The 72,089-nt window shown below is 39.0% G+C and overlaps 4 protein-coding genes across 5 annotated transcripts in view; 3 read left to right on the plus strand and 1 right to left on the minus strand.

Moving 5' to 3' along the window:
- The first annotated feature begins 11,018 nt into the window (after positions 1-11,018).
- On the plus strand, positions 11,019-35,621 carry armh3 (armadillo like helical domain containing 3). The gene is made up of 26 exons (XM_030733551.1): positions 11,019-11,177; positions 12,610-12,719; positions 12,818-12,874; positions 14,210-14,356; positions 14,973-15,080; positions 15,205-15,297; positions 15,390-15,464; positions 15,580-15,666; positions 16,095-16,151; positions 16,281-16,324; positions 16,850-16,910; positions 16,994-17,040; positions 18,477-18,552; positions 19,454-19,547; positions 21,030-21,131; positions 21,292-21,350; positions 21,443-21,508; positions 22,884-22,953; positions 23,295-23,355; positions 23,450-23,538; positions 25,944-26,026; positions 26,354-26,480; positions 26,850-26,925; positions 30,048-30,126; positions 33,926-34,042; positions 35,177-35,621. Exons 2-26 carry the CDS (start codon positions 12,618-12,620, stop codon positions 35,267-35,269), a joined length of 2,070 nt encoding a protein of 689 aa, XP_030589411.1. The 5' UTR covers positions 11,019-11,177; positions 12,610-12,617; the 3' UTR covers positions 35,270-35,621.
- Positions 35,622-44,164: 8,543 nt separating this feature from the next.
- Positions 44,165-65,335, plus strand: LOC115781540 (Kv channel-interacting protein 2-like). Of its 2 annotated transcripts, none has more exons than XM_030731253.1 (9): positions 44,165-44,614; positions 60,544-60,642; positions 60,815-60,939; positions 61,107-61,176; positions 62,463-62,533; positions 62,946-63,053; positions 63,133-63,237; positions 64,359-64,421; positions 64,524-65,335. In XM_030731253.1, the coding sequence occupies exons 1-9, from the start codon at positions 44,584-44,586 to the stop codon at positions 64,569-64,571; spliced, it is 720 nt and encodes a 239-aa protein (XP_030587113.1). In that variant the 5' UTR covers positions 44,165-44,583; the 3' UTR covers positions 64,572-65,335. The 2 variants fall into 2 exon arrangements, with proteins under 2 accessions (XP_030587113.1, XP_030587103.1); XM_030731243.1 differs by having other exon boundaries at positions 44,165-44,598.
- Positions 54,505-56,433, plus strand: LOC115781534 (uncharacterized). Its single transcript, XM_030731231.1, has 2 exons — positions 54,505-56,223; positions 56,342-56,433. The coding sequence occupies exon 1, from the start codon at positions 54,521-54,523 to the stop codon at positions 55,850-55,852; it is 1,332 nt and encodes a 443-aa protein (XP_030587091.1). The 5' UTR covers positions 54,505-54,520; the 3' UTR covers positions 55,853-56,223; positions 56,342-56,433.
- Positions 65,336-67,728: 2,393 nt separating the features above from the next.
- The window catches only part of LOC115781104 (junction plakoglobin-like), a 19,210-nt gene continuing 14,849 nt past the window's right edge, over positions 67,729-72,089 (minus strand). Inside the window, exons 13-16 of the mRNA XM_030730520.1 lie at positions 70,989-71,110; positions 70,714-70,753; positions 69,794-69,931; positions 67,729-68,801 (exon numbers count right to left, since the gene is read on the minus strand). Coding sequence (XP_030586380.1) covers positions 69,795-69,931; positions 70,714-70,753; positions 70,989-71,110 — 299 coding nt within the window. The 3' untranslated portion in view covers positions 67,729-68,801; position 69,794. The remainder of the gene's footprint in view (positions 68,802-69,793; positions 69,932-70,713; positions 70,754-70,988; positions 71,111-72,089) is intronic.

A 72,089-nucleotide genomic window follows, 5' to 3' on the forward strand; every position in this document is an offset into this window, starting at 1 on the left:
GAAGTAAAACACTGGCTTCCACTATGAATTAGGGGTAATGGTGCGAAGTCAGGAATAGACCATTTTACTCTTTGTAAACAATGATGACATAGGCTGTAAAAGGGTCTATACTGTGGATAGAAAGCATTTCAAGGCATGCTATATTACAATTCAAAGATCCTACAATATTACAGAGAAAACCCCAACAGTCAGGTGATCCCCTGTGAGCAAGCACTTGGCAACAGTGGGAAGGAGAAACTCCCTATTAATGGGAAGAAACCTCCGGCAGAACCAGGCTCAGGGAGGGGCAGCCATCTGCCATGACTGGTTGGGGGTGAGGGGACAGAGAAGAGTTAGAAAGGAAATAGGAGAGTAAGAGAAGAAAAAAGCACAGCATTAAAGATATGTGCTGCTTAGATTTTTGAAGCTAGCCTGAGGCAATTCTAAAATTGTTGTTTGTGCATTACACATTTCCTCAAGAGATTAGCAGATCTGATCAGGAGGAGATGGAGATGATGAAATATAAAGATCCTTTGGTCATTTCAGTGCTGAATGCAATATCCCTAGTAGGGATGCGCCGATCCGATATTCAGGAAAAACTACAGTACAGAAGTTAAAATATGCAGATGAACCGTTGAAATAAAGTATTTCTTATCCAGTTACTTAGGTAATCAATATAAATAGAATAGTCAATTGCTAAAATAATCAATAGTTGCAGCCCTAATGAAATTTGCAACATACCATAAGCCAATGCATCACCTTCTCACACAGAAGCAACAGGATTCAGGTGATAGTTATTGTTGTAAGTAAGTAAAATTTATTTATATAACGTTTTTCACAGACAGAAAGGCACTGTACAATAATTAAAACACAATATCAACCCCCCACCCCCACCCCCAGAAAACACTATGTTGAAAACATAATAACATTACCATATTAAAAGAATAAAAATAAAGTCAGAAACCAGAAAGCCTGGTTAAACAGAAAAGTTTTCAACTATTTTTTAAATGATGCCACAGAGACAGCTAAATGGAGCTGGAGTGGTAAACAGTTCCAGAGCTTTGGTGCCACTGCCTAAAAAGCTCTGTCCACCCTGGTCCTTAGTCTTGTATGTGGGACAACTAAAAGACTTTGATTTTGTTGTGTGAGAGACTGTTGACTTCTTTTTTTTAATTTTTTTTTTAATGTTTTTAAATGCCTAGATAAATTTTAAATATCGGATTTATATCGGTATCGGCCGATATCCAAATTTAAAAGATCGGTATCGGTATCGGACATAAAAAAGTGGTATCGTGCCTTCCTTAATCCCTAGTCAGTTTTAGGGGTTGCAACTGAAGCAGCAACTGAATAGCTTCATAATAGCTTTCCCCACAGATGAGAAGAACCTGCTGATAATGTTCTTCTCTGGCAGTAGCGTGGGAACAGTCAGATGAGTTTTCATGGACTGAATAACAAGATCAGCAGCAGCTACATTTTGGAATGCCATCGCTTCCAGAAGCTTCTGTGCAGAGCCAAACTCTTCAAGCATGTCTCTGAACAGGGCTTTTGCAATTTTCTTGACATATTTTTCGCTGGCCTTAATGAGAATGTCAGCAAGCTTGATTTCTCCCATCACCTTATCTCTCAGTTTCTTGATGATACTGTTAAAATCTTCTTGGAACAGTGATATCTTGGCCTTCTTTGTGGTGAGCAATAGGAATTTTACAAGGCTCACAGTAACCACTATGTACTTGCTCTGATCATATGTGCCATCAGCAGTAAAAGAGTGTTCCTGTTGTTCACTCTGAAAATGATGAGTCCTTTCAGATGACTCATGCATGTGGTGAGAAATCACCTGGTCCTCGGCCGGTGTTTGGTGTACCCTAAAACAGTAGGTTACTATAAAATCACCCACATTCTCCACTGTAGTCATGTAATGTGGTTCTTCCCCTTTTTGCCAGTTGTCGAAGGGTGAAGAGGTGATGTCTTCTTTTGAACTAGGGCTTGACCCTGGTTTTTTGCACTGACAGTCTGTGTGATTCTTGCAACTTATTACTGGACCATCTAGACCAGCCACTGTAAGAAGTCTATAATAGTTGCATTGAAAATCACACAGTTTTGGTGCAGGATAGACGCTGGAACCCATTTTTTCTGCTATTTTTATGTTGACTTTTTGTGTCACTTCTCTTGCAAATACCTGGTTTAGTTTGTGAAAGTTCTCCCGGTCAAAAAAACCAAGGCCATGGAAAGGATGCATGAAAGCCCATGGAATTATGTCATTCAGGTTTTTCAGAACTTCACTCTCCTTGATTCCAAAGAAACAGCTTTTTGGACTTACATGTGTGTAGATTTTGCGGGCTTTCTGCTTCCATTTTGAAATAATAGGCTCAATATCTTCTATGACAAATGTGCAATAGTTGTTAACAATGCCATGACATAAGTCAGCCAGCAAAGTTAAATTGTATCTGCTCTGTTGGTTCCTTTCCACGCACTTCCAGTAGTCGTTAACTAACTCATTGAGATATGGGTCTAAGCGTATGTCAAATGAAGTCAAAGGGGATTCCACGTACACCATCACATCCATGGCACACTGTAGGTATTTTTCTTTTTTTGCTAATTTTCTCTTGAGACACTTTTAAATTGTGGTAGGTTTCAGATAAATTGTGCAGTTCTGTTCTTGTAACAGGTACTTAAGGCCTTCTGAGGGATTCTTTGTCATGTGACCTGATTCCAAGCAACAGCCTTTGATCTGTCGTGTGATGTCATTTTTTTGTTTTTTTTTAAAGCTTGTCGTGTCTGGCAGATATCGCAGCCTGCCACTGACTTGGCGGTTCCAAGATGGAGGCCAGAGCAGTCGGCTAAGACGCAGTTCGCAATTTTCACTCTTCATTGCCTACTTCAGGTTCCTGTTTTGATCCAGGAATGCTTATAATTTATTTTTAAGCTCTTTTTTTGTTTACTTGACAAGAGTGGTGCTTTACTAAGCGCAGGCGCAGTAAGTGGCTAGCAGTAACTGCAATTAGCAAGTTCATTTTCTGATTAGAGGACATCTCCCAGAACTTGACAGCTACTGCAATGCTACGAACAGAGCACGGCACAAAAAGGAAAGAGAAAAGAAAAACCAAACCTATAACTACAGGCCTGTGCAAAGACACAGTGTCGTCTGCCACAACTAGCAATCATAGAACTCTCCAGCTGCTACTGCTGTAACTTTCCCTGTTTCTGATCATAACAACTATAGTTCCCTCATGGATAGACAGAGCCCAGATCTGTGTCCTCTGCCGGATTTTGACCACGATACCCCGGCGAAACCAGATGAAAAGAAGCTGAAAGGTGACTTATCACTCTCCCAGTTGTAAGATAATATTGACAAAATAATTAACGACCGCGCTGATAAGCTAGAATGTATGGTCAATCATAAGGGGCTCGACACACGGGGAGCGACGTCGCTCGCTCTCCATTCATTTCCTATGGAGCTTCTGCGATGAAGCAACAATCGCTTGCCCTCCTCCAGCTAAGCGACCGGCGACATTCGTGCATGTGAAATTTCGAGCTCGTACACGTAGACGTGCACACGCGACCAGGCGACGCGACACAACAAAGTTGGAAAATGTTCTACCTTTGTCGCTGTCGCGTGGCACTAAACCAATCAGCAAGAGTTTCATTGACTGACCAATGAGCGAAGAGTATGCTACACGCTGCAGTCTGCAACCACTTTCAGCACGAAGGAAAGCATCGTTTTATCTGTGTTTGACTTTCCTATGTTATATGACACTTCACGCAGTGATTATCGAGTTACACATAAAAGGTAGCCGTATAAAAACGTGTTGGTGCAAGACTAACGTTAAACAGACGGATAGAGAGGACTTTTGTGCTAATATAGGATGAAACCGAGGTTGTCTTTTTCTTTTGTAGCGGAGCCTTAACAGCAAGATTTCTGTCAGTTCCAATAAAATCTTCAGACTCCTCATCTTTATTGCCGTGTCTGACACGGACTGCTTTTAAAATGTCTAAATCCCTCCAGTTTCATAACCAATCACATTTCTTGGAGACGAGTGACGTAAAAGCGCGATTCGCAAAGCTGCCGTCGCTATCGCGTCCCGTGTGTTCGGTTTCACCCCAGTGGCGATGAGACCCATTCGTCGCTGTCGTTTATCGCTCCCCGTGTGTCGAGCCCATAACACTGTTAACATCGACGCCCTGAAGAAATCGATTGATTTTATATTTACGGAGATCGAAACTCTGAAAACGGATGTGAAAGCTGTGGCACCATATCTGAAAACTCTGCCCAGAAACTATCAGAAGTTGAAACGAGGATCAACGAAATCGAGCGGTACCAACGCAGATGGAATTCAAGACTACACGGAATCCCTGAAGAAAAACAAGAAAACATAATAAACGGAACAATTACAATAGGGCCTTCGCACAGTTCGTGCTCGGGCCCTAATTAAAGCCAAATTTGCCACCATTTGCTGTGCTGTTGTGGGAGAGAACCAGGTAGTGCTTGAAGAACACATCGACATTGCTCATCGTCTGGGTCGCTTTAATGACCAGCAGAGGGTGCCGAGAACCACTATCATCCGCTATACCAACAGATCATCTCGCGACCTGGTGTGGAGAATGGCCAAGAGCTGCAATTATCTGAAGGAAAACAGGCTGAGATTCACAGAGGGTCTCACCACGGCTGACAAGGCGCTGCGGGAAAAACTGTGGCCTTTAATTGAGGCAGCCAGAAAGTAAGGGGAAAAAAGCACAGTTCGCAGGAGTCCGTGTTATCATTGAAGGAAAAGAGATACGTCCGCAGCTGTTCCGCATGATCAGAAATCCACACCTGTCCAAATGGTCACAACAAGCCCTTCATAATCAAGATCTCAGGTACTGTTTACCTTAAAGAGAGCATGTTCGCTTAGATGGACTTCTAGAAACTTACACGTTAATATCTGTGCCTTTTCTTAAAGTCTAACCTTTAAAGACAATTTATTTATTTATGGGTACATTGTCTTAATTTACTTAATTGTTATCTTTGTGTTTTTTTTATTTTTTAAATGCACTAAATTACAGTGCTTTCTCTAGGTGCATTTAGAATAGAATAGAATAGAATGCCTTTATTGTCATTATACAGGATGTACAATGAGATTGGAGGGCCACTCCTGTTCAGTGCCATGTGACAGAAAATCAAACTCTCTAGAATAAAAATAAAAATATTATAATCTAGTATAATCAATATAATAAGAGATATACAGAAAATAAACAATGTGTAAAATATACAAAAAATAGAATGTATAAAAATATATACATACATTGGTGCATCTGTACATTGTAAGAAAAGTAAATATGTGTATACATATAATAATGAAGATGATGAATATTGCACTTGGTGAATGAATATTGCACTAGTGAATGAATACTGGATATTACACAATATAGGAATGTTAGATATTGTTCAGTATGAATAATATAATATTGCAGAGATGTGGGTGTTGCACAGTTACGGTGGGTGAGTGTGTGAGTTCAGGGTGGTGATTGCTCTGGCGAAGAAACTGTTCTTGAGTCTGTTTGTTCTGGCTTTGATGCACCTGTAGTGCCTGCCAGAGGGCAGCAGGTCAAACAGGTCAAAGCCAGGATGTGAGCTGTCCTTGATGATGTTCCTGGCTCTGCTGGTGCAGCGGGAGGTGTAGATGTCCATCAGGGAGGGGAGAGGGCAGCCAATGATTCTTTGTGCTGTCTTGACTACCCTCTGAAGCCTGACCCTGTCTGCCTCAGTGCAGCTGCCGTACCATACTGTGATACTGTACGTCAGCACAGTCACACAGTACTGGCACAGTCACACAGTACAACTTCAGTTACAGCCCAATGCTTATGCAATTAAGGTTATATTCGAAGTTAGTTTAGTTTTACTGTTCTTGATAATGTGCCCATAATGTTCTAAATTGATTTTTTTTTTTTTTTTTTTTTTTTTAATTTTTCTAAGTGCTAAAGCTTGATATACTAAATCAGAATTTAGATTAGCACTCTATTGTTCCTGGTTCATAATTCCAACTTTTGAGGTCTGAAGATTGTTTACTGTGTTTACTTATCTTACATTGTCCCTCTCAATTTTCTCTTTAAATGCCAAGGGGTTAAGAGAAAGTGTTAAAGGTAAAGCATTATTCTTATTTGCAAAACAACGAAACCTGATTTCTGTTTTTTCCAAGAGTTGCATACTGTTATAAATGATGCCTCTTTTTGGAGGTCTCAATGGGGTAATGATATATGGTTTTCACATGGATCAGAAAGATCAGCAGGGGTTACTACCTTGAAAAACAATTTTAATGGTTTTGTCCTACACTCAGAGATTGATTATAATGGTCATTTCATAATATTAATCCTGAATGTCAACAACAATATTGTCCTTCTTACCAATATATATGGTTATAATTCAAAACCAGAAAATGCTTTTTTACTTGATTCCTTAGAGTCTAGTGTCTTACACTGGTTATCAAAATACCCAAATGCTTTACTCTTAATGGGTGGGGACGTCAATATTGCTTTGAATAGCTCCATGGATAGATGGCCTCTGGGTGTTAGTAATACTTCTTCTGCTAATTTGTCTTCATTTATGCAAAAATTTCATGTCAGAGATATATGGAGGGCAAAGAACCCTGCGTCCAGACTTTATTCATAGTCTAACCAGCCTCGCACTCTGTCTCGCATAGATTACTGGTTAGTTTCCGATTGCCTAGATGTAAATAATATTACTGCTAACATATTGACTACACCTTTAACAGATCATAAAGCAATATCACTGATGATCTCCTTTGGTTCTAGCTGTACTCTCACAGTTAATAGTTCATATTGGAAACTTAACAATTCCATTCTAAAAAATGAGCTAGTAGTTGATAAAACCAAATTATTAATAAACCACTTTTGGAGCAAGGCCTTAATTGATAATAACTTCTCTAGAAATTGGGAACTTTTCAAATTTAAAATTACAAAGTATTTTAGAGAGTTTGGCGCCTCTCTTGCCAAATCCAAGAAAATTGAAGAAACAAATGTAATATCTAGAATAACTGAAATTACTAAAATTTTACCTGAAAATTTATCAGAAAATGATTTAAAGGATTTAACCCTACTGCAAAATAGATTAGATGGCTGGAGGAGGGGGAACAAAATACTGCATATTTTTTTCAATTAGAAAGAGCTCGAAGTAAATTCAACTCAATTCAAAAAATTAATATTAACAATGTTATCACTGATGATCCCCAAAGAATAGCTAAGTATTGTTCTGCCTTTTACAGTGAGTTGTACAAAGCACATTACAATAAATCTGAAGCTGAAAATCTCTTTACACTTCTCACTGAAACTAAATCAATTAATGATGACCAAAAGAACATGTGTGACAGCCCTTTATCTCCTTCTGAAATCCTATCTGCCATCAAACATCTAAAACTTAACAAATCACCAGGAGTTGATGGCCTAACATCTGAATTCTATATCACTTTTGCAGGGCAACTGGCACCTTTCCTCCATCGAGTATTCTTAGAAAGCATTTACAACCAAACTCTTTCACCCTACTCTATGTCAAGGCCATAGAGTAGGGCCTTTCCAAAACCTAGGAAAGATCCCCTCCTGATCGAGAATTGGCGGCCGATCTGCCTCCTTAACGACTATAAAATATTAGCTTGGATTTTTGCAATGAGAATAAAAAGTGTCCTTAACTTTATAATTGATGAAACTCAAAATGGCTTTATGACGCATAGATACATAGCTAATAATATCAGGCTAGCCTTAGATCTCATTGACTATGCTGACTTGTGCAGTGATGACAGCCTTATATTATTCCTAGATTTCCGCAAAGCCTTTGATACCATTGAACATAACTTTATTTTCCAAGCATTAGAAACATTTGGTTTCGGCCCTTACTTTTGTGCAGCAATCAAAACCATGTACCAAAACGCTAACTGCTCAATCAAACTCTATAAAGGCACTTCTCCCAGATTTGACCTAAAGCGAGGCGTAGGGCAAGGCTGCCCGATCTCTCCGTACCTCTTCTTGATCTGCTCTCAGTTACTCTCAGATCTTATTAAACTCAACCATCTCAAAGGTATCACTGTTGCTGGAAAAGAAATTATTATTAGTCAATTGGCTGACGATACCACTTTATTTTTAAAGGATGCTTCTTTAGGTAGAGCCTCTGGTCTCTACCTAAATATTAATAAATGCGAATTATTAGCCATTAAAAATTGTACCACACCCTCCATCTATAATATCCCTGTTACAGATTCTGTCACCTATCTTGGCATAACAATTAACAAAGACCTAAGTGTAACCCTCATTACCTTGAACGCATCACACATCAGCTGACATGATTAGGCATCACATAACACACATCAGCTGACATGATTAGGCATCACATAACACACATCAGCTGACACGACTGGCTCTCCTGGTTTGCTGTCTCTGTGGAGCGGCACCTTTAAGACTTGGCAGGGAGGCCTGTGTTCGGGTGTTTGGCTCCTGCTGTGGCTGGTGCACTCTGGAAACTGAATTGCAGGATTATTATACAGATACTCAGCGTTGAGTTACTTTTTGTTTTCTTTACTCCTATTAGCGGCTAGATGGTTGTTACGTTAGATGATCAATTAGTGTCACAATGTGTTCATGTTAAGAACGGGTAGTTCAGAAGAACATAATATTCATTAGTCCAACATTGCCATTTTGGATTCGGCTATCCTGCCAGTACAGCATGTTTACTTTCCTGTATATTCAGTGGATTGTAGTACGGGAAGTAGCTTGTTGGTTGTTTATGATGTAAGCAGTGTATTTTAGAGTGATTTGACAGGCTGTGGGTTTTCCATATTGTATGTACTGATGGGTAGAATGTATGTCACAATGATGTCATGATGATAAACTGAGTTTACCGGTAAACTTTTAAAATGATGTTTTTGTAATGACCTTGTTTACAGGTCAGGTTTTTTTGCACGCATCAAGACGCAGCTCAAGTGGGGAAAGTTGAATGGCGAGCTGGTAGGAATATTTGTATTTCCTTTTGGATTGGGACGTTGTTCCCTGGCTTTCCAATAAGGGAAAACAATGAATTGAACTGACTTCACCCGCACTTTGAAGGGATGCACACATTGAACTAAAATGGACTGAGGTGATTCTGACGTCTGGAAGAGAATGAAGATGGGTCCAATATGAACTGTTGTGTTTATTGTGTGTCTTTGTTGTGTGTTTGTTGGTATTAATCTCCGAATTACATTTGTGTTCACAGTAACACCTGGTTTCCTTGAGTAATTCATTGCTCACATCAGTCAGGCTCCACAAAGGACAGTTTTCTGCATACAGTTAATGCGTCAAACTATTCTTCATTGCATATCTCTTGGTCTACCTCTGTTCTAGGTTACATAAGCACTAGATGTACTCTGAACTTCAACCCTGTTATAGGAAAAGTCCAAAAAAAACTGAATTCTTGGCTTCAAAGAGATTTGTCATTTAGAGGAAGAATTTTATTAACAAAAGCAGAAGGTATCTCCCGTCTGACTTATTTGGCATTGTCCTTCTCTGTAAACAAACAGGCAACTGATCTCATTAATAAAATGTATAATTTTGTATGGAGAAATAGGATTCATTATATCAGGTAGTCAGTCTTAATGAACTCATGTGAACATGGTGGCCTGAATTTTCTTGATTTTTCAACTTTAAACAATACTTTACTAAGATAAACTGGATTAAACAGTTTCTCAAAGACTCATTTTCAGTTTGGAATTTTATACCCAATTATTTGTTTTCAAAACTTGGTGGCCTTAAATTTATTCTACTTTGTAACTACAGTATTGAAAAACGTCCTATAAAGCTTTCGAATTTCCATAAGCAAATGCTTCTCTCCTGGTCCTTAATTTATAAACATAATTTCTCACCCCACTGCTGTTATATTTGGAATAATAGAGACATTTTGTACAAACATAAGTCTGTTTTTGGAAAATTGGTTTGAACCTGGAATCATCTCAGTTCAGCAACTCTTTAATCCAGATGGTGTCCTAATGTCTTATTCTGAATTTCTACACAAATTTGGCATCCCTATACCTCCAAAGGAATACGCTTATGTCTTATGTCAAAAATAAGAGAGCCATAAGGACATTTGAGCTATGTTTCCAATTTAATATCTTTGTGAATTAATTTCTTTACTCAATTTAAATAGTTTATTCAACCCCCTGGCATTGTTTTGTTTTGCTCTTTTGTTATACATCTACAATTGTGTTTAGTTGTATCTTTAACCTTTATTATCAATAAAGATTTAAAAAAAAGAAAAAGAAGAGGGTGAGGCCCCTGAATTTGGACACAGCTCGGGTCCTTCGCAGCCCACGAAGACCACAAAGGCCGGAAGTGAGCGGCTAGCCTTCATATCAGCATCACCTGCCCTCACCTCAGCGTAGCTCATGTCGCCTAGCAACTGTGAGTGCAAAGGCAGCTGGTTAAACGGAGAACGAACTTTTGCTCCTTTTGTGGTTTAATTTTAAGTCTTTAATTCAAAATAAGCTGTTAAAACAAGCACAACACATTTCAACATCAAGGAATACAGCTGAGCGAATGATTAATTTCCAACTATATTAAGTGAGACAATGTTGAATAAAACTATCCAGTTATAATGCTTAACTTTAATTTCAGGAGTTTGCTTATCACAGGAGCATTTCCGCCCTTCGTTGGTCTGTGTAGTAGACTGGTGGGAAAATAAATTAATTTATTAAATTAATATTTATCATGTTAAATATTTAAATGTGATTAAAATGCGATTAATTTCGATTAATTAATTACAGAGCTCATAATTAATTAGAGTAATTTTTTTTAATCGAGTCCCACCCCTTATATATATATAAATTTAGTTTAGTTGAATTGTTTCATGTCAGAGTATGGCACAAAAAGTCTGCATTTTCAAATAGAAGCTTGGTTTTTGAAACAACGACACACAGACCTACTGTAAAGCAATCTGTCTTAATGCAGTTTAACTTAGCTCAGCACTCTGTGTGACATGTTTAAATTTAACCGTTCATGGTGTGGCTCTTTGCTCAGAAATTCTGCTTTGTGGAACAAACATGTTACAATCTGCGGGGCGCTAGGACCTTGCAGGTGAGGAGGAGGCTTTCGTCAGGCGTATGCTAGCAGTGACTGTATGCTAGCAGATACTGTTAAAAGAATTCATGAACTGCAATAACAACATAGATTTTAATACTTTAATAGAGGTAAGAACAGACGGCAGTCACCAATCAAAGCAATACAAGGCAAACGTTGCTAATGATCCCTCTCAGATAGCTGTTAGCTAAACCATTGTTAAACATTCTTGTGTGATAGGCATTAGCTACGTAGCGTTAGCTTTAGCTGGGAAGAATCTAAGGATTTTATTAGACTAAAATCTGATTACCTATCTGCTAAAAATACTTTTCGGGTGTCTTCTGGACAACAGTACATGTTGGATAGTGTGTTAGTGCTTGTCGTTTACGGCTTGAACCCACCCAGTTAGGTAGCAGTGGGTCAGTAAGCTACTGCTAACTGATAAGCTAGTGGTTCATAACAGCGTACACTTGGGTTAATCAATCGGATACCTAATGTCTATCAGTGTGAGCGGATGCCAACCTGATGCTCAGGTAATCAGTTGATTCAAGCCCATAAGATGTTGGCAATGCAAATTAAGAATGTTCGTTCATTTGGAAATTATTACACATCATTTTTATTATTATTACTTGGCCAGTGGGGCGTATAATTTGCAAAGGAACGGAGTTTTGATGACCTAGCCATATAGTTAGGTAATGCTGTAAAGAGATATGATTTTTAAAATATATATACAATATCTCAGGTGTTACTGCAGACAGTAGGCACTGGACTGGAAGAGTGGTCTCAAGTTAATGTCATATTTCTTGCAAGCAGTGTGATAAATCTGTGCCAAGCTGCAATATAAAGCCATTAAAAAAACGGAATAATTATCAGCATGACCACTGTGGTTTATTCAGTTATTTTTTTAAATTTACTGCCCTGTATAACCAAAACCACAACTGAAATTACCTCTCCAGAGAAATACACATTTTTTGAGTAGCATTTGATAGTACAGCTCAGTTTTAGGGAAATAGTTTTCCCTTAAAAAAATGAAAAAGAAAGTATATATTCATAACATACTCATTATAAAGAGGCTGTTGGATAAAGGTATGAAATCTTGACACGTCAGACTGTTCTCTTGTTTCTATCTTTTTTTTTTTGGATTTGATCAGACAATACAGAGCCTTAGCTTTGTTTTTAGAATAAAACTTTGGGTGCCACAGGCCAGTGCACTCCCAGTGCCAGTCTAAAGCTTGGATAAATGCAGAGGGTTGCATCAGGAAAGGCATTCAGCGTAAAATCTTTGCCAAATCAAACATGTGACTGATATGATGGCTACATTGGACAAAGGATGTTAAATATGTGGCGCTGTGAGAAAGGAAAACAGGAAGATCACAGAGAGAATTCATGGATGTTTTGAAGGAGGACATGCAGAGGGTTGGCATGACAGGATTAGGGTGAGATCGAGGCAGATGATCTGCTGTGATGACCCCTAAAAGGAGCAGCCGAAAGAAGATGACTATCCAGTAAATCTTTAGATTTATTTCTCTAAATGATGTCTTTTCACTGTGCTTCTCTTCTCAGACTTAGTCATGTCTCAGGTGGAGAAGAAAGCAGGCCTGTTAAGGAGGACATCATCCTCTAAAAAGCCCTTGAAAGAGAAGGTGGTTCTCATGTATGATGAGATTTTTGCAGTGAGTATCGCAGAAAGTCAAAGAAGGTCACTGTTGAGAGTTTTGAGAAATAAAATTTATGTTCAAGTGTTAACAGTGTCCTTTTCTGCTTGATTTAGAAAGAAGACCCAGCCAAAAATAACCCTCGTTTCTGGGATGAGCTGTTTCTTATGAAGGTAAAGTACAGAGAAAAATGTGTGCTGTGGCCAAAGTACTGACATTCTGTACTTACGTAGAAGTACAAGTACTTGTGTTAAAAACTACTCTGGTAAAAGTTGAAGTACTGGTTCAACTTCTGTACTCAAGTAAAAGTAAAAAAGTACAGGCTCTGAAATCTACTCAAAGTAAGAAAGTAAAAGTAGCTCCTTGGAGGACGTTTCTACCTCTTTCTTACATCTTTCTCCATCTGAATGAAGTTATCGCTCATTCTTTGCTCTCCCTTAAAATACAGCAGCTGTTCTTTTAGCTAGCAGACACACTGTGTGACAAACTGCACACACTTTTTTTGTCCTTTACATTTTCTGTCATTTATTTTCCTCACTGTTCCGGCGTGCAGCCTCTATGTAAAGTGCAACTTCCTCTGGCTCTTTCCGGTCTCCTAGCGAGCGTTGCAGGAGCCTCTCCCTCTACCGTGTGGGGTGTCTGGTTTCCCCCCCCCCCCCCCCCCCCCTCCCACCCTGTTGTTCCGACTTCCAAGAAAAATTGCTCGCAATCAGAAGCCGGCTCCCGCACTGACCGGAAATGCAGACGTTTCTCAGACACATTAAACCTCAAGTAATGAGGTTGTTTTGAAAATGTAAGAAGTAGAAAGTACAGATACTTGTGTAAAAATGTAGTGAGTAAAAGTAAAAAGTTGTCAGAAAAATAAGTAAAGTACAGATACCTGAAAAATCTACTTAAGTACAGTAACGAAGTATTTGTACTTCGTTACTGTCCACCACTGGTGCTGCATAACAGGAAGTCTCTCACAGTACTCTGGTTGTGTGAAGCTGCAGCTGTGATGTGAATTGAGCACATAGTTTAAAGCAGGGCTCTTCAACTCCAGGCCTCGAGAGCCCCTGTCCTGTAGGTTTTAGATGTGTCCCTGATCCACCACACCTGAATCAAATGGCTGAATTACTTCCTCAGTATGCAGTCAAGTTCTCAAGAGTCCTGCTAATGACTACTATATTTGACTCAGGTGTGTTGAAGCAGAGACATATCTAAAACCTGCAGGACAGGGGCTCTCGAGGCCTGGAGTTGAAGAGCCCTGCTTTAAAGCATGCACACTGTATCGTTTATCATGCATCAGGAAGCACTGATGCACAAATCAGAAACACTGCAGAGATAAGGACTTTGAAGATTGCCAGGTAGTATGTTGTGCAACTTCTCTGCTATGAATAGTTAGACTGCTGCCTTTTATTTAATAGAGTATTGTGAGATTTTCAAGTGGATCTTTCTTAATGACTTATGCTCCTTTAAAATCTAACTTTTTTGCCTTCAAGTTACACCTTCCATCTTTTTTTTGCCAGGTGAACCTAGAGTACCTGGAGTCAAAGTTGGAGAGTGTGGATGGGGAGGATGTCCAGCGCATTCAAGACAACATAAACTCTTTGTTTCACCACTGCGTTCAGGCTCTGGGAGAGGAGCACCAGATCAAAGTGGTCAATGCCCTGCAGGTATTTACAGCTCCCAAGGATCACCTAGATTTTCAACTGCATGCAACATTGTATATATAATCATCACACTAGGAGACTCTTAAGTATGTTGATGAGGTTGTAAAGAAATTATTTAACCTCTTTTTTTTCCTTTTAACGACTGAGAAATTGTTTTAAGCTCGTCTCCATATTTTTACTTTATAATCTAATGTCACAAAAATGTGGAAAAGAATCTGAAAAGTAAACATGAGAAAACAGTTGTTCTAATGTCAAAAAGGAAATGACATCCTGTAATAAATGTGTTGATATGCACAGAGGTGTGAAGAGGTATGTACGATTACTAGAGTTCAGATCATGTCACTGTTAAATCATAACAGATTCATTATGACTTCTGACTTCTCCACAATAGGAGTTAAAGGACCAACAACAGCAGGATCTCAAAAGAATAGCACACATTTACCTGCTGTTCCACATACTTTTAAGATTACACCCTACTGGCAGTACACAGCTACCCAAAATCTGCATAATACTTAAATATTACCCGTGCAAAACCATGTTGGGTGCTTTACTAATGCGTCTGATTAATGAAATCTGTTTCAATCTGTTAAGCAACCTGTGTGCTCTCCTGTATTCCCAGACTCTCTGTGCACTTTTTCGAGGGGTTCACCAGAAGAACAAGTCAGCATCCGGCTTTGACATCATCAACATGCTCATGGGGTTTGATAAGGCTGAGCAAAGGATGAAGGTATGTTAGACACTAAATGAGGAAAAATTGAGTGAAACAGAGTCATAATAAAGATGTAAATGGAAAACTGGGTTGAGTTGCCTTTTTTATTCATTCATATACTTCCTTTGGTTGTCTCCTGTAGGACCTGATGGAGAGACTGGACAGCCTTCTCTGTGGAGACAGCTCAGAGAGTCTTAAGAGCCTTTGCCTCAAATTGTTGCTGTGTTTGGTGACGGTGAGACAGACTGTTTATAAGAATTATAATTTGATATGCTTATTTAGTTGTTACACAAAATGTGACATAGCTTGAAAAAAATATATTTACAGGTAACAGACAATATTAGCCAGAACACCATACTGGAATATGTGATGATCAATAGCATCTTTGAAGCCATTCTGCAGGTAAATCATTAGCATAGAAAATGTAATTCTGTGATTTTTAGTTATATTTTGAACCCATTCCTCTGTACTCTGATCTGTACTGTTCATCCTTGCTCTCCCTCTCTTTCCTGCTCAGATTCTGTCAGATGTATCCAGTAGAGGGCAGCATGGGTATGATGCTGTCGTGCTTCTGGCTCTCCTGGTGAACTATAGAAAATATGAGGTGTGTATGATGTGCATTTGCTGACTGTTGACTGTGCTTGTGTTTCTTGATATAAATCTTTCTTCACAGAACCTTTTGTACAACAGTAGTATACCCAAGTATAAAACCCACTAATAGATACTGACTGGATTGTGTATCCACAAGCAAAGATCAGTCATCCTGTTCTCCACTGATTCCCTTTTGGAAACTGATATTTATCTTCTGCTGTAAAGTCTCAGAATTAGAAGATACATTAGAAGCAATTATTGAAGTCTCTTGTTATGACCGTTGCATTGAGCTGAAAGGCCCCTTAGCCTGACCAGCTGCAGGCCGTGCGCTGTTGTTGGTGTATACACTGTGTAGGAGTCCCCTGAATTTGAGAGGTAGAATAAATAAAGACTGGTCCTTTACGGGCTAATAGCATATTTATGTTTCGTTTTCTTTTCTAGTCTGTGAATCCATACATTGTGAAGCTCTCCATTGTGGATGATGAGCCAACACTAGATGTAAGCATGCTGTCACTAGCCGTACTTTGTAATTGCAGAATAATAAATAGCCAGTCTGATGTAGGTATTCCTTACATCAGACAGATAATCAAAGGTTTCACTGACAAGCTGCATGTTTTTCTTTTCTAGGGAATGGGTATGGTTGTCCACCAAGCTCTGACAGAATATAACAGGTGAGATTTAGAACTTGAATCTGTCAAAAAAAAAAAATTGTTTTTAATGATGCAGTGCACAATGCGCTGAGGCTGCTGGTGTCATCAGTTTAGTTTGATTTATCCTGCAAATGTTCTATTTCTATTCTCCTGAAAAAAAAACAGGCCTTTATAGCTTTAGTTATTTATATCTGACAGCTTTCTTTGGCAGTCTGTAATGTTTTTTGGATGAGGAAAGGTTCAGATATTAAAATGCTGTGTGTGAAGGAGGTCTTGTCTGTCTGCGTGCCTAGACAGACACATCAAAGTGATGGATGATGGCTCAATGCACTTCATTGTTTTTGTGTATAAACTGAATTGCCCATAGATAATAAACTGCAGAGAGCAGAAGGAGGTGTTAGGTAAATGTGTGTTAGGTTAGGTAGTGCTTTTTTTTTTTTTTTCCAGCTGTTTCTTGTGCCTTACCTGCTTTTAATTTATTTGTCATTCACTCCACTTTTTCTTTTCTTTCTACTTTATGTCCATCTGGTCTTTTTCGCTTTTTAGGCAGTACAAAGACAAAGAGGAGGAGAACCAGGGTGGGTTCTTCTCTACCCTCACTAGTATGGTAGGCTCCTGTTCTCATTTTGGTTTAAAGTAGAAATAATTTCATTTCTGTTTAGTTTGCTAATATCATGCTCCTGTGAACAGGTGGGCAGCATGTTTATAGCAGATGCTGACGAGAAGCTCTCTGTACAGTAAGTGCAAAGTTTCACTTCCTACAACAGTCAGCTTCATTGTTCTTTACACTTAGGTTTAAGATTGCAGGAGAGAATTCATCAGTCATTTAGATGCATGGACTTAAATGAAATTAAATCACAATTTTTGCCCATCAGTCTGCATCCAATAAACCATAATAACAGAGGGGCATTTGAGTCTGGCCTTTGACTAAACCACTTAAGCCACTACAGTTTGGCTTTTGCTCCATATTTTGAGTAATTTTAATGCTTAATTGTGAACCATTTCCCAATTTTCTGTCTTAAAAGTAATCTCTGTAATTGACTGCAGTCACCGTTCCTTTGATTCTAACCTGCCTAGCTGTTCATGCTGCTGCGATCCAAACCTGTACCATAATGCTGCCACCACCATGCCTCACTTTATGGATGGTATTTGTCGGGTGACAATTTTTTTTTTTTTCTGGTTTACCATAAAGGCCTGATTATTTGCCATCCTTCCAGCAGGTTCTCTCATTTCTGCTGAGGACCTCTGGAGCTGGGTTAGGTTCCTTTTTACCTCCCTGACCAGCACCCCTCTTACTTGGTTATTTAGTTTGACTGAATGATGAACTCCAGGAAAAGTCTTGTGGTTTCAGATTTCTTGCATCTCACAGGTTTTGGGCCTTGTGGCTTTATAAATCATTTATATGCTTGTTGTGGTCTATTCCTCACAACAGCTTTATAGCAGATGTTGTAGGAAGTTTATTGGACTTCATGGCTTGGGATATAATCACTTTTACACTGTGAGTTATTTAGTGTAGACTGATGGGGAAAAATATAGCAGTAGGCAGTATAACTTTGATGTTTTATGTTGTTTTTGAAGAAAAGAGTAGATATAAACAGTTTTATTGTTTAGCACTGAAAGACTGGCTGAGGCCAACTGACTTCTTCATTTGTTTAAAACTTACATATCATGGCTATGAGGTAACAAGAGAAAATAAGTATAATAAAATCCAGTTTAAATAAGTTCTTGTGAGTTTGTGTTTTGACCCTCACACACAGCAGACCTGGTCCTGCTCTTTTGTTTAAACAATAAATGACTGTAAAAAAAAAATTACAATATTAAAACTTAAGTCAAATACTTGTATCCATAAGCAATGCTTACTGTTGTTCTATATGGGTAATGTCCTCTCTTCTGTTAACATAAAAAAAAAACTATGAGGAGATTTAGGAAATAATTTATTAGTCTGATCAAATATTGTTCAGTAGTTAATGACACAGAAAATTTAAAAAAAGTGACCTGCTGATGCACGAAACCATTGTTAATAAACTTTGAGCACCAGAGTGCTTTTCCAATTGTTCCTTAAGCTTGACTGGGTTAAAGGCTGGGACTCTCAGTCCACTGTTTTTGTGACGATTTGGAGATTTATTTAATAAAAAAATGTGCTCCCTCTAACTAATTTAAATTTCATTTCAAGGACAAATGAGGCAATTCTGCTGGCACTCTATGAAGCTGTGCATCTCAACCGCAACTTCATCACTGTGTTAGCACAGGTAACATACAGCACTTTTTTGTGTTTCTGTGTGCTCACCTTTTTTAGATGTTAGAGGTCAAATAAGTGTTATTCCACCCCTTACGATGTTCATAATTTTGTGTGTTGATGCCTTTATACCTGCATTGTCACTGACAGAAAGTTGGTAAGAAGCAAACTTGGATTTATTTATTTGTCTTTATTTATGAGTGTTTCAAGTGAGGGATTACAGGTTTTTCAATCTTACTATAAGCAAAGCAGTGAGAATACTGAAAGTTTTGACTTTTATGATACCATTTTTAGGAAACTTTACTATTTTTTGTATGATATGTTACCTCATCTTGAGGTTTACATTTTTTGTCTCTTAAATCTTCTGCTACATGTAGTATCTGTGATATGATATGATTTGACAAGACCTGCTGATGCACAAACCTGAAGACAGTGGTTAAGAATATTATAGAATCTTTTTTTTTTATCTGCAGATCTTCTAGATAACTCTATAATAGAGAGAAAACCCCAAGTAATCAGTTAATCCTTTGTGTGCAAGCACATTTAATTGGTGTTTTACTCTTTTACCCATATCAAGACATTTATACTAAAGGGTTTGAGTTAATGACCTAAATAAATATTCAATATTTTTCAAAGGATAGGGATAGCAGCTGTAACCCAGTGCCTCAGGGCCAGCTGATAAACGTGCTGCTTTTTGCAGTTCTATTAGTTGTTTACATATCTCAGGGTAAATGAAGAGATTAGATGAATGATTAATGCATCATTTTGTAGATGTTCTATTCTCTTAAAAGTGATCTGTCTCCACTAATCTTCTTCTTTTATCACTTACACAGCTTTTCTGTACATTATGAGACTTAAGGCAACGTTAGTTGTTATTAATCAGGTGTTTTTATGTGTTTTTTGTTTTTCCACAGAGCCATCCTGAGATTGACATAGCTGCCACACCTACCACCACTACTCCAACCACCCCTACGACGCCACTTGGCACAACGCCGCCCTCCCTTGACAGTAAGCTATTCACTTCTTAATATTTTTGATTTAGACATGTGTAGACTCAGAAAAGCTGACATGGAAGCACATTTTAAACACACTCAGGAGTAGATTTAAACCCAGAAATTGGAACCAGATGAATTTACTTTCTAGAAAGAATGTTTATCTGTTGACTTCAGTAGTCTTTGTCAGATTTAAAGGCGTTCTCCACTAGTTGTTAAAGAAAATGCATTGTATAGACTCAGTACTAAGATTCAGGTTTTCTTTTTTAACCTCAAAGAACACCATCTCACTTTTAAACAGAAATGTAACATACTGAAAATAATGTTCCCCTCAAAGCACCCGAAGAGGCTCAAATATTGCAAAAGTTTCTAAAGCTTTTGGGCATTAATGGTCTCTGCTTCTTTGCTTCCATTTAATCCTAACTTTTTATATGCATTTTTAAACACTTCCTCCAAATCTGGCAGTTTTTGTTCATGTTTGCCTTTTGATACTCAAAAGCAAAGAGGCACAAATACAAAGCAGTGTATTTGTACCATTTTTGCTTTTTATCTGAATTGCGTTCCAAATACACAACTAATTGAACTTGATTTGTTACATCTTAATAAGTTAATTATTAATCCTCCAACTGCTTACTAATCTCACTCTGAAAATGAGTGCATAGCTTCCCATTCAGGTTTTGTGGAAGGCGTATGTTGATGCTGGCATATTGAAAAGCAGCTCGTTTAGCATGCACATGTGCTGTAACTGTTAAAGTACGTGTTCCTGTCTGTGGCTAGCTTTCCCTCCATTGTTTCAAACCTGAGAGCTATATAAAATATAGCTCTCTATATAAAATATTAACCTCTGGCTTCAAGTACAAATGAATGCTTCGCATGCAGTGTTCATCACGACAAGTTGTGAGAGCTTCAGCCCTGAGGCCTTCTGCTTGGAACAGAAATGGTTGCACACACGCACGTGCCTTTTAATCACATCAGGAATATACATTTCCTTCTACAGTACAGCCCCACACGATGGTTTCCTGATGGTGTAATGTTTTTTTTCCCCTGTGGTGAGCCTGCTGTGATCTGAGGCAGAAGGAAACAAATGAGGGTTTTGTGGGGTTGAGGGATGTGACCAGCTCATCATTTAACCATGAATCAAGCTGAAGGTTTCAGAGAGCAGAGATTTTTAAATCAATGCAAATCCTCATCTAGACTGCAAGTTAGATAAAATAGTCACAGAACAGGCAAAAACACATTATTTTTTGTGCATAAATGAGCACTCCTTTTGCCCAAGCAATGTAGTAGTTGTTACAGTTTGCTTTAATTAGGTTTGGGGTTTTTGGAAAGTCATTATTTAAAGATTGGTACTGGCTTCACAGTTTTTTGTTATTTTTATTTTTTTTTTTACTTTTTTGTGACTCTGTTCTGTCTGTGTCCATAGTAAATCTGAAAATAAAGAAATTAGTTTTATTGTTTCTAGCCACTGTGATGATTTTTAACCACATTTGCTGTGTAGTGATGAACAACCCCGAACTGCCTCTGGATCCCAACCTGCAGACCAGCAATCTTCTCATCACCTTCCTCAAGTATGCCTCCATTGTAATGCAGGATACAAAAGGTAACAGAAAGATTTAAGTCCTTCTTATAATTCTTCATTCTGGTAATTTTATCATCAATCTTATCCTGAAGTCCTCATAAATTATATAAGTGTTGTAGTTGTCATCTTGTATATTGTTTATGCTCAGTTGTTTTATCTGCTGCTGTTTTTGTATTTACAGATGAGCACCGACTCAACAGTGCCAGACTGTGCCTGATCATTCTCACCTGCATAGCTGAGGTATGAGAACCTGTAGTCCTACAACAGATGCCACCGCCCACATTCTCCATCAATCTGACCACCTTTGTTTTTAACCCTTCCTTGTGAGATAGGACCAGTATGCTGATGCCTTTCTTCATGATGACAATATGAACTTCAGAGTCAGTCTCCATCGAATGGTGAGTTCACGGTCATGTGAGTGACACTCAGTGAGGATACAAGAAATTATAAACTGCGATTTATTAAAAAAAAAAAAAAAAAAAATTCAGCCTGTTTTCTTTTATGCACGGTAAGAGTACATCACGGCCATTAGCATGCAACAGGTACGAGAAGACATTGCAGGATCAACATTGGGGTCTGTGTTGTGCAGGTTTTTGCGATTATTTGCAGGTGGAGATTTGTGATTTGCATGGTCTCTGTGAACAGGCACATAACAATCCATTGCCAGTTCTAATAGAACATCTTTTTTCACAAACAAATCTAAATGTCACACAGTGGCACAATATGTGCTACAATTTAACAAAGGGTCCCGGTTCTTTTGCCCCGCTAAAATACTTGTAACTGTCACTCACCCTCGCTTGCCAGATTTGACTCCATGCAACTTCTTCCTCTTCCCAAAATGAAATTGAAGGCTCAGGGCTTTGGAGAAGATCCAGTGTGCATCACAGAAGGTTGATGCTTACAGAATGAAAGCTCCAGGGAGCATTTCAAGTGTCGACACTGAGTATGTTGTACAATGTTGGCAGTTGTATGGGGGTATCTACTCTTTTATTTTTTACTTAATTACTTTGTGACAGTTAACTGAACCATATAATCCGCTTCTTCTTGAGTGCATCTCATTCTGTGGATGAACTCAAGCTCCATCATTTTGGACTTCAGCTAGCACCTTGTTCTGCTTTGCATCCTCGGTGAGCTCAAAGTTGTGGTGGATGGAAAAATTCTCCACATGCTACAGGTTGTGGTTAAAGTGGCCCTTCAGCTCACTGATCTTCAGAGCAGGAGGAGGACTGCTGATAGTCCAAGACAATGGAGTTGGAGTACCTCCCACTGCAGGATGAGATCCTCTCAGTGGAAGCAGCTAAATGAAATTGGTTTCTGCTACAACAGTGAGCCAGCTGGTAAGAAAAACACGAGACAGGAAGGTCCGGGGCTAAATGGTTAGCAGTGACTGAACTTTGAAAATATGAGCAAAGGTATGGGATTGCAGATTAATCTCTGTGTGGAAAGCACTGGGTATGTTACTATACGCCGCCACTTATTTGAAGAGAAATGGCAAATTGACAAATTTAATCTTTGTTTTTATGGGCACATAAAAAAATGTTTTGATTGGTTGGTATTGATATCTAGTCAGTTGTCAGTATTTAAGACTATAGCACTCTTTATTGTGTCTCCTAATTTTATTGAGTCTGCTGTATACTGTCAGTTAACAGTAAGTAAGATACAGCAGTAAAAACTGTTCACAAAAGTGAACACAGTGGGCTTGTACAATTATTCTTAATAAAATTACAGTGTATCTGTTCATATATACATATTTTTTAATTCTATGTTTTTCAGCCCATGAGGCACAGGAAAAAAGCAGTGGACAAGAACATCCCATCACGGCCGCTGGTGTGTGCTGTTCTAGGTATGAAGCTCTCATTTACTGTTAATTAAAATCGGCAGTGATATTTGTGAGCTGTAAGGTCTAATGAGGTCTAACTTCTGAGTTTTTGCATCAATTAATCCTCATCAGCATTAGGTAATTAAATCAGCTGTTGTCAGTTCTGAATCAATTCAGAATCATAACATTGTCTTTTTTTTGGTATGTTTTGCTTTACAATTTCACACACTTATCTTCACCGAATAGAAAGATGTTTGATTTTTCTTGGTCCATTCATCTATTCACTGACTTTAAGTATTTTGCAGTGTGAGATTTGAGGTCAAAGGTTGTGTTCTTTTGTGTATCTTCTGTACCCCTTGGTGTAGATCTGATGGTGGAATTTGTCGTCACTCATATGATGAAGGATTTCCCCATGGATTTATACCTGTGAGAACACATTAAATTGCACATATATTGTTATGACTCATCATCCACCAACAAACTCGTTTAACCACAGTTTGTTGTCGTATTTGCTGTTTAGGCGCTGTGTGCAGATCATCCACAAACTTCTCTGTTACCAGAAGAAATGTAGAATCAGGTTACACTACACCTGGAGAGAGCTTTGGTCAGGTAATGATACCTCATCTTCTCATTTATGTACTGTTTGTCAGAAAATAAGCCCCATTTATGATAGGCTTCATATCCCATCTGAATTTAATGAAATACCAGCTTTTTTAGTTTTACATCATGGGTCATCTCATGATTTAAATCCTAGTGTCCTTGTATTTTAGAGTGAATCCCAGCATTGTCATTTTCATTCTAGTTTTTTTACCATTTAGCTCAAAGTACAGTCTGAAGAACAATTGCCTATTTATGACGTTGTGTCATAAAAGTAAGTAGACAAGTTGAATTTTATGCAAAGTACTAAACTGAGCGATTAAAGTGACCTTTTTACTGTCAGGACCATATGGTGAAGTTTTAGGATGTAATGTGTTTATATTCTTTTAAAGGGAAATTGCTATGCTCAGTTGCATATTTTTATTCTTGGAATCCACTAGAGTTGCCTTTCTGATTCACAGTTCAAAAAGAATCCTTACTTATCTTATAATGGGCATTTGTGCAGCCCCTTAAATTAGCTGCTGTCAGAAAAAAAGCTGTTTTAGCTCCTCTCCCTTTAAGTTTCTTCTGATTTGTTTCCCATCGCAAACAGAAGATCTGAACAGTGGGTGGCTGGGGTTTCTGTGCTCACAGCCAGAGCTGTGTACCTGAGATGAGCATGTTAAGATTATTGGCTGTAACTGACATGCACAGCGAAGTGCAGGAAAAAAATAGCTGTTTGAAACTGAACAGTAAGAGTAGTCTGAAACCACCATCGCAACAGTGTATATGGTCATGTGAAAAATACATTTTTCACAGGACTCTAGGCAGTCTGTGAAAAACTTAAGTCCTCCTTTACTGTTTCCAGAATTAAGATTAGTAGCAGTCAGTTTGAATAATTGATCATCAGCAAGTGTAAGCACTTCTGTAAAAGTGGAAGTTTTGTCAGTTTGCTGCTCTGGAGCATTCAGGTGTGTGTTAACAGAATGCCAAAGTCTTCCCAGAAATGGATGTCCCAGCAAATTTCACTCCATGGTCAGACCGTGCAGTGTTCAGAGAAATTCCAAAAAACTCAAGAGCTACATCTCAGACTCTACAGGCCTCAGTTAGCATGTTAAATGTTAAGTTCATGATGGTACAATTAGAAAAAGAAGTGTGGCTTATTTGGAAGGGGAGAAATACCATGGCAGCATGGCATCTGAACAAACCACAAGACATCTTGAACTATGTCCTTTGGACAGCGGGGAGCAAGCACAAACACTTCATACCAACTATAAAACACGATGGTGGAGGAATGATGACTTGTGCTTATTTTGCAGCCACAGGACGTGGGCACCTTGCAGTCATTGAGTTGACCATGAACTCCTCTGTTTACCAAAGTATTCAAGAGTCAAATGTGAGGGCATCTGTCTGATGGCTAAAGCTTGGCCCAAACAGGTTGAAATGCTGTGGTGGGACCTTAAGACAGCTGTGCATAAATTAATGCCTGCAAACCTCAATGAACTGAGGCAACCTCGTAAAGAAGATTGAGCCAAAATTCATCCACAATAACGTGAGAGACAGATAGTCAAACAGAAAATTAACTTCAAGTTAAACTTCAAATTAATGCTGCTAAAGCTGGCTATAGGAGCTACTGAATCATGGGGTGTACTTAGAGTCCTGTGAAAACATTCTTTTTCACATGACTGTGGATGTATATACCTGAAAATAAGTAAAAGCACAATAGTTTCTCTTTAAATTAAGCTTCAGTAATTTGAGACACAGTGTATGAATAATTTAATATGTTTGATTTGCTATATATCACCTCGTGAGCTGAGCAAATAGTTCCTGCTTTTGCAAAAGAAACACAATTTCCTTCTAAAGTCGTTGGGCCTGTTCTTTTGGAAACGTATTGCATCATTGAAACCAGATAATGAGTCTCTAAAGAAAGCACAATCCATCCTCGTGGCCTTGTTTTCAGCCTGGTCAACAAACAATGGGATAACATTTCAGTTTGTAATGGCCTCATCACACTGTGTCTCATTAGAATACAGATTCCTCTAATCAGACCAATAATCAGCTTAATTCCCTGAATAACCCTGACTCTCTTCTCCTGGTGGAGATAATAGCGTACCATGAAATGACACTGGAGAGAAAAAATGAATTAGATTGTTTGTCTTCTTTTATTATGTTGTTGTGCCAACTTGTGTCAGAGCTTTTTTTTCAAGTGTGCACATTTGGTTCTTGGGTTTTGTTTTCCTCATAAAAGCTTGTGAAGACGCTTGATTTGGGTGTTGAAAGCCCCCCCCCCCCCCCCCCCCCCCCTCCTGTGATTCCATTATCTACCTTAATAAAGATACACACCAGCAAAGCAGTCTGCTGCCATATGCCTCTGCTGGTAGACAATTAGCAACACTCCTCAGTATTTCATTAATGCAAGCATGTCTCCCTCTACATAGCTCTCATCAACCTCCTGAAGTTCCTGCTGTCAAATGAGACCACACTGCTGGCCAAGCACAACATCTTTCATCTGGCCTTATTGGTAAGAATCATACACTCTCAAAAAAAAACTGGAGACAGGAGCATGAGAGAGTACAAACCACAGTGATCATTAGTTTAACAGACACTGAATTTGTCAGAGTTTATAGTAAGAAGACAGACAGATGCTAATATCGGTGTTGCTTGAACTCCAGCTGTGCCTGTCTAAACAGATTTTATTAGTTTGTCCAAGAAGACGAGCAGCGCCAAACAGATGCAGTATCAGTTTAATTTCCCTTTAGAAATCCTATTTTTTATTTATTTTTTTCCCCTTTTGGGTACTTTCTGTAAACGCACTGTTCCACTAATCCTAATGTGTCTTCATATCCAGGTGGTAAACCTCTTCAACATGTTCATAACTTACGGCGACACGTTCCTGCCCACCTCCAACAGCTACGACGAGCTGTACTATGAAATCGTACGAATGCACCAGGTCTTTGAGAACCTCTACTGTATGGGTATGTAACCTCAGTTTTATGTTGATCAGGTCATGAGAAAACACATACAAAAACACCAAAATTCAATCAACTTGACAACATTTAGGAAAAATACTGCTGCAAATACAGAATACACGAACACACAGAGACATGCTGTTAATCAAGACTTGCTGGAATGCACTTGTAATTGTAATAGTTAGTGTGAGGTAAACTGGAGTGCATGAGTTTTTAATTTTTTTTTTTTAACATTCATTTTACCAGTCATGTTTAATAGATAACCCAGGATATAGAAGTGGCTGCAGCCCTGATCCTGACAAATAAGGAGCTGTGTACAAATGTGCCTCTACATGGATGTGATTTTGTATATTTCTGTCATTCTCTGCTTTCCAGTTCTGAGAGTATCAACCAACACAGGCCAGTGGAAGGAGGCAGCCAGTAAAGTCACACATGCCCTTGTCAATGTTCGGTAAACACACACACACACGCAGACACACTCTTTATTCTGAAATCTGTATCCTAAGAAGGAGAAATGAGTCATATTGGATTGAATGGAATTGAAAGTGAGTGAAGTCTTTGGAGCTGTAATTTGGGTTCTCTACCAACTGACTTTATTTTTAGTCCCCTAGGCCCCTCTGTTTTATAAATTTTAAGCTTTTATCTCCTTCGCCCCAACCTCACACAGATATTGTACTTGGTCCCTTTTTCAAATTTTTTTCCCAGTAATCTCCCTTTCCTCCTCCGTCTTCTCTGAGGAGATGATCATCTGAGGTCACCCTGGCTTGAAGGCCCCTGAGGGCACCCGTATGAACAGGATTCTCCTTGAGGATTTACCATCTATAGTGGACTCGTGATAGAGCAGCATCCTTGGGTAAATAGGCAGACAGAAGAGTTGAAGGAAGGGCTGGGAGTAAGACTGTAATGAAGTAAATTTTAAAAGAATGGCTGAATAAATACACAAAGACAGAAGCCTGGAGAATTCTCAAAAGATGGTCTTATAATAAACTTAAATGAAGGGGCTGATCCCATTTTACTTCCATCTATTCATTCCTCTATAGGCTGGCTCCCCATACATAAATGACAGCAGAATTATCATTGCTGAGAATCCTCTGCATGTTTGTCACTATAATCTGTTTGATATATGACGCAATCTAAGCCAGTACAAAATAAGCCATTTAATCTCTCGGTTGTGCTTAGTGCATCAACTCATATTTGAGCTATAAAGCAGTTTATTTCTTGGAAATAAATGCTAATGATGGAGAAGATTGCTTCTGAATTTAGATTTGATTCCCTGGAGTACTCAAACACTATAAAGGAGACACTGAGATGGAAGTGATCAGAAATGAGTTTCGTGTAACAGACTCTAGATTGTGTTTTTTAGAATGGGCTTTGTCAAAGAGTTTAAATTTAAAATATTTACACCTTTAATATAATTGTATTATTAAGTATTATTTGAATCTAAGCAAGAGTAGTTCAACAGATGGCCTTTAAATTAAACTGAAATGTGTGGAAGGCTAGCTAGAATGGTATATTGTGTATACAGCCAAAAGTATGTGGACATCCCTGCTGCATACTTTCAGCAGATTTCAGCCACCCTGTGCATCATTTCACAAACTTTGGTAGGACATCAAGTTTGATGGACATAAACTATATGGCAATAATGCTTATTGAACTGGGACCAACATGCACAGCTTTTTATTTCTCTGCTCTTTGTTTCCATTCTAAGCTGTCCTTTGCATGGTCATGATAACGTCTGGAGGATACATCACATAAACAAGCTTCTCGTCCCACAACTCAACTAGATTTTTCTTTTCGTTGTATCCCAAACATTTTGTTGTGCATGATTGAATTTCTCATGTGCTCAGTTTTGTTCCAGGCGTTCTTTGGTTGACAGCAGCCACTTTCACATTGGTCATTTTTCATCTGGGACAGCCAAAAATTTCATAGTGTACAATATGACCAGCTTTTAGTACATTCAGATTGGCACTGTTTACCTGGCCGGGACCCTCAGTTCCAACTTTCTGTGCTTTAGAAAGATATTTTAGACCTCTTCCACATTAACCATTTCACCCCCCCCCCCCCCCCCCCCCCCCCCTTTGACAGTGGAACAAGTGAGGAATGTTTGATTGTAGTTCATAATTGCTGCCTGCTGTGCTAATCAGATCATTATTTTAATTTGATAATTTAGCTAACTAGCTAGCATGGGCCCTTCCTGTCTCTGTAGTCCTTCAGCTCTGGCTCTCCACCTGGCACTCCAGCTCACAGCTGCTGCAGCAGGTGGAGAACTGGTTTATGTGCTGCTCACAGAGCTTGCCAAGGCTTCAGACAAGGACTACCATCAGCCGCTGCAGTGCATGATGGAGTTGGAGTTAATCCATAGGATAGGAGACTTGCTTTAGAGCAGCTGATTTATTGCTCAGTTATTTATTGTCACAAAATACTTGGCAGATAAAATATTTGGAGACAGACTTACGGGATGAATTATTTATTAAGTCATTCACCAAACTAGGGCTGCAGCTAACTATTATTTTAGTAATCAAGGATTCTATTGATTATTCCATCGATTAATTGAATAATCACATAAGACATACTTTTGTCTTATTAACAAGTAATAATAAATATTCAAAAGAGAAAAAAAAGCACAGGTCTTTTAAAATAAACTGCTCATTGGTTTCCATTAGCAATGATTTTAATACTTCAATTGTGAATGTCTGTAAAAAACCAACCCTTTTAATGTATTTATGTGCCACATTAAAATCATATTTTTTAAAGAAAAATGTTTTTTTAATGCAAAAATAATTACAAGTATAGTAGTGTCAAATACAATTAGGTAAACTAAAGCATAAAATAGCCTTTACTCTGTTTTTGTGGATGGATTTCTTATATTAGGCAGGTGTCACTGCCGTATAAAGTAGGAAAGCTCGACAGGCTTCAGCACGGCGCAAAAGACATTGTATCAGACTAAGTTAACAGTTTGTCTGTATCTTTACTGTAGATATTTTGCTGTGTTAAACAAACGGCAGTGGATGGGAACATTGGGGCTTGTTGAGCAGGTGGTTTAAGGTATCCCTCCAGCTTTGACCCAGTCACGGTTTTAATGGTGATTACAGGAACAAGCGCTGATGTTTTAGATCCTCCACCTGAGCTCACCGTCACAGTAACGGCTCCGCCTCTTTGCTCTTTGCCGTGTGTGTTGACAGACTCCGTCTCTGCGTTAGACTGTGACAGCATCATCTTCACTGCTGCTGTTTTTTTGTTGAAATACTGGGGCCTACACGGTTTTAATGCTGTAATACTTCTTATTCACAAGTGTACTCCTAAATACGTTTCTATTGCACGTCTGATTTTAGTTGCAAATGTGGGTGAAACGCTTGCTCTTACGTGGTGACACCTGAGTGCTGCCGAGTTGTGGATTAAACAAAGCAACGAAGCAAAAAAATTGCGTCAAGGATTTTTTTATTTTATAATCAAGTCGTTGCAGCCCTACACCAACATACACCCAACATGGATTTCGCTCCCATGCCTAATTTAAAAAACAAAAAAAAATCTTTTGTCTTTCATTTTAGAAGTACCTTTACTTTTGTCTTTCAGGGCCATAATCAACCACTTTAACCCCAAGATTGAGTCGTACGCTGCTGTGAACCACATCTCTCAGCTGTCAGAAGAGCAGGTAAACATCACACACTTTACCTGTTTTTGCACTTTAAAAGTTGCATGTAAATAAAAATGAACTTCCACATCATCTTGGGGCCATTTGGGCTGAACTCCACTGAAGCGTCACGCTTGTCATTTCAAAAGAAAATCTTATGAATTTTTCAGTAAACAGTGAACAACACTCAAGTGTTTGAGGAGCAGCTCACTGTGTTTTTTTTTGGGGGGGGGGGGGGCTATTCATCAAGCTGTAGTTACAGCAGTGTGGCACAAATGAATGACTCAAACATTGGTTATGGTGATGACACACACAGAAAAGCAGTTGTTATCACACACATCACCGAGCTTAAAACTCATCATGGCAGATTCAGGGAAACATTACACTGAAAGGCAAGCTTGAGTTATTCTCATTTGAGATTTTATTGTACATCAAATACAAGCAAATGTTGCCATTTCTCTGGTGTCTGCAGCTGCTCTTGTAGAAATAATGGCAATCTTTGCACGTAGTCCCGCTCGTTTGCTAACACAAACAGAGTGTGGACTGCGTCATTAAGCAGAAGCGCTTGGGCGACTTTTGAAACAGTAATTTTTGGAAATACGTGAGCCGGGACTGGAAGGAGCCTGAACTGATATGAGCTCTATAAGCTCCATTTAAGACTTGTGTGAGGTCTGTTGGGATGGGAAACGGCAGTAAAATACGGGTTTGTTTTTTTGTTTTTTTGAGAGTTGATAAGAAGTGATGGATTAGGTCATTATTCTCGCCAATAACCTCGCTGCTTTTATCTACTAGATTTATTCACAACAAAGAGGAATGCAAGAAGTTAACTCTGGTGTCAATGAGCTCCCAGTGGTTTTATGTTATTTTTCACCTTTGGTATTAACAGCCTTTTCATTTGATACAAAATGTTCTTGGTTTGAAGCGGTAGTTGGTTTTCTCTGGATTCTCTGGTTACCTGTCAAAGTTCAAAGATAGGCATTTTAGGTTACTTAGTTATTCTAAATTGGCCATAATTGTGGATGTGAGTGTGTTTGGTTGTCTGTTTGTGTTAGTAATGGACTGTCGACCTGTCCAGGGTGTTCCTCACCTCTTTCCTGATACAGCTGAAATAGGCTACAGTCCTCCCCTGACCCAAGTTAAATGAGCAGTTAAGGAAAGTCAGTGGATTGTTTGTGAGAGCTGACAGTTTCCATCCATCCGCTACAATATCTATAAATTGATCGTATCTAGCAAATGTAGTGGTAATGCATTGCGTTCTTTTATCAAAAACATATTTCAGAAAGGCATTTTACAAACTTTTTTAAAAAAAAATTGGCACTTTGTTAACCTTAGATAACTGAGTTTTATTACATATAATTAAAACTTTAATTACTCATGACCTACTACTATTTTTAACTGATTTGCTGACAGTGCTACAGCATTTAACTCAGTTATATCACTTTTGGATTTTTTTTTTCCTCCAATAAGACCATTACTGGTGCCCAGAATTACTTTTTAGTTTTTTTCTAAGATGTTCAAAGAAGCTATATTGTATTGATGTGATTTTAGTGTATTGTTTTTCACTAACTTCTAAATATAAAAAAAAAAAAAAAATAATAGTTACTGCTGTTTGTATGAAGTATTTTATCTGGTTTACCTGATCTGTGGTATTTATTTGGCCTGAACACAACACATCACATCTTAGCTGTCTAAAACATATAAACTGCAGAGCAGCATGAAGCCATGCTGACTGTGCTGACAGCGTGCTTCAGAGAGGCTGTAGATGCTAAGACCTGTCCAAACCTTCTGACACGACTCTCAAATATAAAGACAATCTTCTCTCCACCGAGTATGCAGAACACTGCAGGATACTGTGTAAAATATTATAAGAGGCCATCAATAAATCTTCTATATTTTTTTATTTTTTAAGCTAATTACGCTTTGTGCTGAATTTTTACTGCACAAAATAATTACAGCTTGTAACTTGAATCAAGAGCAAAAAACATAGTGTGAAGCCTTTTAAATGGCTGCTTTGGGTTGATTCATTTATTGATCAGCATGCTCATGCCAGTAAAATAATTTTTTCTGGTTATAAATGATACAATAAAGGCTGACCAGTGGAGCCTCTCAGCAGCAGTATGCAGCTGTGGACTCAAATATATGTAACAGAACAGAGATAAAGAAAGCAGGAACACATGACATCTCCAGACTCAGCTCTTTGCTTTTCTCTCCTCTGCTTCTGTCCCTTGCTCTTTGTATTTCAGTGAACTGAAAGAAACTTTGAATTTTTGGCATACTGTCCTCACACACACACACACACACACACACACACACACACACACACACACACACCAACACACATAAACCTCCTGCACTCCAACCCTCTGGAGCGTCTTCATTCTCTATAGTGACACCAGAAGACGGATGGCCTCCAGAGGCACGCAGCATTAAAACAAGATGCTGTACGCTCTGTTCCTCACACAAAGTACAATACTGGAGTGCAACACCAGTCAAAACACACATAAAGCCTGCTTTTTATTTTGTCCACGCATCGAGATAAAGACAATGACAACTGCATGTCAATCATATCTGCTTAGAGATTCAGAAAGTTGCTTAGCTGATTCGAGCATGCGTGTGCAAAATGCTCAAGCAAATGCTTTCCTCCCTCTTTGTTAAAAATCATACAATCAAGGCTTATTTACATTTTTTTTTTTCTTCTAAACAGTTTGTCACAGCTCTCACTTTCTCTCTTTTACTCCTTCTTTTTCATTAGTTTGGGTTACTATTCAAACCTCCCTCTGCTTTTTTACACAGATGAGGGAGATGGAGAGGGAGAGAGGGATATGGGTATGAATTTTTCATCAGTGTACCACCAGAGGTGAAGTAAAAACAACAGTACTTTTTATCCACAGGCAGAGCTGTAGATTTATTAGGCTCCCAGCCTTTAATAAGTCTAAAAATGTTGATTCAGCTGTACAGTAAATAAAGTGCCTTCACTAAAAGAGAATTATATTATGCATAAATGAAATAAGACCTATATGTAAGTTAACGTATGGGTGTTCGCTAGATGAAAGCTGGATGTGTTTGAGAGGAGTGTGTTTGTAGAGCCTCTCTGAGAAGCATGACAAAGTGCAGCTCATGTTCCTCGCTGTGAATTTTTCATGCTGCGTGGAGTGTTTCTGGAGCGTTAATGAAATAATGAAAAAGGTCTGTTTAGTGGCTCTTTCACAGCTGAAAGGTGTGGAGATTCTCTGCGTAATTACCCCTGTTTTTAGCCGGCCTTGTTATCTCAGCTGGACGTTAGCTGAGGCAACGCTTTCTTCTGCATATGCAACCGTGGTACATACACACCTACTCATGATACTGTATTACACATAGCTTAAAACTTTCACTGTGAAAATGCCCTTAATCTGTGTGTTACCGGTCTGTTCAAAGCAAGGTAATTAAACAAAGGCAGCTGAATAAGCCTGTTACAGGCCAAACTAAAGGTGCAGACATTTGTGAGAAAGTGGGACAGAAGAACTAAAACACGGCAAAGTCTATTAGTAAAATCAGGTCTCCTTTTTTTAATTACATGTGAAACAGTTCATTACAGTAAGGCACATTATGACTGGAAGTAAGCTGGAGAGGAACCAAATGTTTTGTAACAGCATTGCAACACTGCATGATCCCTCATAAATAAAAGTGTCATAATAAATTATTTAACGCTAATTAATATTTAACTGCTTGGTAACTATTCCAAGTGTTTGCTGTAAGATGCAGTAACTGCTCTGTATTACGGAGTTGAGGGAATCACGTGAGACGTGATTTTAATTTTGTGTTTGCTGTACCTTTTTTTTAGGTGTTGGAAGTGGTACGATCCAACTATGACACACTGACCCTCAAACTGCAGGATGGACTGGACCAGTTTGAGAGATACTCGGAGCAGCCCAAAGAAGCCGCTTTCTTCAAGGAGCTGGTAAGGGAGGGAGAGCGATGTGTTGTAATTGTTGAGGGTTTTATCCAATCCATTCGGACTCTTTCCCAAATGCATCCAGTCCACTGTTTGACACAAACAGCGTCATCTGTCTGTCATGAGTGTTAAAAAACTTTTTTTTTTATTCCATATTTTAATGCAGTGGTTTTTTTTTTTGTAAGCCACCACTTGTCAGTTTGTTTTGTTATTGAATTAATGGACTAAGTACAAAACAGGACAGAAGTAGCAGAAAAAGTACAAAGTAACAAAACAGCTGGGAGGAGTTTTTTTTTTTTTTTTGGGGGGGGGGAAAGATGCAATTATAAAGTTTCAGGACTCCCACCATAAAAAATTACAAATCTTGATGTAAATATGATCAGTCTTCTGTTCTGTTCACCTTCTTGTTTGCCTCTGGACCACTTTCAGTGCAGCTGCTGTTATGTTGCTCTGTGGAGGCCTCATTCTGTCCTCTTGCACTTATAAGGATCTAAATTCATTTTGGGAAAAAGAACCAAAGGTGGCAAAGCAGTCTACTTGCACTGAACGTCCTCCCTCTGACTCGTCAGGATGTTGCAGTAGAACTTTGCATTGGTAGCTGTGAACTCTTCATCAGAAGCCTGCAGTTTTTTTTTAATCTCTGTCCTTTCTTGGATAGTGCAACAGTGAAGAGTAGACAGTAGACCCATGAGGCATATGGGCGCCTGCTCACACTGTGAGCTAATCTGGTGTCCAAAGACTGCAGTTCTGATAATTCATTATGTTAAAATTGTGTGGAAAGAAAAGTTTGTTTGGGTTATGCAGTAGTTTGAGGTCTATGGAAAAATAACCGGCAAGTGTCAGAACAGAACTTCCATGGAGTGATATAAAAATAGCAGTGATCAGGAGGTCCATGAGAAGGTGTCCTTGAAGCAGAGATTGTTTTGCGTGGGGTTTGGTTTTTCTGTGAATTTCATAATTTGACATCTCGTCAGTGACAGTGACATTAATTGATTTCACTGCTTTTAATGTGTTGAAACCTCAACAGGAACACAGAGAAGTGGAGCTGATCTGGAGAGGTTGTTGTGAGTGGAATGAGATGTGTGGATGTGCACTTTCACACAAACATAAAGCCCTTGTGTTAAATGTGTCTGTCTCCAGGTGCGCTCCATCAGTCTGAATGTGAGGAAGAATGTCTCCCTGAACACGCTGAGTCAGGACGTCCTGCTCAAAGAGTTCTCCACCATCTCCTGAGACACACCCTTCAACACGGACGTGTAAATGTACTTTCAACATAAAACAGATACATTAACAATCCCGGATTGTTCTTTCCATAAATCATTTTTCATCTTCTGTGTCCTGTGAACTGGACAGTGGGAAAATGATCCTGCAGAGACACTGGAAGGCTGGATGCAACTTAAGGACAGACCTAAAAACTCTCCAGACTTTGATCCTTTGTGCTTGTTCATGTGTGTGTTGATTTAAAGAAGTGCCCATATTGCACTGGTTCCTCGTGCAATCAGCAGTATTGGCTGGACTGTTAGCTGAGACTTAAGTTTTGATTTATGATGGTAAAATAAAAGTATTTCAGTCCTCTGGTGTTTAACTAATCACATTTTATGAATCATCTCTTTAGCAGTTTGTCCTTCCCGACAACATTAGTGATGGTGATGCTGAGCCTTTTTGAGTTTGGTGAATCTTAGCCTAATACCTCTTGAATTACAGCATTAATCTTTTCTTTGCATATTAAAGCTTGTTGCGCAAGTATTAAATTGATTCTCTACATGTTCAAAACTAATTTTCAAGTATTTTTATGTACTTGTTTGCTAAGGGGATAGAGCAAGCTGAGAGTGCTTTGAAGTGATGAAAACTTTTTTATTTTGTTTTTGATGAGAGCCATTACTAACACTCACTACTGTAACTTCTTTCTCCATTATTTTAACACATGACCTGAATGTGTTTGAAGTGAGCTGTTCAGTAATGAAACAATATGAGCTGTAATGTCATCACGGCCGGTGTGTCTCGGGCACATTTAGGGTCATTGTAGTGAGAATTAGAGCCATGCATACAACCTCTTGAATTCACTGTTGCTCTTTTTTTCTTTCAGTTGAAATTATATTTTTTGAAAGCAGATCTGAATTATGCAATTTCTTCATCTGAAGGGTCTTCTTTCTTTGCTTCACCTCTAACTCCTGTAGGTATATTTATGTTTCTTTTTTTAAATAAAGATTGGTTTCCTACTCTATTAATGATTCCTCTCGACTGTTTTCTCACACCATGAGGAAACTCTGACATCTGTTTAGATACTCCAGGATCCAAACCGCTCCGACAGCGCTTCAGCAAACATCAGCACAAAACACAAACATGCTCCCTGTCCTCTGCCGACACTTGTCGACCGAGTGTGATACATTAGGCATCAGTTTGAGACTCGATTTCTCATCCACGCGCATTGCAGAAGTGACACATTCTATGAATGTGTTTATAAATGGTTTTTGTCTCACATCATTTCTTTACTCGATGTTCCTCGTCAAGCACATGTGAACTGTGAGTTCCAACTCCTTAAGTAAAGTGAGACTCTTGATTTGGTGTGTTTGTGTAAGAGGTTTGCAGAAAATGACTGTACACTTCTAGCATTTATATGAGAAATGCTTCTCACCACCTCACAGCTCTAAGTCATTTAGATGCAATGCTCCACTGTGTGCCTCATTCATATTACGTTATGTGCACTTGCAGTTAAGTACTGGCCACCAGTGCTTTAAACGTATAGGCAATAAAATCAATACAGTGTGCTAAAAGATGCTGAATGAACTATGAAGTTGGTTTTAATTTTCTGTGTGCCTGTGGTTGAAAGTGAATCTTTTCCCACTGCACAATTATTAGATCAATATGATAGTATTTTGAACAGCTTCAAATACACATAAAAACATAAAAAGGTGCACCTGTGTTATTTATTATTTAACAAAAAATAAAAAAGTCAATTCTTGGACTAAATTCTTAACTTTCTGTTTTGAAAGCAGTTCTCAAATCTTTATAGTCAAATTCAGACAAATAAATAAAAATCCAGATAAAACTATTCAGGACAAAGAATAAAAACAGTCCACTTAAAGTACAGTGAGAAATGAAAGAGTACATAATAAAATTCTGATAAGTAAAATACTTAATATTTTAGAGACCAAAGTAAAACATTCTTAAAATACTTAAAATTCCATTTTAAGATCTGATTTAAAAATATTACTGCCTGAAAAAGCATGGCTATCTTTGGTTGGGTGTCAAGACTTAAGGAAGAAAATCCCACCCGATGATCTGAAGCTGTTTGGCAGCTGATAAGGCTGAAGCAGTTTAGCAGTATATGCAGCTCAGAGCCAAGTCAGGACTAAAGCGGGTTGTGAGTTGATTCCCAACTCCCAGAATTGCACTGTCATATGAGTGCAACCCTGGGTGAAAACTGCAGAGGGAATAAAGTGGTTATAAACGCCTCACTGTGGTTATGGAGGCAGGAGGTATGTCCACTTCAGCTGCAAGAAATGTGAAATATAAATTTTTAAAAAAGAAATATTTAGGTGAATGAGGGGAGCAGAAAAAAAAATCAATGGTCCTTTCAGAGTATTTGACATGTTTACAGCTCTCTGATACTGGAATAAACTAGCAGCATATGTGTTTATGTAGAAGCCATGACATCTTTATATACACATTTTTCAAAATAAAAAATAAACCCTCTGTAAATCCAGCTTAAAGAATTGTGAGACACTGTATGAAATGAGACCAGCAGCTGCAGTAAATAGATTGCATGCAAAGATACTGATGCATGAATGTGGTTGCCAAAATGATAACCAGAGAGCTGTAATGTGGTTCTGGGTCAGACATGTAGAAGGTCTGGTATACTAAACTGTGGGAACGAGATTTTGAAAATGAGACATACACCTGATTATTTAACGAGTGTGTAAAATGTATCTTGTTGCAGCAGCAGAGATGTGGAAGGAGTTCATTAAAACAAAAATCAATAGTCTGCTGCTGAATAAATGTATTATCAGGTCATAGTTGGTGAGAAAGTGGAAACTTTCCTGCTCCAGTCTCGCTGTTCCGCCTTTTACCCCTCTCGCCTCTTCATGTTGTGAAACTAATTAGCCGGCATCTCTGATAAACTTTGTCCTCTGGCTATTTCCTAATGATGTCTGCACCCTCAGGCTCACACAAACAACACCAGCTAAATCTTTTGTTTCTCAAAGTAACCTAAATCTTTGGATGGAAAAAAAATGCAAGCAGAGGTCAGAGAGAAGGATGGAAGAGACTGTGGTGATGGGAATAAACTGACACTGAGAAGGGAAGCGATATGGGAAGTAATCTGGATTTACAGTGAGGGGAGATGGCTGATTTTTGGCAGATGGCTGATTTTTGGCAGCTGGCTTGCGGAGGTCCAGGCAAAATCAGTAAAGGTAGTGCTTGACTTGCTTTCTTAAATCATTTCTCCCCTATTGCTGGAAGTTAGTTTCACACTTGGTAACAAACAGACATGTTCATTCAGAAGTGTACTTTAGCAGGAGGAGATTCCTGATTGGTTTCCTTTTTTCACAAGCTCATACATCATCATCCCGCTTACAGAATAAGAAGTCTGTTGATACATCTTGAGGGCCTCTGTTAGTCTGTGCTCAACAGTAAGCTTATTATTGGTTTAATGGTTTCTGATAGCTAGGATGAATCCATTGTGGGAAGTGTTTCTGTCAACAGTTTTAATTGATCACAAATTTATTTAGACACATGCAGCGTGTGCTTTGTTTCTTCTTCAGGACTCCTTTAGAACAAAAAAATGTAATCAGTCTGATGCCCACAACACCCAGATAATACACAGCTTCTGGATCAGCTGTTTGATTTGACTTCTGTGACATTAAAGCTGGTTGCCGGTTGTCTTTGCTCCAAACCAGATGTGACTTGTTTACTGAATTCACAGAAGTAAGTTTGCCTCTGTGTACACAGTGTACCAAACACACGGGCAAATTATGGCTAGTCTGGACCATCTTAATGTAGCCCACAAAGTCCCAGGGGGAATAACTACAATAACTCTGTACTTGTGTTTTAGCTTCATTAAAATGCAGTGTGTTTCATCAGTGACCTATGCCGTGGTGCATATCAGACAACTGGTAAATATTTTCATTATTTTCATTGTAATAAGGTTTTAGTTAAACTATCCAATCAATGGCATTAACACACTAAGTAATTACAGCGCTTTGGAAACAGAAAATGTTGCTCCCCCCTGTTATGCATGTTGAGCGTTTCCAGGTTTGTTTGTGTTTAAGGCTGGTTAGACAGCAGGTAGAGTAGAGTAGAGTACAGTAGAAAGGAAAGTGACTGGTGTCTCAAAAGCCATTAATATTGCATCACATTTGGGCCTAAAATTTAAAGCTATTGTCTTGATTTGTACGAGTGGAAGTTAAAATAGAAAGGAGCACTTACTATTAATTATTAAAACAAAGCAGTTGAAAGAGTCACGGCTGCCCTTTGAGGGGACGATGGCGACCCCAGTACCCCACTGTTGTTGTGTGACTAGCAGAGATTTGATCGAGCAGGTGATTGTACTTTGTTTAATCACCTGATTGGTAATAGCTGTGATATTTAAAAATACAACTGCACATGTGATAAAATTATAAAAAAAAATTGCCATTTTTTACTCTTCTGTAGAGTTATGATTAGAGTTGCTGATCACCTCCATACACTTCCAAAGTAAACGTTTGTTATAGATATATTTGACTGATATCATTATTGCTATCATTTTTGAATGACACAAACCAGTGTTTAGCACTGTCGCTTCACAGCTACAAAGAAAGGTGCCCTATTAGATTGAGATTTGGTGACTGTGGAGGCTATTTGAGTACAGTGGACTTACTGTTATTTTCACGAAACCAGTTTTATATGATCTGAGCTTTTTAACGAGGTGTGCTATTCTGTTGGAAACAGCCATCAGAAGATGGGTACGCTGTGGTCTTAAAGGGATAGACACAGTCAGCAACAATACTCAGGAAGGATGTGGTTTTAAACAATGCTCAGTTGGTACTAAGGTGCTCAAAGTCTGCCAAGAAAATATTCTCTATACCATTACACCACCAGCAGCTTAGACTATTAATATAAGGCAGTTTAGATCCATGTTTTCATATTGTTTATACCAAATTCTGACCCTACCATCCCAATGTTGCAGCAAAAGTTGAGACTCATAGGACCAGGTGATGCTTTACTGTCACCTTCGTTTGCCCAGTATTTTGGTGAGCCTGTGTGAACTGTAGCCTCAGTTGCCTGCTCTTGGCTGACAGGAGTGGCACCCGGTGTGGTCTTCTGCTGCTGTAGCCCATCTGCTTCTAAATTTGACCTGTTGTGCATTCAGAGATGCTTTCGGCAAAACCTGGTGGTTATTTGAGTTACTGTTGCCTTCCTATCACTTTGAAGCAGTTGAAATACTCAGACCAGCCTGTCTGGCACCAACAGCCATGCCACATTCAAAGTCACTTTTCTTCCCCATTCTGATGCTCAGTTTGGACTTCAGCATACAGTCTCGACCTTGTCTCCATGTCTAAATGCATTGAGTTGCTGTCATGTGATTGGCTAATTAGATGTTTGCATTAATATAAACAGGTGTATCTAATGAAGTGGCCTGTGGGTGTATAATTCTATGGTCAGTTTCACGTTCACATTTGGTAAAAAAAAAAAAAAAATTACACTGAACATAATGCTATCTTTGACCTTCAAATTAAAGAAAAAAATACACTAGATATGTTAAATAGTCACTATTATATTTTTGAAATGATTAAAGGAACCATTACAGTGACATTTGACACTTTGTCTCCTGTCCAATATTAAGTTAACTCTGAGATTTATATCTAACATTATCATAGATGCCAGTTTGGGGCAAGTTTGTCACATGTTGCAAGTAAGGCTGTGACATGTTCTAGTGTACAGGAACATGCTAAAAACAAAAACAAACAAAAAAGCACTGCTATTTTGTAATATTTTGAAGGAAGACAGGTGGTTAGAAATTCCAAAAGAAGGCAGTGGTGGTACACAACCTTCTGCTTCATCTGTATGGATCCTTTCTCAAACAACTGCCTAAAAGAGATTTAGGTGTATGAGATACAATAAATTGGCCCATGACACTTGCACATAAAAGCCCAGTAATCCTTAGAGTACCTCTAAAGAGTAGGAATACAGCAGTCAGAAGTTTATTAAAAAGAAAAACATCTTTTTTCATTTGTACCTGCATACAGAGCCCTCACTCCAACTGATACAACACCTTTGGAAGCATTTTCACTCTTTTCGCTTTTGGATTTTTTCTGTCTCTCTCATACACCTAATTAAAGCTGTGAGTAATAAAATCATGGTGACAGGCCTCTTATGAACATGCAAGTATTATACTAGTGCAACCTGTTCCAGAGATAATGATGTGACTTTAATGCTGGGAATAATGCTGCAGTGTGAAAAATGTGTGTATTTCCTTCTGTGAGGGTTACAGAAAGGGTGTGACATAATATTTAAACTACCATACCTCAGTCTCCTGATATCAGTCTACATGAAATCCTCTGATACATTATTCTGCATTATATACTGGGCACTGTATTAATTCCCTGATATAATCTCTACTGTGTAATCTCTACTGTGTGTGTGTGTGTGTGTGTGTGTGTGTGTGTGTGTGTGTGTGTGTGTGTGTGTGTGTGTGTGTGTGTGTGTGTGTGTGTGTATGTGTATTGATGATGGCATAGATGTCAGATAGATCCAAGCCCGGGTGTTTTACTGTGACAACCCATTAACGCTGCTGTGTATTTATAATGCTTCATTTAGGCATATCAGCCTTCTCATCCAATATTCATTTGAGGGGAGATTACCTACTTTGTCTCGGCTGAACTTCCCCCTCCCTCTGTCACCCCTTCATTTCTTTATCTGTGTGTTCTTGCATATATCTGTATCTGCAGAAAACACAAAATCAACTCAGACTGGCTTGTGGAAAACATGTGAGCAGACACACAACTCCTGAGGTCATGTGGCATCACTTTTTGGTCCTTTACTCTGCAAGCATGTGCTTGTCACCTGTCTGTCCTGTATACTTTTACTGTATCTGTGCATGTGTGTGTGTGTGTGTGTTTGCTGCTTGCCACCTGTGCCATTGCTCTGCACTGTGCATGACTCCAGGCATCAATCAGAGCTCATTATTGGTTATCTGTCGGCTCCACTTTCCAGCCTGCAGTGGTGCTAAATGTCTCTGTAAACCCCTGTGGGAGATAAACACCATCAATACTGCGAGATTCAACAGTCCCCAGGCACATAATATATTCAAATACCTCTCCACTGTGTTACCTCTGTCTTCTTCTGTTTCTCTTTCATGTCTGTGCTCCTTCTGTTGCTTCAGTCTCTTCTTCAGATGCACCACTATCCCTCTGTTTGATTTTTTTTTTTTTTTTTTGCTTCACCAGGCCTCTTTCTGTGTCCTCCTTTGCCTTGCACTTTTCTCTTTTTCTAGCAGCTGATAGATATTTTCTCCCCTCCCCATCAGTCTTCTGACTAGGGACACAATAATCCCTCACTCGTTGGCTTGTGCTTAAAGAAGCTTCACCACACCGTTTATCCCCAACAAGGATTATTTCAGCTTTTCCTGGAAAAGGTATTCTCAGTTAGATTGCTCTGTGTATGAGAGAATTACATTCAAAGGCAAGCACATAATAACACTGTTTATTGATGTTTTTTATTATGCCCCAGATTATGAGGGCATTTTGTAATTTTTTGTTTCTATTTTAAAAGGGTTATGCCTCAGAGGAATCACATTTGGGTTCTGGTCTCGGATTGTAAGAACACTCCAGTGATTTTTCCATCTCAAAGTCCATTTACTAATCATGAAATTGCTTTGCATGCAGAAACAACTGTAAAGTCTGAGAAAATGTGTTCATGTGATGCCTTTTTAGTAATGCTGAATTAGGTTTACCGAGGATTCAACCAGAAAGTCTCTGTTTCCATTCTAGTTTTAACGTGAACCTAAAAATGGCCAGGTATGCAGCTCTGGGTCTTATTCAGAAGCTGAAGAAAAGAAAATCCAGACCTGAAAACAAGAAATCTGCAAATAATTCTTTAGCTGCTGCTGCTGTTATCAGCTCAGCATTTCAGTTGTCCAATATTCTGATTTAATTTAATTTTGTTTGGTGCAAATTCTCAAATGTTAGTGAGATCAACAGTAAAAAATATTATACTTGCTGAAAATCAGCATATTTGTCGCTGAGAGCATGTTAGCATATCTAAATGAGGCAGACAATTTGCATCGGGCTGGCCAGAGAGACCATTACATACAGTGGAGTGATGCAGAAACTGATGTCATGCTATTTGCTCATGCAGGCATTTCTATTTAAGTAAAACATTTCTGCTGTAATCTAGGTCTTGAACATGTGGAATAAAGTTCATTTTGATTATCACGTTCTAGAAAAAGCAGCTAGAATAAAATTGAATTCCAAAGAAATGATCCTTAAGGCCAGTATGGATTCCTGACTGTAAGAACCTTATCAGTGTATTGATGACCACTGGAAATTTGGTGTAATATGTCCACAGGAGTGCTTTAAGACTAGGCAGTTGGTAGCTTTGTATCCTAATTATAGCCTGTCCAAAACAGTCAATCACAGAATGAAGCAGAAAATGTCCAATGGTTTTAAAACACACTCAAAATAAATTTAAAAAATGAGCATCAAAAAGTCCTTAATCTTGTAGGTGCCCTGGCCAGGCTCAGGGATATCACATCAGAGTACTTTAAAGAGAAGTTTCTGATGGGGAACATTTTGCTGAAATGTTAAAGTTTATCCCGTAAACCGACCGGGGAGTCCTCCTTCTCCATCCGGCTTACATGGTGCCTATTTATGGATATAATATTCAAATTTTTTTTTTTTCTAATCACGACCTTGATGAAATATGAGTGAGTCATCCTTTAACTCTGCTCAGCCAACTCAAGGACGTGAAGCTGACAGGATATTGATCCGCAAGTATTAGGCTGCCGAGCGGCTCAAGTCCAAGGTGAGACCATCCATCAGAGAGTCAGGCATAGATTAGTGGGTATGCCACTCCCCCTCTTGCTTCATCAGTCCTCCCAGCTTTGATAGTTTGCGTCTCTCTCTCGTTCTCTGTTCGCGTCTCTGCGTGGACACATGTGCATGCTGCAGCTGCCAGGCAGACTTTGGATGTTTAGCAGAAAATTAAAGTCAGCAGTACATTTGAACTTCAAACCCATTTGAACCCTCAAAACTGTGGATGCTGCGCCGCTAAGCGGGAAGAGGAGAGAGTTTTAGTTTGGAGTGCATGGAAACAGACATATAGGAGCTTTGCCGGACTTTTGCATCCCCGTCGTTCATCTGCTCGCAGCCCGCACTGACTAATGCTCGCAGAGAAGTGACATGCAAACGGGAGTCAAGGCGCAGAAGTCGTAGATAAACTGCGGCTCGGACGCGCACAGATCCCGCAGGATCAGCTTGGTGATTTGATAAGAACTGAGAGGGAGAGAAAAATGAAATCCACGAGTCAGGATCAGAGTTTGTCAGACTCCAGAGAGCTGGACAGATCTTATGACCCACTCACAGGTAGGGGTTTCGTCATGTAAGTTTTTTATAAATAAATTTTTTTTTTTTTTTTAGTGATTTGTGCTGTTTGCTGGTCTGGCTTAAATCTCCACAGAGTGCGCATTCACTGCACTGATGAAAGTTTTGGTTTGATTGAAGACTTCGAGTCACTGATATTCTATATTCGATATGACTATAGAACTTTTAATAAACCACAATCACCCAATAAGTGTGTGTGTGTGTGTGTGTGTGTTCACGTGAACTCCCAGCCCTACAGCTCCCCCAAACAGCAGCACAATTCGATTAATTATTTAGTCTGATCTTACAGGTATTTTACTTTGAAATGAAGTTTACATTATCTGCCCGTTTTTTAATATGAATAAGAGCACAGACTAATAGATCTAAAAATGTCAGGTCGCCATCATATCTTTAGTATTTGTGGGTTGGAACTAGAATAATAATAAAAGGTAAAAATGGTGCCAGAGGAATGGCTCTGCAAGAAGAAAATTAGTTTCATTGTAATCAATAAACACACTTCGGATCTAAAGCCACCACTGCTTACAGAAGTTAGTGTTTACTTTACATCTAAATAAGGACTGTATGTGAAATAATAGATGGGTAAATGATAGCAATAGTGGTATTATTTGAGCCAATAGCTGTAAATCTATCTGAAAACAGTCCCTCTGTGGTCCAGTGCTACTGATAATTTATCAATTTAACTGAGGACAGAAAATTAATCAGGAATTATTATTAATCACTTCAGAAATTCAGTAACGGCCACATATTTTTCTTTAGGTTTTCAGTTATGAATGCTTTTTCTTCTTTCCAGTTTTCTAAAGAAGCAGTCAGAAGACATCACTGTCATGTTGGGCTGCTTTTATCTGGGCACTTTCCCCCCTGCTATTAAAAAAATTGGCATAATGCTTCGATGATTTTGTTCCTCAAACATCTGCCATTATTTTGTTACATCACATCGACATGATTCTTCTCAGATTAGCTGAATCTGTGGAAATGAACAAACACGTTCATTTGCAAGAAAAAAAAAAATCAAACCTAATGTGCTTGACAAAGATTGACAAAGACAACTTTATATCGACACAGTAATGCTAATGATTAGTTATAATGATAAACAGCTCAATGTGGATTTACTTTAGTATGAATAATTATGCTGGTCATAGGCCTAGCGGTGAAAAGCAAGAGAACAGAAAGATATTAGAAAAACAGGCTCTCGTCACCTAAAATTACATCTAACAGTGTGAGTGTTTGTAGCCTAATTAGATCAAGGAGGCTCCTCTCTCTTTTAGACGTTTCACTGCTTTATTTTTCTCACAAGCGCTTACAAACACAATCCTCTTTAGAGATCACACACACAGGCCTCTCTTTGCTTTGGCAGGCTGGTCTGTCATTTTTCTGACAGCTTCCCAAAATAGTGTTTTCCTTTAAAAATAACTACATAAATGTGTAAAAATAACCGCTTTAATATGACACACATAGCAGCAGCGTTTAGTTTTCAGGACGTTTCTGAACTGCTGTATGGGATGGATGTTATACAGATGACAGCTGATTTCATAGCTGATAGTTGTTGCTGGCATAATAACAGGTGTGATATCCATTCAGTAGCAGGTTAAGCAAACAGTAAACAGGTGCATGAACACCGAGGCTTTAGGAGGTGTTTAGAAGACACAAACAAACTGTTTTATTAAAGAGTGAAGCAGAGCCTGAAGCCTCTACTTTTCATCTCCATGGTTCCTGTCTAACAGCAGAACAGCAGCATATGCCTATTGGAAGATTCTATTAATATGCATAGAAAAACATTCACGCTGAATGCTAAATGGTCTTTATGTCCAGCTGTTCTACTGTAAAGTTGCTGTAATTCCCATGTTTACTTTTTGGTTCATGCATTATAGATACGCATTACTTTGTGCACTACACTTATTACAGAGGTACTGACTGGCTGCTGCTGTGGTACAGTTAAACCATGATGTCAAAGAAAAACACTTTTTAAAGATTGAGTTGATGGTTTGGTAAATCTGCCTAGATTTCATATGAAGCTCTTGGAAGCAGCCTGCTATGATGGACTTGCGACCTGTCCTCTGTGTGCCCAACCTCTCATCCTAAGTCAGATAGGCTCCAGCGCCCCCATGACCCTGGATTAGATAAGCTGTTAAGAAAACAGATTAGATGGATGTGCCAGAGTTCCCTTCAAAAAGTGGACCCACATGCAGACCAGGGCTCAAAGTAATGAAGCAAAAGGAGAGCTTTATTCAAAGCTGATAATGAGATCCAAAAGGCAGCAAAAGGAAAGCAAAAGGCAGCAAATCCAAGAGGCTTAAACTACAAACACAATGAGGCATGAAGACCAGAAACCTGGAAAACTCACGAGAAGGCAAACAAAAAAGTGGCAGAACAGATCATCCAAAAATTACTACAGGAAAGGCAGGGCTATTCATCGAATAAGAGGAGTGATTGGGCATTAGACACAGGAGGGGAACGAGACACATCTGAACAGGAAGTATCCAAAGGAGATTACCACAAATAAGAATATTAACAATTCACAAGATGAACCGAAAGAGGGAACACAAAGTGACTGAGGCATGAGCACAGAACGAGACACAGCGAGGACAATAACAAACACGAAGAACTAAACTCATCCCATATAGAAGGAACACAGGAGCGGCTAGAATAATAAACTCGAGACAGAAAATGAAAAGCAAAGAAGCACTCAACTAAAACGCTTCAGTAGACTGGAATAGAGTAAACATAGAAACCAAAGGTTCAAAATATAACAAAGAATCAAACTCACTATGGATCCTTCAGGATCAGTAAAGTATCTATCTATCTAAAAGGAAATCAAGGCAGGAAATCTGGCACCTCGTAAATACCCAAAAGGAACTGGAACTCAAATACATGGACTAAATGGGAAATGGACTAGTTCTTATATAGTGCTTTTCTACTCTAGCTGAGCACTCAAAGCACTTTATACAACACATTTGCATTTACCCATTCACACCCAAGCACTTCCTTATACAGCTAAGTGCTTTCTTTCTCTCTAGCTAACACATTCATACTCTGACGGTTGCATCAGAAAGCAACTTGGGGTTCAGTATCTTGCCCAAGGATACTTTGGCATACAGATTGGAGCAGCCAGGAATCGAACCACCAACCTTCTGATTAGTAGATGACCTGCTCTACCTTCTGAGCCACAGCATAAAGTGTTGTACATGCATGAACCAATAGTAAAGATTATTGTAACTTATTACCTTCTTCAAAACTATTTTGCCCTAATTGTGAGGCCTTGCCTTAAACCTTTGCTGTAAGAGAGAAGCATTCTGTGATTATCTTTAACATTTCTGCAAATACATTTGGTAACTACATCCAGTAAGCAAATTAGAGGAAGTATATGCTACACTCTTGTACAAGAGTGTGTACTACATAATGTCTTTCTATTTATCTAATATATAACAATAGGCCAGATATAATGCATACTTGCAAGATATTCACATCATTTTATACACGTGCGTAAAGGAACATTACTACATAATGCACCCATAACGTAATCTGTTGATATCAACGCATTATGTGTAACATCACTAATACATAATGCAACCATGTTGTTTATATTTGAGCAACAATGCTGAGCAGCAGGTATGGCTTTAATGCTGGTCAATGATGAGTCTTAGTCTGTACTACTTATGGCCATGAGTCATCCCTGACCAACATGTTAGACAATGCTCAGCCAGTCAGAAGTTGGTATCACAGGTTAATCAATAAGACTGCAGCCTAGAACTGATGTTACTATAAATAGACTGGCTGGGATTTTGGATTCCTCAGTTTTTCATTATCTAGCTACTGCCAGTTGCTCAATGACCTAGGTCAGTTGCTAGATATGGATAATCCCCACTTTCTCTATTTAAGTCAATAATGGTCAAGTAGGTATAATCAATAACAGCACAAAATAATCACGTGATTAGGCTAAGCCAATCAGGCATGAGAAAGAGGCTGCATATTATTAGTACATATTATCATATATATCATCATTAGCAGCCTGAAATTGTTTATTGCCCACTTCAGATAAACACACCCAACATGTTCAAAGGGTACTAAACATGCAGGAATATGAACATTGGGTTGCACATCTTTGAACACTAAAGAACACATCTGCAAAACTTCATGGCTCAGTATCCTTTTTTCAATCCAATTCAATTTTATTTATATGGCGCCAAGTCACAACTAAAGCTCACTAATGAAGATATTATAATCTGCTTGTCAGTACATTCAGACCGAAAATGGGTTATTCACCAGATCATTTCTAGGCCAGGAGCAGTTTTCATGACTTTCTGCATGTTTATGAATGACATTTGGAGGTGTTGATAAGGAGATCTCACGTTTCTGTCTCAAACTTAGTCATAATTTAGGACTAATATCCTCGTCAGTGTTGTAACGATAAATTGACCATAAAGATGGACAAACATTCATAGTTTGCAGCTTCTTTTGCAGCTGCCAGTCACTGCTGTCAGCCATGACAACACATCCAGTTTTATAGCCTCAAAGAACTAATTTAAACCAACCTTATCAGAATAATGAACTCCAGAATCTACATTATCCTAATAAAAATACCTTAAATCACAGAAATCATGGGATTTGTACTTTAATGTACTTTAATGTTTTTGTTTTACCCATGTAAATGACCCCAGTGCATAATGTCTTAAACGTTATAAGGTTTGCAATATGTATTTGTTATTCTAGCTGTTCAGTCGTTTCCTGTAAAGACGGATGTTTTATTTTGAAAAGGAAAGAACTCTTCACATGTGATGTCGAAAGGTAATGAAAGGCGTAGCAAACAGCAGTGTAAGCTAAAGGATTGACAGGAGAGGCAAACAAAGTAAGGAGAAATCGGGAGAGTAAACAAGGAGTTTAGCTTCAGCTGAGAGATGGCAACAAGGTAAAATTATATGCATCATATGTGTCAATTGTTTCAGTTTGTCATACGATATTTGTTACATTTTGTTGCTAATAGTTTAATGTACTATGCCTTTGTTGTTTATTCTTCATTCATTCAGCTCTTACGTTGGTCTGTATGTAATATAAGCTGACGAATAAAGGACAGAGACCATCAGTTCAGGCTTACGTTTTCTTCAGCTGGAAGCTACAGTAAGAGCTTGACCACCCGACGCACGCCACTTGACGGAGTGAAAAGATCTCAAGGTGCACGACTATGATGGCCAGTAGGTGGCAGCAAGTGGTCTGAAAACAAAGGCGATAAAGGAAAAAAGAGGCTACACGGAAAATGGACAACACACAAGCTTCATCTGTGAGTCCTGAGGACATTAATGAACAGATTGTTTGTTTACAAAGGGAAATTCAAGATCACAAAGACCTGCTTCAAAATGCAACTGAAAAAACAAGGCAAGAAATAAAAGAAACAATTGACTCTAAAGAGAAAATGCTGGCAGATCTACAGTCTCAAGTCCAAAGCACTACAGATGAACCTCGCCGCTCTGAACACACCAGAATACCAACAGAAAAAATGCTTGCTTATCAAACAGAAGAAGTAAGTAAAAAACAAAAAAGACTCATCACCTTATATGAACAGTGGAAAATACAAGTACGTGAAGCAAGAGAAAAACTAAAATCAGACACAACTGAAGAACACCTGTCATCACTTGCAGACATTTTAGAAAAGGGAAAGGATGACATAATGAAACTCTACACTGACATAAGAGGTCATGTAGCTCCAACAGTCAATTTGAGACAAAAAATTGATGCATGCGAAGCTGTAACTAGTGACATCATCAAAATCATATATAAGAGACTAACTGGTGTTGATGGAGATTTTGATGCTGAATATGAAAGATGTCGTTTACGCGAGCTGCTAGATCGTGACTATGCGCTCTCCATTTATGGTTCCACTGCAGCACAATCCAGTAACACACATCACTCCTCAGCTTCATATATCGCATCAAAACGGGCTGATGCAGCAGCAGAACTGGCAGCAAAAGAAGCTGAATACAACATCGCGCCAGAGGAAAGAAAGCAAAGAGAAAAGATAAAGGCTTTAGAAGAGCAACACAAGAGAGAACTTGAAATCCAAAAATCCGAATTGGAGCGTCTGCAAGCTGAAAGGGAAGTGGAAGCAGCTCGAGCGAGATTGGAAGCTTATGACAGAGAAATACTGCAAATTAGTGATGTCCAGTCAGTCAAAGGTGAGCAGAGGAGCCCAGATTCTGTCCCTCAGCCTTCTGCATCACACTCACCTAACATATCCACGTCATCTGCATCTCCTGCAGTTGCTCAACTAGCACAAGCCGTCCAGGACAGTATAACACTGAGCAGACTTCCCATGCCAGAACCAACAGTATTCAGTGGCGAGCCAATCCATTTTATTGAATGGAAAACCTCCTTTATGTCACTGATAGACCAAAAGGGTATTTCTACTGCTGATAAACTTTATTACTTGAAAAAATATGTCACTGGCCCCGCTCGCAAGTGCCTGGAAGGCACCTTCTTTAGAAATGATGAAGAAGCTTACCAAGATGCCTGGAAAAAACTTAATCAACGATATGGTCAGGCATTTGTTATTCAAAGAGCATTTAGAGAGAAGCTATCCAACTGGCCAAAGTTACAATCCAAAGATCCTGAGGGATTAAGGAACTTTGCCGACTTTGTAAATGCCTGCCTGCTAGCCATGCCTCATGTAAAAGGTTTGGAAATACTGAACGACTGTGAGGAAAATCAAAAACTGACACAAAAACTTCCTGACTGGGCAGCTGCCAGATGGAACCGCCATGTTACAAAGGCCTTAATGGAAGGCAAAGAGTTTCCCAGTCTCAGTGACTTTGCTGCATTTCTGTTGCTGGAAGCAGAAATTGCCTGCAACCCAGTCACGTCCATCTCTGCTCTCCATTCATCCGAGTCACGCAGTGATAGAGGGAACCTGAAGGACACAAAAAGAAACAAGGCAAGTGTCTTTAACACCAAAACACATGAACACTGCGACGAGACACTAACCAGATCCAACTGGGGCTCACCATGCACACTGTGCCAAAACTCACATCCACTCCACAAGTGTCCACACTTTATGAAACGGTCACTAGCAGAGAAAAGGACATATGTGAAGGACAATAAGCTGTGTTATGGCTGTTTGAAGCAAGGCCACAGTGCAAGGGACTGTCGATGCCGCCTCACATGTGACACTTGTTTGAAAAGGCACCCTACCTGCCTTCATGATGACGGTTACATCAAAGACACAAAGGGAGAAAGGCACGTGAGTGTAGAAAATGCATCACAAAGCAATATATCAGAGATAACCACTGCTGTGTCACTCAATGTTGCTAGAGATGGACAGACTGCCAGTACTTCAATGATTGTGCCAGTGTGGGTGTCATCTAATGCAAACCCATATAACGAAAAACTTGTCTATGCCTTATTAGACACTCAAAGCGACACTGCTTTCATTGATCAAGAACTGTGTCATGAGCTTCAAGTGGGTGCATGTCCAGTGAAACTGAAACTAACCACTATGATGGGAGAAAACGTAATTATAAACAGTGAAAGGGTGGCTGGCATCCGTGTGAGAGGCTACAGCTCTGCAACGCACATTCAACTGCCTCCTGCATACACAAAGGATCATATACCTGCCAATCGTGAACACATACCAACCCAGGAAACGGTAAAACGCTGGAGTCACCTATCACCAATCATAGACAAAATCCCACCACTCCTCAGTTGTGAAGTAGGACTCCTGATAGGCTACAACTGCCCCAGAGCACTGGCACCCAGACAAGTGATACTCGGCAAAGAAAATGAGCCCTATGCTGTTCAAACAGATTTGGGGTGGAGCATAGTTGGTGGTCTAGCTCCGCACTTTGAGACAGACATGATGAACAGCCTCTGCCATCGTGTTGCCATAAAGGAGATCCCTCCTATGACTCCCTTGGATGCAATATGTGCATTAGAAAGTGATTTCAGGGAAGTCAATGGAAATGATAAAACAGTGTCTCAAGCAGAACTCATTTTCCTTGACAAACTCAGAGACGCCATAAGAAAAAATGAGACGGGGCATTATGAAATGCCATTACCCTTTAAGGAAAGACCATACATGCCTGACAACAGACAACTCGCAGAGATCCGACTCAACCACCTCAAAAGGAAATTCTCCCGAGATGAAAAATACAAGATTGATTACGTCAAGTACATGAATGACATCATCAAGAGAGGTGAGGCAGAAGAAGTGCAGGATGATGGACTTTCTGGTGAAAAGTGGTACATACCACACCATGGTATTTATCACCCAAAGAAACCTGAAAACTTGCGTGTCGTGTTTGACTGCTCAGCTAAGTATAAAGGAACCAGTCTTAATGAGCACCTTCTGTCCGGACCAGACATGCTAAATAATCTAACTGGTGTCCTTTTACGCTTCAGACAGTATCAAACAGCATTAACGTGTGACATAGAGAAAATGTACCATCAATTTCAGGTCCAAAATAGTGATCGCAACTACCTCCGCTTTTTGTGGTGGAAAAATGGAGACCTAAGCGCACAGCCACAAGAATACAGGATGACAGTACATCTCTTTGGTGCTGCATCCTCCCCAGGATGTGCAAACTATGGGCTAAAACACCTAGCCAAAGAGAACAGCCTTGTGTATCCACTAGGTTCTCAGTTCATAGCCAGAGACTTTTATGTAGATGATGGAGTCACGAGTGTGCAGACAGTGGACGAGGGCATGCAGCTGGCACAGGAGGCACGTGAACTGTGTGCTAAAGGTGGACTCAGGCTTCACAAGTTTGCGTCAAACGACAGTTCTGTCTTAAACAGCTTACCAGCATCGGAACGAGCAACAAATGTAAGAACAAAGGATCTTGCCTTTAGTGAAACACAAACAGAGAGAGCATTAGGTATTCACTGGTGCATAAAAAAGGACTGCTTCACATTCAGCATTGCACAGAAGGACCAACCTGCTACACGGCGTGGGATATTATCCACTGTAGCATCCATATATGACCCACTAGGATTTATCGCCCCCTATCTTCTCAGTGGAAAAATAATTTTGCAAGAGATGTGCCGTCAAGGCACAGGATGGGATGACCCACTACCCCAACATTTGAAACCACAGTGGGAGCAATGGAGGATGGACCTTGTCAATCTGGAGAAAGTAAGGATAGCCAGATGTTACATGCCTGAAAACTTTGGGCAGGTGGTGAAAAGGGAACTGCATCATTTTTCAGATGCAAGCACCACTGGGTATGGGCAGTGCTCCTACCTGAGATTTTTGAATGAGAAGGGAGATGCTCATTGTGCCTTCATCATGGGAAAATCTCGTGTGTCTCCTTCAAAGATCACCACCATCCCAAGGCTGGAATTGACAGCAGCAGCTGTCTCAGTCACAGTGAGTAACCTGTTCAGAGAAGAGCTGACTTATGACAATGTGGAAGAGTTCTTCTGGACAGACTCTAAAGTTGTTTTAGGATACATAAACAACGAAGCAAGGCGTTTTCACACCTTTGTTGCAAACAGGGTGCAAAAGATACGCAATAGCACAAGTCCGCAGCACTGGTTTTATGTCCCCACCAGTGAAAACCCTGCAGACAATGCATCCAGGGGAACAACAATAAAGGAACTGCTATCATCCAGATGGCTCATGGGTCCCAAGTTCCTGTGGCAAAGGGTAATATGCCCTCCAGCAAAGGAAAGCATGGAACTCCCAATCGGAGACCCAGAAGTTAAGAAAGCTCAAACGTTGCAAACAAAGGGTATGGAGTGTTGGAGTCTTGCTAATCGCCTGGTAAGATTTTCATCCTGGTCTCATGCTGTTAGCGCGGTGGCACGTCTCAGACGACGACTCCTACAGGACAAATCAGATGCACACTCCACTGTAAGTGAGCGACAAGATGCAGAACTTGTGATCATTAGAGACCTACAAAGACAAGCATACCAGGAAGAAATGATGACACTAAGCAAAGGAAATCCTTTACCAAGAAGCAATAAGCTATACCATCTCGATGTCCTTTTGGACAGAGATGACGTGCTCAAGGTGGGAGGAAGACTGCGGTGGTCAGCCCTTCCTAGTTCATTTAAGCATCCAACAATCATCCCCAGAGAGCATCACGTCACAAAGCTGATAATAGCTCACCATCATGAAAGGATCAAACACCAGGGCAGAGGCTTTACTATCAATGAAATTCGGGCCAATGGCTATTGGATCCCAAAAATGAGTCAAGCTGTTTCACTCTACATTCGCCAGTGTGTGATCTGTCGGAAACTGAGGAGACCTGTGGAAGGACAGAGAATGAGTGATCTTCCTAGAGAACGGGTAGAGCCCTCGCCACCCTTCAGCTATTGTGGCATGGATTGTTTTGGCCCATTCACGACTAAACAGGGACGTAAGGAACAAAAAAGATACGGAGTGCTCTTTACATGTTTCAGCTCTCGTGCCATCCACATTGAGATGCTAGACGATATGTCAACTGATGCTCTCATCAACGGTCTGCGTTGCTTTATTGCACTGCGAGGCTCAGTCAGACAAATTAAGTGTGACCAGGGAACCAATTTTGTAGGTGCCAAAAATGAACTGAATGCAGCTCTACAGGAAGTCGACACTAAGAGAGTGGTAACCTTCCTTGCAGAATACCAATGTGATTTTGCCTTTAATGCACCTCATGCTAGTCATGCTGGTGGAGTATGGGAGCGACAGATAAGGACTGTAAAAAGTGTTCTCAACTCCACGCTTTCACTCACTCCTGGTAGGCTCAATGATGCTTCTCTAAGGACTCTATTGTATGAAGCTATGACAATCGTAAACAGTCGTCCTCTTACAACAGACAATCTGAATGATCCAAATAGCTTGGAACCACTAACCCCTAACCATCTCATCACCATGAAAGCGAATGTTGCATTACCTCCTCCTGGCAAATTTGTCAGAGAGGACTTGTATGGAAGAAAACGATGGCGCCAAGTGCAGTACTTGGCAGAACAGTTTTGGAGCCGTTGGAGAAAAGAGTATCTCCACAACATCATGATCAGACAGCGATGGCATGCACCCAAGAGAAACCTTCAAGTGGGTGACATAGTGATGGACACTAAGGAAATGCAGTCAAGATCTTCATGGAGACTTGGAAGAGTGTCAGAGACTGTATCAGATAGGGATGGACTCGTAAGGAAAGTCAAAATGGTAGTAGGTGATAGATATCTAAACAAAAGAGGTAAGCGCATAAACAAAATGTCTGTTGTGGAACGTCCTGTTCACAAGCTGGTTCTCATACTGGAAAGTTCCTAAGTCAAAGAATGTCTACAGTGTATGTAGTGTTATGAAAATGGTTGTTCTCATGAGGAAATCATTTGTGTTTGAGAAGTTGTGTACAAACACTAAATAATTTGGTGGGAGTGTAAATGACCCCAGTGCATAATGTCTTAAACGTTATAAGGTTTGCAATATGTATTTGTTATTCTAGCTGTTCAGTCGTTTCCTGTAAAGACGGATGTTTTATTTTGAAAAGGAAAGAACTCTTCACATGTGATGTCGAAAGGTAATGAAAGGCGTAGCAAACAGCAGTGTAAGCTAAAGGATTGACAGGAGAGGCAAACAAAGTAAGGAGAAATCGGGAGAGTAAACAAGGAGTTTAGCTTCAGCTGAGAGATGGCAACAAGGTAAAATTATATGCATCATATGTGTCAATTGTTTCAGTTTGTCATACGATATTTGTTACATTTTGTTGCTAATAGTTTAATGTACTATGCCTTTGTTGTTTATTCTTCATTCATTCAGCTCTTACGTTGGTCTGTATGTAATATAAGCTGACGAATAAAGGACAGAGACCATCAGTTCAGGCTTACGTTTTCTTCAGCTGGAAGCTACAACCCACATCCTATCCACTAACATGGAGCAGGCAGGTTTTATGACCTATACTGCAGCCGGCCACCAGGGAGTGACTGAAATAGCTTGGCTTCACTTTTTTCATCCCTAAACTAAAAGATGGAACTAACTTCTTGGTGTGAAAGTCTTTATGCCATTATGATAGTGCCTTAAAACCTGCATTATTTGGCCAGAAGGGGGCGACTGCTTTGGTTGCGCACTGACATCTGGTTATATAGAAGTCTATGGGGAAAATGAACCTTTAGCTCCCTTAATCCATGAGCTCAGGAACGGTTTTCCTGATGAATTTATGGATTCTGTCACCAGTTTCTGTAGAGCAGAAAAACTGATGCTTATTGAATGCAATATGATGTTTATTTTTTAAATTATGATCCTAAATAAATGAGTCAGTCACCACTTCCTCAATATAATTGAACACTTGTTTTTTTTTTTTTTGTGCTTGTGTGTTTGAATGGAAAAAGTGGCAATATTTCAAACAAATATATTTTTGTACAATACTCAAATATTCACCCACCACCCAGTGCAACAAAATATGACACAAAACCATCTACAGACACACAAACAGTTACATGAGATAAAACCACTGATATAATCTCTGCAAAGCTCATAATTTTAGCCCGAGTGTGCAAATTCAAATATGTTTGCGTGCGTCCATGCTTTTTCATGAAATGTGCATCTATAATATGAACTGTGTTCTTCTGGAGGATTATTGTAAATATAGGAGCTGTTGCCCCTGGCAGCATACAAATGTTCATTTAGCACTGTGTGACCCTCCTTAAGCTGTCATGTCCTCCCAAAGTCAACACGATATGCTTACAGCTAAATGACACACAGTAGTTGGTTTAACTCCCTTTTTTTTTTACCAATTATTATTTTTACTTTAGAGATTAACTAATCTTTTGCACTGTAAAAGATATTTAAAAATAGGTAAAAGATTAACTTTGGGGGAGAAGGTTTGGTAACTAATAACTAGTAATGATCAGGTCATAGCTTTTGTATTGTCTCATAGGATTTGTCCGTTTTTCCATGAAATGTGCATGAAATTGATGAAAGAAAAAAAAACATTTATTATGAATTAAATCATCAGAATCTGCTTTTGAAGATTTAAGCCTTTCACTTCACGATTAAATTTTATTCCAATGTCAATATTTTCAACCACTTCAACTTTTTTTTTTTTTTGTGCTCTCTCTGATCCAGCTCATCAAAAGCCCAATCATCAGGCCCACATCAGAAGCTTTAAAATCTGCTCAAGGTTTCTGAGAAAATTATCGACCCTTTATGAGCATAACTTCTTGAGAAGTTGTACTTTAAAAAGTAATCTTCAAAACTTCTTCAGAATTCTTTCTGTGCATCTCACTTTTCTCCCCCGTGTGGTTTAAACACTTTCGCATGAATTTTTTGAAACAGTGGATGAAAGAGGCTTTAAATAGTTACAATGATGGCTCAAAGAGGTTTTAAATGCAGTTATAACAGTGGGTGAAAGAGACCGCAAAGGTAGTTATAACAGTGGGGAAATGAGCATTAAGCTGCCTCAGAGGGCTGCATTTATTCAAATTGATTTACGCAATCAAAGTCACCCACGAGGGTCTCTTGAACTAACAAACAGCGGATGGGTACTCTGAAATGTCAACATCAGCTGAAATAACTGTTGAGTATTATTCATCAATAACTCCATCGACCCCCTGCAGACACGCAGTGCTCATTTCTAACACATATGGGAGTGGTAAACAATTGCTTAATAATTAATCAGCTATGCTTAGTTGCTTTTGCTCCTGTTATAACTGTGTGAATAAATCAAATCAGAACACAATGTCCAGCTAATGTTTATGAGCCTATGAACTCATAAAAGCAGCACAAAGGGGGCTTCAGCTCATTTAGTAGCTGTATTTTTGCAAGAACAACTCCAGTCTTGTGTGCGCATAAAACAATCCTGTCAACCTGAAATGCCCTGAGAACAGGAGCTTTTACATTTTTTGACAATTTATTTTGTGCTTTTTTATTATTTACAATTTATCCCCCTTCCATCACAAACCTGAGGTGTTTTTGATGCCGCGTGTGTGTGTGTGTGTGTGTGTGTATGTGTGCGTGCGTGCATGCATGTGAAGTGCTGTATAAAGCTTTGTTTGTTTTTCCATGGTCATGCAGCTGCTGTACGATAGTTTGATTGATATATCCTCAGCATCGCTGATGTTCATGATAAGTGCACTGAAAGGTTACTGCCACCCTGGGAGCTACAGTAATCTCTTAAAGGAGACAAAAGGTTGCTGTGACAGGCCAAAAAAGCATAAGTTTCACTGTGCATTTTATTATCATGTTTTTTTTTTAACTTTGATTTATACCTTGTTTATTTTGCATGTGCAAAGCAAATTATAGTTTTTAAAAGTTCTGATATGCAGCATCCGCTAACAGGGACTGATGCTTGTGGGTTGGCAGGTTACTCTTTACTGTGAATGAAAGTTTTACAGATTATACCCTTTTACTTGCTTTTCTATCATCATCAAATCACCCAATTATTAATGTCCTCTTTTATAGTGTATGGATTAACAGGATTGGGTAAATGGCTGTAGTTCTTGGGTCTGCTCTGGTCTCAAGCCAGACTCACTGTTGCTCCTTGTACACTGCTGTAGCCACATTTGTTCACCTTTTACTGTATCTTACCTGGAGGCCTTTTACAATCTCAAATCCAACACTGCCCCCTGGGGGCAGATTTTTGTTTTCTGGATTTGGACATAAAGTTGAAAATTTTATACTGTTTCAGTTATTTTTAGACCATTAATCATTTACAAGAAATGTTTACACACTTCTTTAATCCTGTAGGTAATTAGTAATGTTTTAAATTACAGCTGGATCTAAATGGCTGTTTTCATAGCACCACAGCAGTACTTACCAGTAGATTAGTCCATTTTAGTAACCTAGATAAAGAGCAGAGGGGATGGATCTAAGAAAAGGATGCTGAGAAAAAAAGCTCAAGTTTAGAAAGCTGTTGTTGGGGGGGGGGAGAAAAGAAAGAAAAGAGCAGAAGGCAGGAAAAAAGCAGTGAGCACAGCAAAAGAAATACATGTCAGAATAGCTTTGTCCATCACCTCTGTCCACTTTCTGTTTGTCCTTGTCTGTTTTTTTAAAAGAGAGACTACAAAACAAGATACCTTTACAAGCTGAACACAATCAAGGCTCTTTAACAATTCAGTTCAACATCTCAACATTAGTAATCTCAGTGAACTTTATATTGCAGATCAGGAACATGCAGCCTCCAAACTAGAGACAGCAGCAGGTGCAAACAGAGAGAGAGAGAGGACAAAGAGTGCAACAAATAAACAAGAGGAGAGAGAAGAAACAAAGTTAATGATATGTAAAAAGTGCCATATAAATGCATTAGGAGTGAAAAGAAGGGAACGGAGATGTTTTCAGTGCATCATAGGTGCATCTCAGTGCACCTAGGCTACTTGGGGACCATATGAGATCCCCAAGCAGAATAACTAAGAGATGGTTCAGGGTCAGTTAGTCATACAAGTTTGAATATTCTGTCAAATGAATAATTGAATGTGAACATGCTACTTGATCAATAATTGAGGAGTCCTGATATGTTTTCTTCTTCTTTCAGCTGCTCCCTTTAGGGGTGGCCAGCATAACTCTAACTCTAACACCACCATCAAAATCTGAATTTGTCCAATATTCCTACCAGCTATTTCACTTTTTGTACCAATTAGCAAAAGTTAGTGTGCTAACATGCTAAACCCGTGCAGTGAACCTTCCTAACATTATGATAGCAATGCCATTCAGTATTTAGATGCTCATCACACAGTTGGCTATGCTTGCAGCTCGGTGTTCGAATTACAGAATTCATTTTAAAAATCTCAGATTACAGAGAATCGGCTGATTTCTGTATCTCAGAGGAACTCAGACTTGCTCTAGTCTGCGGGGTCACAGAGAGTTAAAGCCAGGCCAGCAAACTAATTTTCTTGCACCAAATTGCCAGAGAAGTGATTCTAAGCATTTGAGTTTACTTTGCCCACTGTTTTATCTATTTAGCACAGTGTTCACTTTGTGGGCCACTCTGTCTGCCTCTAATCTCTGGTCTAATTGGTTGTTTCCAGGTAATCCTCCATCCAAACCCAATAAAAAGACCTTAAAGCAGCGCTTCCTCAAACTGCTGCCCTGCTGTCGCTCTGGCTCCAGCTCGTCAATTAATCAAAGCAAGTGTTAGGACACACACTTTGTCACGACTCACATCAATTAAATTAAACACATTTCCTTTTACCCTTTTAGTCTCTTTTCCTTTTCATCCCTTACGTTTACAGCATTTCAAGGACACTGGTGCGTTTCAAGGAGTAACAGTTTCCTTTCTGTCTTCATTCCTTAATGCAGGGAGTATATCTGAAGATGGTGAACTGTTGACAGTGTGTTACAGACCTGAGGGCCTTGACCTTCTTGTACAGCAGACCAAATTCAGCAAGAAAGAGCTGCAGGTCCTCTACCGGGGATTCAAAAACGTCAGTCAAAGTTTCCTGGAAAGGATTGATTATTCCTCTTGCAATGAATGTGCAATACTTGAAAGCAATAAATATATGATGGGACTAAATATTATACTATTTATGTGCATAGGAAAGCATGTGTGAGGGGTTTTTTTGTCCACAGGATAATTTTATGATTTCTGCAGGAGTGCCCGAGTGGTGCGGTGAACGAGGAGACTTTTAAAAGCATCTATTCCCAGTTCTTCCCTCAGGGAGGTTAGTCAGATTGACTTCATTTTATCCCATGGTTTGAATTTTATTTTGTTTCTTCCAAGGAGTTCTGTATAAGGAAATAATTTGTGTCATCTGTCTTCAGCGTGTTCACATCTGGAGATAACTGATTAAGTGCATTCCATTCAAATATGCCACAAGATGCTACAGCTTTGCAATCCACTTTCAGCTTTGCTTTACTATGAAGGTGACAATTAACATGCACATTCCTGAGAATAAATGTTTCATCTTTAAAATCAAGGCCAAATTATATACACTACTGTGCAAAAGTCTTAAGCTAACCCTCAATTTTTTACATAATTTGCTTCCAATGAGCCAGACTTTCATCGAAATCTTTTTTAACATGATCTTGAGCAATAGTTCTCCAGGCTTTCTGAAGGGCTTTCAAAGTTTCTCTTTGGACATTGGCTGTTTTTTTCGCCCACTAATTTTCAGTCCAGTCTTTGTATACCTGACCATTTTCAGAGGAATATTTTTTTGTTTGTAAGCCACCTAACACCAACCTGTGCTTAATTCAAGCATAATAAGACACCTAACTCAAAGGATGAACCAGTGTTTTGTCTACACATAACAGATAGCTTAGCAAAGAACCTATTTTAAATTGTATCTTAAGGCACTTTGTTACTAGCAGCCTGCCACAAAAACACATAATTTGTTTCCATTTCTTTAGTTCAATCTATGAAAAATGCCAAAGATAACAGGCACGGTGGAGGCTCTTTCGTGGTTTGGGCCTGCATTTCAGCCAGTGGAATTATAAATGCAGAAAAGTACCATCAGTGTTTGATCCGCCATGCAGTACCATCTGGAAACCGTCTGATTGGCAATGACATCATCTTTCTGTATATTGCTACTGATAAAATTTGTGAATAGATAAATTGCGTTTAGATGTTTTCACAGCTTTCAAAATGTGATATACAACCAACAACTGGGCAGCACAATTCAAAACTCTGTTACCCCTTAATTGAGTTGATGCACATTTACAAATTACACGTCCACATGTCAGTTTAGGCTATCATCACACAAAATCATTGATGGATCAGCTGCACAGTTACAGTAACTTGATATATATAGATATATATCTATATCTATATCTATATCTATATCTATATATATATATATATATATATATATATATATATATATATATATATATATATATATATATATATATATATAGATAGATAGATAGATAGATAGATATAGATATAGATATAGATATAGATATAGATATATATATATATATATATATTCTTTTTTTTTTTTTTTTGCAGATTCAAGTATGTATGCACATTTCTTGTTTGAAGCCTTTGACACACACAACAGTGGATCGGTCAGCTTTGAGGTGAGATGCACATCTCAAAGCCTCCCTTCAGTCTCTGCCATTTGGAATGATATTTTCCCTTTTCTTTTCATCTTCTTTACTATCCTTTTCTTCGTCTATGCTGATTGTATTTTTCCTTAGTATTTTGATGAAAGACACATAAAGCTTTCTTCTGGAGCTCGGTACACATAAATCTCATTACTTTTTAAAATGACTTCACTCTGTTAGTGAAAGTCTGTGGGTGTCAGTACCACATGATTATCCAGACTTTGAACTGAAACAGGGACAGCACTGAAATATAACATGGTATCAGTACAGCACATACTGCAAGGTTTTCTCTTTCCTCTGTTGTGCTCTTCACTTTTGACTCAGTATTAATAACAACTTGCCGATCTCAGTCCTTGAGTGCTTCTGTTTTCTTTCCCTGCTGTAGGACTTTGTTATAAGCCTGTCCATCATTTTAAGAGGCTCCATGAGTGATAAACTCAACTGGGCCTTTAATCTGTATGACATCAACAAGGACGGCTGCATCACCAGAGAGGTAAATGAACCTCTTGCAGTCTGTTTTTTATTATTTTGGCAGCCTTTTTCATTTCTTATCCTTCTCTTTGTACTTTCAGGAGATGACAGAAATAATGTACTCCATCTATGACATGATGGGGAAGTATACTTACCCCCACATGAAAGAGAGTGCTCCAAAAGAGCATGTTGACAGCTTCTTCCAGGTAAAGCTCACAAATAGTCAGATCAGTGCACCTCACATCTCCAACACTCAACTCAAAGTGAGTCAGAAAATTAAATGGAATTCATGGGTAAAATGCTTTATTATTATTATTATTATTATTTTTAAATATGTGGCTGGATCTGCCATGCAAGACACTGTTGTCCCCATGAGCATCATGGAGGTCGGGATCAAAGAGCCAGCTCTGTTAGAGAGCGAACATCTGCGTACTACAATGTTTCTGTTTGCTTTGCTTTACTTTAAAATGTATTCACTAAAAACATGTTTTATTTCTATATTGTGCTTTTAAAATGAACAATGATCTGTTCAGGAGGCAAAATTTACAGGCTAAACAGCATAGGTTCCAAAACAGATCCCTGTGGAACACCACGTGACGAGACAGCCTTTTCCAACAAAAAAATTATTAATAGGAACAGAAAAAACTTCTGTCTGTGACATAAGATTTAAACCAGACTAAAGCTGATCCAGGCACACCCACTGCCTGTGAGCCATAGTATCAAAAGTTGAACTCAGGTCTAACCATACCATATGATGCCATGTTACAGCCTCCTGTAGATTACACACACGTTCATCATTTAGTGATGACTTGAGGTGGCAGCCCACTGCTAATTCACTAACTTTCACTGCTTCCTCTGATTTTTCTGAGCTCATTTGAAGTGTGGACTGATTCTTTAAAAGCAACAAAGCTGAGTGGACTTTGCACCAACTGATGTGCTGTCTGTGTGCTGTAAGGCAAGAGACTATGATGTTTGGGCTACTTAATGTACCCATTAAAGATACTATAGAACACAGCTTTTTAGGCAAATCCCTGGCTTTTTGGTGTCCTCTGGTGCAAGGATGTTCCTCCTGGAAGTTTTCAACATTTCCATGAAAATCCTACTAGCTTGCAAACATGAACATAAACAATGCAGGTTTTAAATCATTTTACAAATGTGTGGAAAAGGCATTATTTTGGCCTAAAGGACTCATCCAAGTTAAAAAAGAATGTGAACAAAAATATTCTGTTTAAAAGAAAAAACACAGGGCAGCTTTAACTCTCAAACTAAATAAAACATTTGTAACATTTGTTGCCTTTTTATTTTTCTTGTTGCATTTTTTTTCCAGAAAATGGACAAGAACAAAGATGGAGTGGTCACAATTGATGAGTTCTTGGAGACGTGCCAGAAGGTAATTCATATTTCTATCTAACTTTTAAACTTTTAAAGAGCAACTACATTTCCGCAGCTTTTGAAAAATATTTAACTGCTGCCCTTTTCTTTCTTTGTCCAGGATGAGAACATCATGCAGTCCATGCACATGTTTGATAATGTAATCTAAACACTGGTGGACACAGACAGAAGGCAGATTTCCCACTTGCTTGGAGCACTCTGCACAAACGCAGCTCGCAGACAGCGGGGGCGAGTTTTCTGGGGTTCGACAGTGGTCCGAGGTTCAAATAGCAGTGACCCGAAGATACCTGCCCCAAACCCACATTTTCTAAAATAATGACTGAGCAGACTGAGCAGAATGTGTTACTGCAAATTGACTTGACTCGTGTGAAATGTGAAATTTTATTTTTTATACTAAGCATACAAAGGTATCGAATGTTGTTGTCTAACGACAAGAAGAAAGCAGCAAATATGCACAACATAGCTGCAATTTTAAAATTTGATGACTTCTTTTCTCAAATTATGACTATTACAATATTTCTCTATTGCATGTGTTACACACTAGAGAGAGACAGAAAGACTGGGAGTGCAGACGTGGAACAAATGGAATAACTCGTAAATGTTGTAAAGTATCACACACTTTCTGTAATCACTCTTATCCTATAATGAGTGATAGCTTTAAGTTTGAAATCAAAGCAATAATCTTACACATTATCAGTCCTTATCTGTCCTCAGTGTTCTTATGGAGCTCACCACTCACATTTATTATAATTGTGCATATAGTGTGCATGATGTATCTGTTTTCAATTAATAGTTTAATGAAAGTGTTAATATATTTTCTATATGGGCATAGTAACAATAGAGAGGATGAAACTGAATAAAATCACACAGTTGCTATGCAAAAGCGAAAATCATTAAATTACTGAAATATGATGTACGGGTTAGGCTCGGACTACTTGTTTTTAAAAAGTGTTGAAACAGTGTTTAAGAGGGTGTCACCTGTTCAGATTATGATGCATTATTTTACTGCCACAGGATGCAATGAGAGCCAAGCCAACTTCACCTGCAGCCAAGTGGAGGCGGAGCGGAGAAAGTCCGACCAGGTTCCAACTTCAGCAACACTTCATATATAGAACAACTTTATTTCTCATCTGATGTGCTTCAACTCATTGATTTAATCAGCGTCATCATAAAAATATATGACAGGCAATATTTTAAAAAGGATAAGTATGCAGTCGGAAAATATGAAACAAACAAACCCAAAAAAATCACTTACGTCTACATTTAAAAGTTTTTTTTTGAAGTCTTTAGAAGTAGACCTATACAAGAAAAACTGAGCACACTTTTGGGGGAGGGGCCTTAGTTGCACTACTTCAGTTTATGGAGCAATTACGGTGTTGCGTGGGGTCATCTATTGGACACACCCCTCCGTTTGCCAGAAGCAATGATTGGCCTAAAACCACATGTTCACGTGGCCAATCCTGGTAGGTGCCTCATTGGCTGTTGGTGGCTTTGTACTTTTCTATGCCACACCTATCCTAACTCAAGTGTGTTCTCAAGGCCACGAGTTAAATCAGTTGAGTGATAAAGATGTTCTATAAACTGTGTTGCTGACGTTTCAGAAGAGCCATAAAGAAGGAAGAGTGAGCAGGATGAGGTTCATCAGCAGAGTGTAATTTTGTAAAAATCAAACAAACAAAACAAAAATATCAAAACAAACAAAAACTGTGATTGATGGGCTTATCCAAATCAGCAGTACCAATTTTAAATACACCCAGAGTGTCTACTTTCATATCCTCTCCACCGATGTTGCAGTCATCTCTTCCTTAGAATCCTTCAGCACCAACTTGGATCTGAGAGGACCTTCAAAACTTATTATAAACTTATCGTAAAATATTTTCATCATTTGGAAAAATAATGAATCCGACTAAACCTTTTTACCTCTGAATCATACTGATGACAAGCATAATAAAAACATTGCTTTTTTTTTTTTTTTAAGCAACTTTCAGAAAAAATCTGCAACTAAAACCCCCAAATTAGCTGTGCTTGTTTGCCACTTGTAACAGAGCTCAATGGGTCAGCAGGTATATATTAAAAACTCCAGCTGGGAGAAAGGTGCTCAAGTGAGGGCTGCCCAAGCGTAAAATACACACTTACTGGACACTTTATTAGATGCACTTTGCTAGTACTGGGTTAGACTCCCTTTTGTTTTCAGAACATGGATTTTGTCTTCATGGCATGGATTTAACCAAGTGCTGGAAATATTCCTCAGAGATTCTGACATAACAACATGCTGTTGTTGGAGATGTAAAATGTGTCAGCAGGACATCCATGATGCAAAACTCCCAACACATCCGAAGGTGCTCTATTGGATTGAGAACTGGTGACGGTTCAGTGAACTCACTGTCATGTGAGAGGATTTGAAATTTGTGACATGATGCATTATCCTGCTGGAGGCAGCCATCAGAAGATGGGTACACTGTGATCATAAAGGGATGGACATAGTCAGCATCAACACTCAGGCAGGCTGTGAGGTTTCAGTGATGCTCGGTCAGTTCTAAGGCACCCAAAGTGTGCCAAGAAAACACACCATTACTACACCACTATCCTGAACCACTGATACAAGGCTGGATAGATCCATGCACACAAAATCATTTTCCTATCATCCGAATGTTGCAGCAGAAACCGAGACTCATCAGACCAGGAAACGTTGTTCCAATCGTCTATTGTCCAATTTTGAGGAGCTTGTGTGAAATGTCTCCTGCTGCTTCAAGGTTTAACGTGTTGTGCCTTCAGAGATGCTCTTCTGCACACTTTGGTTGAAACAAGCAGTAATTTGAGGTTCTGCTGCCCTCCTATCAGCTCAAAGCAGTCTAGCCATTCTCCTCTGAACCCTGTGATAACAAGCATTTTGAACAGGTGTTTGCATCCATGTATGTAATAAAGAAAATAAGAGGGTGGCACAGTGGTGGTTAGCACTGTCGCCTGACGACAACAAGGTCCTCCCTGGGTACTCCGGCTTCCTCCGACAGTCCAAAGACAAGCATGGGGTTAGGTTAATCTGAGATTTTAAATTGCCTGTATGTGTGAATGTGAATGTGTCAATGGTCGTCTGTCTCTGTGTGTTAGCCCTGCGACAGACTGGTGACCTATCCAGGGTATACCCCCGCCTCACGCCCTGTGACAGCTGGGACAGTCTCCAGTCCCTCCACAACCCTGAATTGGAGAAGCGGAAGAAAATGGATGGATATAAAATAAGAAAAAGCACAAGAGGGCCTCTTTAGGAACATTCCTGGTTTTTGAGCTCAGTAAACATGAACACCAGAACGTGTTGAATATATATCCTTTATTTTTATTAAACAAAATTTCAGTAAAAACTCTTAATAAGTAGAAAGACAAATTTCCCTGTCAGTAGTTTTTTCCAGCTGTAGGGCCAACTACAACTGTAATATCTCATGTGTTGACTAAAGAATTGGACAAATCTGTTGCACAAATATGTAAATCATTGTTTTTTTTTTTCCCCATGGCTACATATGATTTCCTCTCTAAATTAAAATCAAAGGCATCTTTTATTTATATTCTGGTAATTGTGTATAGTGTGAAACTTTCCCAGTAAATAACTTATAAAAGATGAGAAAAAAAAACAACTGTCTTGATCAAAGATAGTCCAAATAATACACATCAGCTGATTACAGAAGAGAAGGGAGCAGTCCCACACTGCTAGCTCCAATATGTCCACTTCTTTCCATTTGCTCACTTCTACTAAATTTAGTGAAATAAGAAAGAAGCGTTAACCACGGTTACACTGACTCCTGGGTCACAGTGTGAGAAAACCGACAGTATTCAGAGCCAAAACTACAGCAAAGACAGAAGTGTGTCTTACAAAGGCGTTAAGCAGAGTTGGTGAGTAGGTACACTGTGCACGCTGAGCCAGCTCTGGCAGTGTTTTCTACTATTCTTGTCTTTTTATTTCTTTTTCTTAAAAAAAAAAGAAAAAAGAAAGAAAAGAAGACGTTATGATTATCATCACAAAATAAAATCTCTTTGGCATAGAATACCCACCCAAAAGCGTAAACACACACTCACATGCACTCACTCTTAGAAGGTTCTCTAAAATAAAGTGAAACAAAACAAAACAAAGCAAAACAAAACAAAACAAAAACAAAAAAAACTACAAGCAATGTCACTGTCAAAATTATAATCTGCAAAATTATGCTATAAAACAAAGTTGAGCCCTGTTAAGATTATGAGTCCCATACTCAGCAATAATTGCATATATTACATCAGGTGGAGAGCAGAGGGAAAGATCTTTCCTGACGACCACATTCTCCTCTTCTTTATCCCATTACGTCCTACATCAGCGCTTCTGCTGCCTCCTCCTCCTCTGCTTCTTTCTCCTCTTCAATGACATGAAAAAGAAAAAAGACCTCAGTTATTTCACAAAGGAAACAAAAGTGTTTTTTATCTTTTCTTGCTGCTCTGAAATGGGCAGGACTTAATTTCAAAACATTTTGCTGTGGAAGCATTTCAGAGATACAGGCTGAAGTGCTTTTAAACTGCATTAACAGACAACATTAAAACCACTGATAGGTGAAGTCAGTAGCATTGATCATCACTTTATAATTTAATGTTTTGCTGGGAAACACTGGGTTACGGTATTCATGCGGATGCTACTTTGACCCACTACCAGATGGCAAAGGCCACCCCCAGCATGGCAACATGACATGCAACACCTGCTAAAATGGCACAACATGCTGACCCGTCCTCCAAACTCCCAAGATCCTAATGTGAAAGATAATTTGCAGGATGCATTGGAACACGGTCAGTCCACAGAGGAGCCCCCCCCCCCACAATCTCCAACATCCAAAGCATCTGCCTTCCTACAGGACACTACAGGACACCACCAGAGGATTTTATACAGTGGATATTATGCAGGTGGTTTTAATATCGTGGCTGATCACAATATCTAATAAGACAATAGCATTATAAGTTGAAAAATATGCGGCCCTGGTGGAGTCCAACATTTCCCACAGGAAATGAGTCCGACTTACTGCCGGCAATACAGACCAAGCTTTCACTGCGGTTGTACAGGGACTGTCAACGCGACGTTGCAGAGGCATGCCAACCAAGACACCAGATTCTGCTTCCTCTACAGAAGGCGTGTCAGTGAGATTAAGAAGGTCCTTGAAGAATTCTTTCCACTGCCCGACTATAGCCTCAGTTGAAGTCAGCAGCGCCCCACCCACACTATAAACCATGTGAGCAGAGCATCGCTTTCCTCTCCTGAGTCGCCTGACGGTTTGCCAGAATTGCTCTGAGATAATCCAAAATTTTTTAAACTCTCAATATAAATTAAGATGACTGGTTGAAGTAACATTAGCAAATACTGACCTTAATAAGCATCAGGGGGATACTGTTGTCTGTCATAGGCCATGCTGCCTCCGTATTCGTCATGCATCATATTTCCATCCATGCTGTCCATGGGCATGTCACCTTGATATCCATAGCCTGCGAAACCAGCGTCTAGCTCTGCAAGTGAGAAGATGTTATTTTTTATTATTATTTTTATTAAAAAAAACAAAAAGAACAAACAGATTATCAATAACATTACTTATTACTACTGAGGATGTGATAGTGGAAAATGTTGAAAAGAAAACTTTTCCACTTTATTAGCATATTTTTGGATTACTGGGATCAAACAGAGAATTTTTTTTTTTTTTTTGCTTGAGTCAATAGACTCAGGGTAGGAGACAGAAAATACCAAAGCCATATAAGGAAAAAAGGCAAGTGAAGGAAAGGACAGGACAAAGATGGAAACAAAGATAATAAAGAAACACCATGATGGGGGTGGGACCCCCATGAACACAATAAAAAATAAATTATGTCAGAAAAAAGAAAACAAACCAAAAACCTTTTAATTATCTAATTTAAATTAGTTTGAGATTTTAGTATAACATGACTTAGTTGGGAAAACACAAAATGTACAAATAAAGCACACATGGAGAGAAATGATGAAAAAGGATAGTTTAAGATTAAAGCAACTTAAAGTTTTAAGTAAGAGATATTACTGATAGTCCGTTTTAAATCTAAATCTTACAATACATAAATACTAAGTAGCCGTGTGCTTTTTTGGGCTACTAGATAAATTCATTCTTATAGCTGCCAAATGATGACAGTAGCTTGTCAGCAGCAGCAGGGAGCAAACCTGCTAACAAATTATAGAACTTTCATGCTGCGGCTGCTCTCTGTGGTGGAGTGACCCACTGCTGAGGAATGTGCTGTATGTGCACATTTCAGCTACATTTACTCACCATCTGGATAGGGTCCATCCATGGGAATACTGTTGTGAGCCTGCAGAGAAGTCACAGGAGGGTAAAGGTCAAATGAAGCCAACACTTTGATGTAGAAAAATGGTATATAGGTGTGTGTGTGTGTGTGTGTGTGTGTGTGTGTGTGTCTGTGTATATACATTTAAGTTTTTGATATAAAACAACTGAAGTGAATAAAGAAATCTACAAGAATCATAGAAACATTAAACATTAATCTTCATGTCATGTCCGTGCATCAGAGGGTGCCACACACTCACCATCTCCCAGGCAGCAGGATCGTTTTTGAACAGAGAGTGCGTGAGCTCCACAGACACTCGCTTCCTGTAGTCCGAGTTCTTATCCTCGGAGATGCGGAAGAGCACAGCTGCGGCATAAGTAGCTGGAGGGGAAGAAATAAGAAACAGTCAGTGATCAAGGTCAGCATTAACTAATCAACTCTGAAAGCTTAATATCTGGAATGGAATGTCTTTGACTCTGGGCTTCAGCACAGAAGTCTGCAATAAAGTGCCATGTCTGATTTAATGAGTAGTTTTACATTCATTTAGGGTAAAAAAAGACTTGGCCATTTTAACATACAGAGGTCAAATTTGTAGGCCCAGTCTCCCATACAGGGATTATGTCTAATTATGGACTAAATACTTTTTCCTATTGTGGTCTTCATTAACTTTTTCCTTTTAGTCTAGGACCATGCTTAATCCATGACTGGTAAACCGGCTGGTAGAGTTTAATAGTATAACATATAAAGCATATAACAAAAAAAATGCATTTTTATTTTTCTTTGTGTGAAATCCTTTGCACTGAATCACTTCCTGAAGTCTTCATCCATAATCATCAATGGATGCTTTGTGTTTTACTTGTGACGCTCTCCCAGTTCTTTATTGCAGCCACCTTTAGCTCCTGTGTGTTCTGTCTGGTCTTTTTTTTTTTTTTTGCCTCTGTTTGATTAATTAGATGTTTTCTCCACAATTCTACCAGTGCATTGTGCAGTTTTGTAAAGTGGCTTTTTTTTTGTTTGTTTTTGAGATCCAACAGGGTTTTGCATTTTGGTCTTGAATATCCTCTTGATTGATAAGGAAATGTGCACCTGCATCCTGATCATTCAAGACTTGTGGTCCTTGATCGACCAGATTGGTTCAGATTTTTTTCTTTTAATTTTCCTCTTCTTCTTCTTCTTATTGTGCATTCTTAAAATGTAGTTTGCAGTATTTTATTGTGAAATGTTGCGTAGCAAAAGTATAATGACTCGCAAAATGGACTTGTGCAAGTGCCTGGAAACAGCACTTACAGTAAGTACAGCACTTGAGTAAGTTGACTTTGTTATTTTCCACCTATGACTAAATGCTACATTACAGTAAGCT

This window comes from Archocentrus centrarchus, chromosome 1 (genome assembly GCF_007364275.1).
Source record: "Archocentrus centrarchus isolate MPI-CPG fArcCen1 chromosome 1, fArcCen1, whole genome shotgun sequence".
Classification (NCBI taxonomy): domain Eukaryota; kingdom Metazoa; phylum Chordata; class Actinopteri; order Cichliformes; family Cichlidae; genus Archocentrus; species Archocentrus centrarchus.

Bases quoted from the DNA above. Each gene is read 5' to 3' on its own strand.
- armh3 (XM_030733551.1), top strand. From the start codon at position 12,618: ATGTCTCAGGTGGAGAAGAAAGCAGGCCTGTTAAGGAGGACATCATCC. The intron at 16,325-16,849 runs GTGAGATTTAGA...TTCGCTTTTTAG, and splicing joins GCTCTGACAGAATATAACAG to GCAGTACAAAGACAAAGAGG. The intron at 18,553-19,453 runs GTAACATACAGC...GTTTTTCCACAG, and splicing joins TCATCACTGTGTTAGCACAG to AGCCATCCTGAGATTGACAT.
- LOC115781540 (XM_030731243.1), top strand. From the start codon at position 44,526: ATGAAATCCACGAGTCAGGATCAGAGTTTGTCAGACTCCAGAGAGCTG. The intron at 44,599-60,543 runs GTAGGGGTTTCG...GGTTGTTTCCAG, and splicing joins ATCTTATGACCCACTCACAG to GTAATCCTCCATCCAAACCC. The intron at 63,238-64,358 runs GTAAAGCTCACA...TTTTTTTTCCAG, and splicing joins ATGTTGACAGCTTCTTCCAG to AAAATGGACAAGAACAAAGA.
- LOC115781534 (XM_030731231.1), top strand. From the start codon at position 54,521: ATGATGACACTAAGCAAAGGAAATCCTTTACCAAGAAGCAATAAGCTA.